Here is a 72,089-nt window from a genome sequence, read left to right on the forward strand (position 1 = left end):
ATATTTGTAAAAAATTTATAATCTTAATAAAAAAATGAAAACTTTAATCTTAACTGCGGTTATGAGGCCTTTTGTTATGCTGTCATATTAAAGATGGATGAAGCTTGCAGTGACTGACACATGCTGCCATGATGAAGAACACATTTTCATACATACATGTAATAAATCTAAGTAGGGCACCCTTTATAAAGGGCTTATAAGTTGTAACTGATAGCTTTATTAATAGTTTATAAATCACTTGCTAATGCTTCATACATCACATGCAAGCCATTCCTTATCATTACATTATTTATTCTTTCTTTTTGGTAAGATGTCATTAATAAAGAGTAATGATAACTTTCTAAGCCAAGTCAGTAGTTAAAATATTAGCAAGTCATTAATGAAGTTTTTTTTGTTTTTTTTTTTACAATAATTCATCTTGTCTGCAGTTATGAATGTTAATAAATTGTCTCCAGTCTTTTATTAGTTGTTTTTCACAACCTGGTAACCTAACAGACATCGCTATAAATGGTTTATAACTGATTTATAAATCATTGCAACTATTTAACATTAATAAAAGTATTATAGTTACTTATAAACCCTTTACAAAGGGTGTCTTACTCGAATGTGGAGCCAACATTATATAATATAATCTAATATAATCTACCTAAGACACAGTTTAGCATGAGGCTTTTCTTTATCTTTAAAAGAAAAACAAAAAACAAAACTCAAGGTCCACTTGAAAGCTTTTTCCAGAGCTTTCAACCGAATCTGACGGTCTTCCTCAGTAGATGGAGTTTGCACATTATATACATTATATTCCATCCAAAATCATATTACACAATATTTGATTACCACTGAGCTATTTCCATAAGCAAACTCCACCATGAGATGAGGCTGAAAGCTCCGGAAAAAGCTAGTAAGTGGATATTAAGTTGTGTTTTTTTTTTTGTCAGAATACTTCCACAAACAGCCTCAAGAAATCTCAGCATAGTTCAAGTAACTCCTCTGTGTCACATACTGAACATTAAATGCTTCATAAAGACTGCATGGCAGTTGTATTGGATTGCATTTAATTGCACAGGGTTTGTTTTTCTGCTCACATTCTGCAATTAGCAGGTGCTGCAAACGACTCAAAGATACTGTGTTTTGGCTCCTCAGTGAGTCTAATTTTATTTTTTATAAGAAACCATCAAATGCTCAATGATGTGAAACAGATTAGGTTTGTCACACTATCTGCTAAAAGTCATATAAGGGCCCATTCTTCACTTTTGCTGTCTGCTCCCATGATGCACTGCATATATAGCATATGTGACGTTCTCAATTCAACCTGGAATTCCCTCCTCTGGAAAAACTTTGAGTCCTGTTATCTCTGCTCTGTGCCACTTGGTGGTGTTCTTTAAAATCAATGAATGAAGATATCAGTCAGGCTGTGTATGCAGAGCAGAGCCACCTCGGGCTGACCCTCCCTCAAACTCTCCACTCACCAGCCCCCGACACCCTCCTCCTCCTCCTCCTCCTCCTCCTCCTCCTCCTCCTTCCTCCTTCCTCCTGCTCTTCCTGGCTGTCTCGTTTTTCTGTCTCATAGTGAGGCATCGCTCTGCCCCAACACATCACCTCCACCACCGCTGCTCGTTTGCTCCCTCAGCTCTCCAGGCTTTTTCCAGCTACCCATAATAATGTGCAGTAGGTAGGTTGCAATGAAAGCGATGAGGCACTGTGAACAATGCATTGTGTAATTCTGCAGAAATGAGATGCAGGATGAATGGATATCTGATTATTCACAGAGAACATCTGCCTACAGCAGTAAAACAGTGAACCTTTGCTTCAAATGACTACAATAAAACATGAGAATGATATCAGAAGCATATCATGGTTCAGCCCTCTCTGCTATACTGACTAACGGTGTGGACAATGGTTTTGTTTCATGGTGTATACACAGCTCCTCCATCTGGATTGGAAAAGACTGACACCCATGAACACACACGCAATCAACATCTTTGATTTCCTTTTTGGCATCAATGATTTTTGAGTTATTCGTTGTCACTTAGGGTTGGTTTTGCTTGTTTATTTGATTCTGTCATAAAACATGAAACACATAACATTACTGAAATATATATGCACAATACACAACATGAAGAACACAGATTCAATATTGTAAGATATAGATATGTGAAGACAGTACAATAATATTTAAAAATTAAATAAGTGAAGATAAAATAAACAAAAATTAGATAAATGAAAATGAAAATTTTAAAAAAGGTATAAATATGAAGCTTGACATGAGATAAAAACACTAAAAGTTATTACTGAAGAATTCTTATTTATCTTCTCAATCACAGACCTCTGTTCACCTGATCCACACTGAAGGACGATACCAGGTGGCGGGGTGATGAGTGGTGAGAGAGGTTGGGTGGGGGGAGTTGTGGTGACTAGTGTTGTGTGGGGGTGCTGGAAGAAGGAGGAGGAGGGGAAGACAAACGAAGAGGGGGGAGAGGTGCAATCAGAAGGGGGGATAGCGGGGTGGGGGTATGCTTTGTCAGGAGAGGGGATTGACGTGGTGGTGGTGGTGGGAGGGGGGGGGGTTGCAGAGGGGGGAGGAGGCCACATGTGATGGCAGAAGGGGTGGGGGGGGCGGTGGGTGGACTGTAGGGAATAGGTGTACTGGGAGGGGGAGGCAGACTGTGGCAGCAGAGATCGTACAGGTCAGCCAGGTTGTGCAGAGGTCTGTGGGGGGAGGGCGGGGGAGGGGAAGGTAGGCCAGGGAGGGTTTTTGTTAGATGGATCTGATGTAGACCAGGTCCAGGCTTATGTGGACACATCTGAAAACTCTCCCTTTTTTAACCAGTTGTGGTCTTACATTCAAACTAGGCCAAGCTTTTCTGCTACTTTCTTTTTTTATTTCTCCAGATCAGATAAATTTCTACACTGGAGTCATATTGTTGTGGACAGACAAAACTGCTTTAAGTTTGATGGTCAAGCTTTCACAAACACAGTGGAATACTTCTGCATTGCAGCAATGTTAAAGGGCCGATTCAACCAAATGACAAAAAACATATTTTTAATTTACCTCTAACAGTAACAATAGGCAGAGTTATTGTTCATTCTACTTCTGACATTCAAGCTTCTTTCTATTTTCTCTGTTGGACCATTTATTCCCCCGGTAGCATTTTGTTTTCAGGATTATACATTATTTCATTCAATAAAGAGTTCATGAAGTGAGAAAAAGCTCCCAGAGCTAGCTAGCTTGTTAACCAAACTTGTGAGCTTGGTTGCCATGATAGCTTCCTCCACTTCCTCCACCTTCAGCTCTCACTGTTCCCCTTTAAAGGTCAGCATTGTCAAGATGGCTTGCTATTATTAGTTAATTGGTTGTGTGTCAAAGTTAAAATTGAACTCACCGTGAAAAATTTAACTTTGCGCCTGTGAGCAAATCCACTGATTGCAGCGATTCCATTGGAAATATCTGATTCCACTGCAAAATTTCATGCTAAGTTGTTAGTATAAAGCTGTAGAGGAAGGTCTACAGCCATGCTAGAGGCTCTATTAGGCTGTAGTTAAGCACAATGGTACTTTGAGCTAAATGCTTACACCAACATGCTAACATAACAATTACTATGCTGCATTAACAAAAGTATTGGACTAAATGAAATTTAAGACCTAAAGGAGAGGTCATCAATTCAGTAGTCAAATCCATTGGGAACCATCAACGTCAAATGTAGAAAATCTCATGCCAATCCATTCAGTGGTTGTTGAGATATTTCAGTCTGAACCAAAATGGACTGAAAAACCAACTTTGCCATTACTGTAGCTAGCGGAGCTAATACAAATTCAATATAAAAATGTCTTTCTAGACTTCCTGGTCACTCTGGATAATTGATAATGTTCACTGTGAACAATTCTCATTGGAACACGTTTCTTCTGAAGAAACAGTCCCTTTGAAAACAGATCACAGTGTGGCTGGATACTGTACCACTAGATGTACAAAGTAGTACAAATTACAAAAATGTTTTATTAAAATTTGGATGAACTTACCCAACTGTCTGCTGTCTTCTTTCTTTCTGTTGAGTCTCAATCACTGATTTAGAAGAACAGCCAATCACACCATCCATGTGAGATCATCGTCATATAGTTTCTATGGCTGCACTAGAACAAAAGTGCAGCAGAGTGATGGAGAGATGCTTAAAGAAGCATTTTTTGTACTTCATTGCTGTTGTGATACTGTATCTAAGCAGTGTCTTTATGTTGTGAAGCACTTTACAATGCCTGTAGAAAAGTGCCCTATTAATAAATTTAAACATCATTTTTGTAAGAAAACAGAATTTTCTGGGGAAATGTGTGAATGGTCAACATGTGTAGCAGTGCTCTTGATGAAGGTCTAAAACTGACACTGACTGCTTGGCTTTATATGAAACAGTGAACATAGGTTTCTGTGAATAAATAAGACTAATAAACTTTAATGTTTTACCTATTATTTTACAAAATATACTGACATTTTTAAGGGGCTGAAGAAATGAGCTGAAGATGAATGTATTTAATGCAACAAAGTTATGATAGATAGTGAAAACTGTAAAAGCTGTTTGCTGTAAATTGTATATGGGATAATAGGTCATGACCTCACCCATATTTGCATATATAATAAATATATTTGCAAGTAAAATATGGCAATTGTTCTATTTGCATGTTTAATTAAAATTAGGCCACGCCCCATGTCACATATTAAAGATGACATAGATAACGTTACACCCAAACAAGGTCGAATTCTTTTTTTTGCACGCTGAAGAAAACTAATATTCCACACCCTTATTTGCATAATACCCAAATAGACTTTTCTATTTTGCATACACTTTGCATATCAAAGACAACTAGACCACATCCTAATGCACATAAGTTAAAAGCTCCTCTTAGGGTGGAATTTCTCATGCATTTCAATTAAACATACAAACCACACCCATATTTAACAGGCCACACCCCTGTTTGAATATTTAAGAGCCCACTGGACACACCTCCTTTTGCATTTTGAAAATCAGGTCATGTCTTTATTTGCATAATGAAATACCATATTTCCTCCCTGTATTTAAATGATATTATGTCTTCTCCATCCCCTCCCCAGAGGGCTACACATGTACTCATAGAAGTGGCGTTTCATCCAGGTAACTACTATTAATACTTAACGGGCATATACATTATATAACAGGCACCAGGAGTTTATCCACCCTTGTTTTTTCCCAGGCCTGTTTTTGGGGCCAGCTTTCATTGGTTCATGTCTACCACGCCCCTGGCCATTATTGGAGACCCGGCTTTTAATTGACTACCATCTACCATCTTATTTGAGGAAATACAGTCTGCTGTATCTTATTTACATGTACTAATCATAATAAATTAAGTCACAGTTTGACTTGCACACTGAAAGGGAAAAAAGTCAAATTGGCCACACCCATGAGGAAAACTTCAGAATGGTAATAAATCCAGCTAATAAAAAACTTTGATGATGGAATATCCTGATATGACTAGTTCTCAGATGACAGATTCATTCAGTCTTTGATCCATTTCCAAGGTCTTCATACCTTTCAGTGTTGTTGAAATGAAGAGTTGAACATGAACATATTGACTAATGGACTGCTATGTGTTAAGGAAAAGTTTGACATTTTGGGAAATACACTCATTTGTTTTTTTTCCAAGAGTTAGATGAGAAGGTCAATACCACTGTCATGTTTGTACGCTACACAGGAAGCTACCACCAGCAGCCGGCTAATGTTGCTTAGCACAAACACTGGAAACAGTAGGAAACAGAAAGCCTGGCTCTGTCCAAAGATAACAAAATGCACCTACCAGCACCTCTAAAGCTGCTTACTAATTAATACTTAATATTGTGTTAAATCTGTAATCTGTAAAAACATCAAATTGTCATTTTATGGATGGTTATTGCTGAACTATTTCTTGGTTGGCAACAAACCATCGGAGACTCCAGGAAGTTTTAAGTCCCAACCAAGAAATAGTCACCCCCTATGTGTGTATATCAGAAAACATGTGACACATTTTAACATTAACACTGGGCTGAATGCAGACTGGCTGTCTATGGAGAGCCAGTGTTGCTGCTCTCCACCATCTTGAGTCTGCATTTGCTTCTCATTTCAGACTGCCTCCATTGAAGACCACATTTCAAGACCAGACATATCAGAACAAGTCGACGCAGCTGTCCCATTCCAAACATTCCTACAAATGAGGCAAAGAAATTCAGCCTGCTTTTGCTCCGATTTGCAGTATCCCAAAATTCATTGTGCAACACTCACTTGTGAATGGTGAATTCAGGCAGCCCACATCAACTCATAAAGCTGACCATTCCCGTTTAGAGCCAAGGAAGAGGTGTCTCACTGACTGAGTGCTGAATACCAGCGTTAGACAAGTTCTGTGAGGGATACACTGAGTTTACTAGTTGTGATGTTTCACTTCAACACAATGGATTCCTACCAAACAATATTGATAAATATGTCCATATAATTTCAATTTCTCCATCATAATTTGTGTATATGATTCACAAACACATCAAAGTATTTGTTGAAAGTGGACCACTGGCTCAACATGTAGTGTTAAGCAACATGTTCAAGCTTTTCCTTTTTTTCTCTTTTACATGGTGGTTTTTTACAGTTCATGTGATATTTTTACGACTGACTGAACACAAAGGCCTGGTACTGTGTGAGTAGAAAAGGATCCACTGAATGCAGCAGTACTTTGTGTCTCAGTGAGTCAAGGGGCAGGAGCTCATGATATTATGTTGATTCATCTGTAGAGCGTCTCATCTGGGGAGCTTTCAGCCCTCTGAAGGACACACCTTCACGGCCTGTGTCCTACGACAGAGGCCTCGACTAAAATGGGACACAGCTGCTGTGTTCTAGTTGAACAACATTTGTACAAAGTCCTTCAGTCACCTTTGGACTGCTGTGCTATATTCCACCACTCTCTGCACTGCAGTCCAACATCCTGTATGTAGGGGAATTCCACCCCCGTCCTGTGAAGGCTCATAGTGGAAAAAAAAAAAAAAGGACTGTTGCATGTTGTTTTGGAATTGTAAATTTTACATGAATCAGAGTTCCCCTACTCCTGGTAAAAAAAAAATCTTCCTTCAAAAGAAGTAGTATTAAGTATCCCGATTCATGTAATATTCAACACTTTTCCCCTTATCTCTGAATCCATCTGCCTCACTGCTGGGGTCATCTCTGGGTCACACACAAGTCACAGTCTATTACCAATAAAACACTTGTGTTTGTTTTAAAAGACTTTTCAGATACATGTGAGGGCTTTAAACGAGAAGTCTGATATTCACCCCAAATTAAACCTGTTACATGTGATGCAGCTGAATGAAGATGAAGAGACAAAACAGACCATTTCTCACTTAAAGCCACTATATGTAGAATATTTATGTGATTATAGCGTCTTTCAAATTAGCGGCATGCATTGCTGTCGTTTATTATACTACCATTGGGGAGTGCCAAAGTGGGAAATTTTACACAGTATACATGGTGTCTTTAATGTAACAAAGAAACTGAAAATTTAAGTGTATGGTGAGGTCAAACAAAGATGGGAAAATGGAGAAATTTCAGGTTTGGCAGGTCAATGTGATTATACAACAATATTCAATAAAAAACATGCCTTGATCTTTAAAATGGGCCAATCAAAAACCATGCAGAATTTAACACTGTAGAGTCATTTAAAAATTGGAAGCAAGTCTGGAATTTTGAGGAAAAAATGTTTTCATAGCACAACCACAAAATTTATTCAAGTATATTTGTCAATTGACAATGTTTACAATAACTGAGCCAATTAAAAGGATTTAAAAAAAACAGGTTTAACTTCCAATGGGGGTGAGCTGGAACTCAAGATGAAGTCTTGGGTGTACACCATTAACAGTGGCTTAAACTGTGAGGAAAAAAACAACCAAGAGAGCTTTCATGCATTTTTTTTTTACTAAGTGACTTTTCATTTAGTTACTTGAACTAAATTCTATTCATTCCAGTTTGGATGAGCTGTTGTGAAAGGTTTAAAAATCCAACTCTTTACCTTTTACCCTCTGAGCAAGACACTGGATTGCCAAACATTTTGTTTATGAAAAAACACTCAAACACAGTTATTTCTTAGCAAATTATTAATGTGACTTACATGTTGGGATTAAGAGGGAAATTAAAATATTTGTACATTAGCAACACAATTCAAATATTTGGCCTTAAAAGCAAAACCAAGAAAATAACTACAGTTGAAGGAGAAACCAACAAAGGATTTTGGAGAATTCAAACCATTCCCTAAGCAACGAATGATTCAGAGAAAACAGTCTTATTTGTATCACCCCACTCTGTGAATGAGCTACTGCTAATGAGGATCCAAATTTCGAAGTACACTCAAGCATTAAGCATCTTTAAGCACCCTTATTTAAAAATATCTATCTCATCCCTCAAAACGGAATCTGATTCAAACTCTATCCATTATATAAATAAAATGACAAAAATATAAAGATGCTCTGAAATCACAAAGGCCCTCCACAACATGCTCTGCATTAAGTTGTGGATCACTTACAAGCTTTCATGACCACATGCATGTGCATGTGGGAATGCATTTGCGCGTCAAACTACATGTGGTTGATTGTTGCTACTGTAGTATTTGCATGTGAGGATGCCAGAGGAAGGGAAAACTGTTGGGTTCGAACTGTTGGGATTTTGGTCTTTCCATCGAGTGTGTGGCATTCCTCCATGAGCATCAAGGCTTCGTTGGCTGGATGGAAAGCAGGCTACCGAATTTGAAATGCTGGATCACAGGGAACTTCTCCAGACACTGGAAATGGTAGAAGAAAAGAGAGAGGGACTGAATAACTAGCATTAGAAAAATGAGAAAAGCAAGCACTTAAAGTCAAGCTGAAATTAAGAATAAAAATATGTACATTAATGTTTATCTCAACATATCTGTTTATTTTGACTTGTATACTTACTTGGTGAAACTTATAATTACCAAAAAGGCAAAAGTTAATTATTATTTATTGAATTGAAAATACATTAGCATTCTCCTGGGGATGTGACTTTTTGGTTCCAATTGACAATGTCTGTACTGTAATCTGATTGGTCCAACATGTGTATGGCTCTTATTAAAGTGTTTCGTAATAACATTTCAGTTCCAACGACCGCACAGGCAGTTAACAAGCTGGGGGGGGCGACGTTGTTAGCTGTAGTCTGCTCCCATCTATGATGTGAGCACTGCCTGACTCAACTCTCAGAGTAACGTACAAAGTAGTGAAGACAGACAGCTACAGCTAGCTATAGACCCCCTCCTTTGAATAATGAGGGATGAACACAGCACTGAGTGTGCAGGAGCTGCTGCTGACTCAGCAGGTGTTGTAATAATATGAAATGAAAAGAAACATCTGTTGGAATGAATGCTAATATTAGCAAGCCTCCACTCGTAAAGTGGAAGCTAGTTAGCTAAATTGCTAAAAAAAAAAAAAGAGGCTGGTGGGGCAAGAATACCAGCTGTCAGATGATCTAACTGGTTGTACAGTGAGGGACTGTTAGTGACAATGCGGGTGTGTTAACTTTTTTTATTTCCAACTGAAGTGGTTTAGATAATCTGTATGAACTGTTGGGAAGTTTCCTTTGTTGTAGTCACTGTTTTCCCCCAACTCAGCAGTTACTTGGTCAGTGAAATGTTGCCATAACTAAAGGAAAAACTATTATTCTCTGATTTATTTCAGACAATTTGGCTTGTGAGAGACGAAATATGCTGTGATTCATCACTCGAGCTTATCTCTGATATTAAGTTGATATAAGCAGGTTTGGATGTAGTGACAGCATTAATGATTTTGTACAGGGACTTCCCCATTGTTTGAGCTTTAGTGACTAGACAGGCCCTTGTCTTTGAACCAGACATCCACTGAGGCCCAAATCCACAGAGTTAACCTTGACCTAAAGGGAGCGTAGCCGTTAACTCTTCCCCCTGGCCTTTCACTTTGAACGTGTTCAAAATGGCCGCAGATCAGCCCAGAGGAGGCTCTTTGTGCGTACTGACACAGACCCAGTTTTGGGGAGCAGGGGTGGGGGTTTTCGGGTGGCTGCAGTGGGGGTTGGTAGGCTGTGCTGGGGGAGCACGGTGGAATTGAACTCTTGTGCTCGGTCTGTCTGTGCGGTGACACTATCAGTCATGATCATCTGGGCAGAACTGGGGTGGAACAACATGCTTCAGAGAACTTTTGTCTGGACAGCTATTGCATCAGTGAAAATATGTAAAATCATCAAGGGTGGGTTCATTAATCAGAGATAAACTATTTATACAGAACATTTAAAGGCCTTAACAGTTTATCTGTTGTGTGCCTGTCAGTAAAGGGATTAAACTGGCCTATTAAAATCAATTAACATAGATTTAATTAACATTGCTGTTAAACAGTCGATTTCTGGGCTCTAGATATTAAAAGGTTACTAGTGTTTTTATGTGTTTAACCCTTGTTGCACGCCAAATGTGTATTAATCCACCGCTGAAAATATTCCTTAACAAATGTACTATTTTCTGCTGTTTGAATAACAAAAACTACAATGCCCAGCTGTATGAGCTGTTCACAAAGATTTACATCTTCAGGATGAGCCAATGGGTTTGGGGCTGAGCTCTGCAGACAGGGTAAGGAAATCAGAAAGTATTGAGAGACATTGGTTTTGATTGGTTTTAGTCATCTCATAAGATTTACAATAAGAAAAAATATAGAATAACACCAGCTTTGAGTCTTTCTGAATCAGTTTCCTATGTCCCAGACAGACTGGATTCCATTCATTTCCCTCCAATATGCAAATGAACTCGCTGAGACTTAAAACTAGTTTGTCTTTGACGACAATGAGATCATACATGAAGCTCACTGTGATGAATTAGCTATCTCAAGAAAGTTTCAAGTCTGTGCAAGTTGATTTTTTTATAGTACAGAGAAATGAACGGGACCTGATAGCTGCCTGAATAAGGAAGAGAAAAAGTACATGACTTGTAGTAAATTAGCTAAAACATGTGACAAACACTAGCAGGGGCCTTAAAAGACAAAAAGGTGAGAGCTGGGTGACTGATCTTCATTTCAAGTATGGACATAAAGTAAGACATACTGTATAATTCTGTCCATTCAAGTGAGGCCAAAAGTCCATCTACCATTGTTTTACTGTTTATATGTGTCATTACACGCATTCGGTTTATGCTCAAAAACAGGCCACAAAATTGCCTCCTCTCTCACACAGAAAATGGTGGATTCTGCTCTTTCTAGGTCTAGTACAACTCTCTGCCCGAAACCCTGTGTGGGGCCAGGAAAAGGGAGAGAGGAATGCAAGTCTGCTGATGGTTGCTCCAGGCTTGGAGGAAGGTCGGGACAGAGGGAGGGGAGGATTTAATGAAGGGAACGGCAGAGGAGGAGGGGGGGGGGGGGGGAGTGGGGCGAGGGGGAGGGAGAGGCAGACAGCTTGGCCCCTCAGCTCTTTGGGAAGACTCACAGGCTGCTCTGGAAAACACAGGATGTGGGCATGCAGGCGGGGAGAACGGGTTTAGACATCCCCCCAACCCCACCCCCAACCGCCCACACACACACACAATTCCATTCTCTCCATTCCTCTCTTAACCCTTTCCTGCCTCTCTCCTCTCTCTACGCTTGCAGTCAGTCGGTTAGAGCGTTTTGGTCTTAAGGAACCCGGTTACGGCTGTCTTTCTGCAATAACTTGATTTCTTAAAATGTCATGTAAACAAGAAAACACTGTTTCCTTAATCAGGGCGACTGATTCAGAGAAATCCGCTTTACACAGCTAGAGTCTTGCTGGAAGAAGCTGGTTTCTTAGCCATGTATTGCTTAACCGGGTTTGTAATGCGTTTTTATGTGAATATGTGCATTAAAAAGCCTTCACATGGAAAATATCACTTTGACAGCGGTGCAGAGGGATGAGGAGAGACATCAATAGGCTGCATTCACACCAAATCCGACATTGCGGCACCTTCCCACAGGGTTGTGCGGAGGTGTGGGCGTGTTTATTTGTGCTTTAAAAAGTAACCACTGTGAAACAATCAGAAAATAATGTTTTATTTCTCTCATTCACTGGCTACCACCGCACACTCTCTTCATTCACTCTCTAGCGCGCATGACCACTGCCTCTCTCTCTCTTTTTAAAAAATGAATCAAGAAGCAAAGCCTAACTTTATTTTCATACGAAAAGAAATGTCCTCCCCTCGTCCTAGTAACGTCTTTGTCCTCCCTCATGGCAGGGTTGTACAGGTCTGATCAGTCTGATTGCTGGCTTACATGACTGGCCACTGCAACATGATGTCAGGTTGCGTTTCTGCAAAAGTTGATTCACGCCAAATTGGGCATTGCGGGAAAAACACCAGTCCTCCCATTCATTTGAATGGGGTTATGCATTTAGGCTGTGGGAGAGGGGACCACATGGGGTGCTGCAAAAAAACGCAGCGACCCTGCAGGAAGAAGTTGGACCATAATCAACTTTTGCCGAACGCAACCCAACGTCACACTGCAGCGGCCAATCCTGTAAGCCAGAGATTTCACTATCCTCATTCATATTTTAAGACAATACAAATTGTATCAAGCTACAAAAAAAGCCTGAAACGCTGTCAGTTAGAATGGAAGTACAGAAAGTTGTTGCTATGGAGATGATACACTGTCTTGCCTATTCGCATTGGTGTGAGTTGGCAGGTCTTGCAGACCGGTGCATTGCAAGTAGTTGCAAGCTTCAACTCGTCTTGTCGTGAATCTTTGGTCTGAACTGGGCTTTACTTTCACATGTTTGAATGCATTTGCTACTAAGCTCTAAACACAAAGTATACCTGAGGTTGATGGGTGTCATTTGTATTGAAGGCATTTGGTCATAAACCAAAGTATTGGACAAATTTTATATATTTTATAGTTATTTGTGGAATTTTCAACACAAAAAACACACATACATAAACCCTCGCATGTATGTCTGAATAAATTAAAGAAAACATTGGCAGAGGTAGTGTTAATACTGAGACAAGAGAATAATAACAATACAAACACAAGACAAAATTACAACAAAAAACAAAAACAGAACATAAAAATACATCCAATGTACAAGACATTTTGGAGACAATAACATACTAGACATACTGTGTGCTACTAACATGGGGAAAACAGGACTTGGCCAGGAGGTACAGGATGTTGGTGCAGTACGGGGGGGGGGCTCAGCCAATGGGGACAGCATCCAGCTGAAGGAACCTGACATGTTCCAAGAGGGGTTGCTAAATTTTAGAAAATTTTACATTAGAACCACAAAGGGAGGGTTTAATTTTCTCTCATTTCACAAAGGATAGGGCATCCTTTATCCAATGGTTATGAAAGGGGGGATGAGGTGCACCAGAATAACACACCTCGATAACAATGTGAGAAAAGCTACAAGTTTAACGAAGTAGCATGGCAGTGAATGGTCAGTGGGTAGGACACCACACAGGCCAACTAAGGGTAAGGGGTGGATGTTAGCAGATGTGATGGCTCAGACTGAGTCAAAGACAGACTTCCAAAGAATAGAGATCGGTTGGGAGAACATGTGGGTGAGATTAGCTGGTCCTAGGTGACATTTATCACAATTTGGATCAGTGCCAGAACAGATGCGGACTAGTTTGCTTTTAGCCCAGTGGACTCTGAACTACTTTGCATTGTGAGACCCTGTGATGGGCACAAATACATGACGTGTGGACACAATTCAAAACTGACTGCAAAACCTCAGCTTGCATCTCTATACTGAGATCCTCGGACCAAGTAGAGGTGTCAACCAAGTTAGAAACAGCGGGGAAACCAGGGAAGTGATTATGAAAAGTCTCAGATTTGTAAGTATCTGAAGAAGTGGGTCCTCGGTAAATTGAATACACAAGTTAACTGATCAAAAGATGCAAGTGTTCCATCCATGTAAAGATGCTTTACAGAGACAATCCCATGGTCTTCCCAGGTTGCAAAAGCTCTATCAGTAGTAGAGGGAGGAAACAGAGGATTGGGATGATTGGAGTGTACAGGGGACAGAAGAAGTATCGCCTTGAATCCAGAGTGGTGTTTGAGTTGAGTTCAGATCTTAAGACAGTGTTTAACTATAATATTACTGGAGTATGTTGATGGTAACACCAGAAGGAGGCACAAGAGGGACATTAGAGAGGAAGAACTGCATGAAGCGTCCTCAATCTGCAGCCACGGTGGGGGCTGATTGTTAATACAATACCAGTGCAATATAGTTTGAATGTTTGCAGACCATTAGTAAAATAAAAAGTTGGCTAATGCTTTTTGAATTCTGGGTTTTTTGGCCATATAAACTGAGAAATAGAGCTATCAAGTGAATGGAAGAAATATTTTGGATTGAAAACACGTATACATTGAAAGAGATATAGGAATTTGGGAAGCACATTCATTCATTTTTATACAATTTAGTATTGGACGATTTTTAACCTGATGATGTAAAATCAGGGGAACACAAAAGTTTTTACAATTCATCCTGAGGGCATTAATGTTTGATTCAAATTTCATGGCAATTCATCCAATAGTTGTAAAGACATTTCATCTGACCCAAAAATGTCACCTGCTGGTGGCCCTGTAAACAGTTTATTTCAACAGATTAGCTGCGATTAGTGCATATGTTTGTGTGGTTGAAGTAAAATTCACACAGTGCTTTCATATAGATTTCAACTTTGGCATTCAGAGTCGCACCTTTGAGGAACTTCAAACCGTCTCCACAGTGTTGACCTTTGAAGGAACCAAGAGAACCAGAGAGTCCAAAGTGGAATAGTGTACTGTATATCTGTGTCACACCATCCATCTCTATATAATCTTGCTCTGCTGGAGCATAAACTGCTCAACCAAACAGATACAGCATGGTGAAACTCTGACTACTCTTTCTTTATAGTTTTCGTATGTGTGCTGTTTAAATTCTGTGCAAGTTGTAATTCATGTTTTTTTGGGACTCTTTCTCCACCAAACCTTTTATCAGACTGATAAATAAAGGAAGGAACTGGACTGATCAGTGAGAAAGAGAGTGAGCATACCTCAGCCTTGTACATTCTGATCAGACCCTGGTTGACTTTGGACCAGGAAGGAACAGCACTGATGTTCCACAGCTGGTTGGAGTGTTCAGCAAACGGACCCGTCTTCATCTACACAACAGAGAAAAGAGTGAGACAGACAAGATGAAAGAGGGACAAGTGAAATCTATCTGGTGTGACTCCATTCTGTAACAAAATCATAATTTTCTTTTCATTTTATTGTTTTTTTAAGAACAGAATAGTTTTTAAATCTTTCTAATAATCCCCTTGAAACCTCTTGAAAGTGATACTCTGTACAATATCAGTCTTCAGAGTATCAAACACTCCCCCTGTAGGCTGCAAAGGCAGTTTTTAAAAAGTTTAGAGTTTCTCCACTGATGGAGAGCAGCAGCTTTGGTCAGCTTGAATTGACTCAGTGACAATGGATTCCAATGGTGACCTGTTTTCACGTCAGTAAAGCCTTACTTTGGTGAAACTATGAGAGTTTGGAACATACTGAGCATATTGATGGGCAGTGGAGGAGTGGATTATGCTGAGTGGTTTGAAAAGTTTCTATGGAATATCTGATTTTGTTTTTTATACAGTGAAAGTGGGTCACCATTGGAATCCATTGTAAATAACTAAATTCAAGCTAATCAAAGCTGCTATTGTCAATCGATAAGGAGACAACAAACTTTCTATATCCACCTTTTCAGTCTGATTCAGAGTTTTTAAAATGGAACTACTGGTTCAGGAAGGGAATGTGAGAAATGCAGCGCTGCCTCCAGTGCTGTGGCAGCTATTGATAATAAAGTAAACTCTTCTCCAATCTATTTTGGACTGTCAGTTAATACATCCTTTACAGGAATAGATGCTACTGCATATAAAAAGGAAGATGTTGAGCTTTTAGTAGAAAGGAATCTGAAGATAACCATGGTGTTTAATTGATCCCACAGTCCAGAGTGAGGCAAGAACCAGTTTGAGATTCTGCATATGGTTCAAGTTCCCCTCCACTCAAAGATGTGTTTTTCTTCTTGTTCCTTCAGTTCATTGTCTCAGCTTCACTGTGCAGAATGATGTATGAGCAGAGTTTGTTTTCACATTCATCTGGTGAAGAAAGAACATTTCTCTGTGCCCATCAAATATCTTAAGGTGTGCACTTCCAGGCATGATTTGTGACATCACAACAACTTTGGAGCCAATATGCAACTTACACAAGTGTGATGTGGAAACTTGAAGCCGCTGGTGCACAAACACTGAGAATGGACTTTTTAGTGTAGTAAGAGACATTTTGTGTGCAGAAGTTAAACTTTTGAAACTAAAAATATTTTAATAGATTCCGGATTTTTACATGAGGGAGAAGGAGGAAATGTAACATTAAGGATTTTAAAAGGAAGTAAACAAATTGAAACATGTCTGGAGGGGATGTTTAAAGATTTATTTATGGTGTTCTAAGACCTTAAAGCTGCATTCATTAATTTTTGGCCACTTTGGGGCAGCAGTGAGGTATCGGACTCTAAAACCAAAACAAGCTGAAAGATGCTAAAATGCTCTGTAGAGCTGATGGGAACTACAGGGTTGAGTGATAACTCTGGTTTGTCACTATGAGTGACAGTTTTCACATTACACAATTATTTGATATGTTATCAATATTTAAATATCAATAAATATTAACTGGTGCAGCTTTAAGTATGACATTTGAGAGTTGGCTTTAAAGCAGTATTGCATTCACAAACTACTCTGATTAACCTCTAATCAGGGAACTAATGTTCCAATGTAACTGCTCTATTTTGGCAGATTTTTTAATTGATCTGAACATTACATTTCATCTTAAAGTAGACATTTGATAGATGGATGTAAGAAATGTTTTGGAAGGGCAACATTAAATAAGGCAAAAAATAAGGGTGGAAATTGTCGTGAGGCACATTTGTAAAATATAGGTTTGAAGCAGAATTTGTATCAAAACATACTTTTTATTTCTAAATGATTTACTTGCAGATGTCATGACTTTTCATCTAATAAAGAAAATCAATTCATTGCTATGAGCTGTGCCCCTGTGGAGTTTATTGATGCTATGCTGGCAGGCTCGTCGATGACTAACCTAACTTTAAAGCTGCACTCACCAGTACCCAACAGTGCCCCCCACTGGTGATGTTTGGAAATCCAACTGTGAAGTGTGGAGATGATCCTATAAACAAACTAAACTTTGGGTATATAGTTTCTGATAGTGTTATGGTGCATTTATTGCTGTTTTTTTATTGTTCTTTTTGGATTTTAAGTTTTGCTCTTCTGAAGATAATGTGTGTAAAATGAAAAATAAAGAAAAATATAAGAATACAGATGGGATAAGAAACAATAGGGTGACTTCTTTTCTCAGTCACCCTTACAATAACATGACAATCACTGATCACTGCTTTCAGCAATATAATCAACGCAATAGGAAGAATATGCAGAACAAAGGGCTGATTGTTGTTCTGGCAATCTCCAAAATAATAAATTCTGGAAACAACAACGAGTGTGCTAGCTTAATATAGATAGACAAGTAATAAGAAGAACATGCAGAGGAACAATGGTAGTCTGCACTCACTGGAACTAGTAAGACTGACAAAAACAAATGTATGAATTTATGAATGTATGAATGAAGTGAAGACTATAGACCGTTTTCCCACCATTTTCTCCCAAGAGGCCGAGGAACCCAAACCCAGACCCTGGGGCATCAATCTAACACCCCCTCCTTTTTCCATCCCCCCCATCAACCCCCCCTCACACTGCTCTAGACACTTTCCAGGGCCTCGCATGAGAACACATGGGGGAAGGGCAAAGAGGAGGGAGGAAAGGGGGGTGGAGACAGCCCGTGTTCCCTGGAGGAAGGAGTGATTCACAGCAGCATGTGGGGAAGGAAGTGACTCATGTTTAGGACGATGCACACACACACAGACACACACGCACACACAAGCACACAAGAGCCTTGTGTGTGAATTAAAAAAAGAGCATGAGTTTGAAGTATCCACATGTGTGTGAATAAGAGGAAAATACTGGGGTATACATATGGAGAGTTGCATGCTTACAGGCCTGTCTAAGTAAACAAAAGAGGAAAAACAAGCCTGCAGTTGAGACTGAATAAGGCAAGTAACAGAACCAAAAAAGAAAGTCTAAGAGTGCTTAGTTTCTTTCTGAATAACGGCAAAAAACTAAAGAAAAAAGATTTCTTAAGTGTTTTTTGTAGTTAATTTAACCCACAATTAGGCTGATTTCATCAGCTAAAGTGACATATTGTTGCTATGTTGTTAAACTTGCATTCTGAGACTACATCTACTACCAAGCTGTCACATTTTGAAAACGAATCGCAGATAGCGCAAGTCACATTCTGCCGTTGGCTTTATGCTATTCCTTTGATCAACTGTTGGTGGCAGTATTGCTCGAAGAATTATAATGTGCCAACAAGGGCAGTGAAGAAGAAGACAGTAAGCAAGTAAACGTGGTTGTGGGATTTAAAACATTAAAAATTGGCTTTGTAAATGTTTTATGAAGAAAAAAACGCTTTCAAAATATTTGTCGGCTGAAAGGACACACATAGTGAGACTCATAGAACACTTTATCCTAATCTCTCTTACTTTTTTCTGGGTGGTTTGCTTCCTGGATTACAAGCTGGATTCACAAACCTCTTGTATATAAACACAAGTGGCATAAATCGCTTGTTTCAGCCTGATGAATGCCATCTGCTCATTCAAAAAAAAAAAATGGTACCAAACGGTAAAATAAATAAATAATAAAAATCACACTGCTCTCAAAAATCAGCAGAGAAAAACATAACATATTTAGCAGTGTCAGTAATGGCATGAGTGGACCCGAAACAATTAGAAAACATGAATCCAGCTGTGAGCCACGTGTCATCAGAGCAGCGCTGCACTGTGACAGAAATAAAGAGGGAACGGTTTGACATGAAGTTAGATGCTAAAAAATGCAATTTTTATTTTAGTTAATTTTGGTACAACATTTAAACTCCAAATTCATTCAGATAAAAGGTATGATTTCAGGTAAAATTAGTATTTTTGCCCTGTGCGGAAAACCAGACTGCCTCTTCATGACAAGTCTGCACCACTCATGAATTTCATTTGTACCTAAAACAAGATTCTGAGCTGCAACTAACTGCTGTTTTCATTTTGATTAATCTGTTGATTATTTTGCCAATGAACAGATTTATTTTTTTAAATGTTGTGAAAAAGTAAAATTTCCAGAGAAACATATTGAGCAATGTTTTGGATTTTTGCAAGAAAAATGTCTAAAATCATGAATCAATTATCAAAACAGTTGCCTATAAATGCTCTGTCTGCTGTTTTTAGCTCTAGAACATGGTCACTCCAAAAAAGTCACCAAAACTAACAAAGGAAAAGAGAGGCAAAAGTCACATAAAAATGAAAAGTGGGAGTCACGGATGAGGAGAAACACGGAGGCCTCTCTTGACACAACAGCAGCATCCTTTCATGACCGTGAGGAGGAGGGAGAGGTCAAGCAGGAGGAGGATGAGGGGAACGAGGGAAGGAGGCGGCGCGTCTGAGTGGGAAGGAGGAAAAGGATGTAGCTTGCTCAACCAACGCCCTCCTCTACTTCCCTCCCCTCCTTTTCCTCTGAAAACCAAAAACAAAGCGGACGGTTCCTGCTCTGGCAGTCTACCAACAGAATCCATCTGCCTTTCCCTCGTCTTCTTCTTCCTGAACAAAACCACGTTCAGCTGTGGACCAACAATTTATTCCCAACTGCTAAATCAGTACAATATCCACACAAGTACACATGTTGTTGTGTATGCATATTGAATATACATTGATATGGAATTAGGTAACCCCTGGGTAAAGTAATATAAAAAGTAAACAGTGATAGGATACAGCTTAGAATTTTCTTTTTAGATTTTTAAATACATTTAAAAGAAATTGGCAGAGTTGAACCACACAGTGAGGGTGATGTCCATTAGGGGGCAGTAGACCACATTTGGACACCTCCACGTGTTGTAATGCAGAATTGTCAGATTGTTCTCAATCTCCTCTTGGTTCAGGGAACAAAAATTAACAAAAAAAAAACAAAAAAAACTTATGGTTAACCAGCAGGAAAGCTCTGGGGAAGTCTGGGAACTGATGATATAGCAGCCAACAAAAACAACAGCTTTCACTTATAAATCTAAGACTTGAGCAATTATTTGTACATGGATTTTCCTGGTGTTATCTCAATTATGTCCTAAAAACTCCCTTGGCTTTGACTCTCTAGAAAAATGTCACTTTGCATTACAAAAATGTATTTTCTTATCAACAGATATCACAGTCATCGCTTTTCATTGGAACTATTTTCTACTGAAGAAATACTACCAAAGAAAACTGTTCACAGTGTGCTCTGTGGATTAGCCAGAGTATCAGGGACACTGTTCCTGGAAAAAGATGTTGCTGTTGAATTCTTAAATGTCATTTTTCAGTGCTGTGAGCAGCACAAACAAAATTCCATTCACCCCAGAAATCTCAGAGACAGGATTTCTCAAAACCTGGACAAACAAAACTATCAGCATGGATAGATACCACTAGAGGTATGTCAGAAAATATGTTTTTCATGGTTTGGGTGAATAGACTTTAAAGGCAAAAACTAATGTGGAAAAACAAAAAAGGTCTCTGACTTAAACCTTCTTAAGGCCGCTATAATCTTTTTTTTTTTTTCTCTCATCATTTTCATTATCTTTGCCACTTGCGAGCGGCGTAACAAGCTGTAAACACAATGACACATCATTCCCTTCTTAAGTTGTTATGGCAAAGCAGACGCAGACATTACAACATTATCATTTATTAGGAGTTATTTCTCTGGCCACTAAAGGAATTTAAATCCATTATTTCCTCTCCTCTTAGCTCTGCTTTGCTCTCCACCAACTGCTGAGAAAAATATCTGCCTCTTTAGCTGCTAAATGCTTGGAAACCGAAACAAAGAGCTGGAAGATGCTCAGAAGCTTTGTAGAGCTGAGGTGAGCTGCTAAGTCATGTGATAATTCTCTGTGGGTTCATCATTATGAGCGACCCCTTTCACATTAAAGATAATTGTAAACATAAAACATTGAATAACGCAGCCTTAAAGTCTTCCAGATGTTTGTTATTTTGTCCATATAATGCTATGGAGTACAATGCTACCATAGTGTGGACTTGACGTTCAATCAAAACCCCTGTGACACAACTGACACTATAAAAACATTACGAGCATAACGAGGGAGTATATACTGCATTATTTTTGTACTGAATGGCATTAAACTGAGAAATGTTCCTGTTGTGTTGACCGTCTCATGTCCCTTCAGCGAATGAAGTGTATGGTAACCATGTGAAGTTTGTTTTATATGGATCATGCATGTAATACATAATGCCGTGTTCAGACAGAGATCACGAGTACTCGATACAAATGACTGTGTGTAAAATTCAATTTGTTTGAGCAAAACAAAAAGCAAATAAAGAAAAAAAAAAGAAATGTGATGATTGTGAATGTGTGGAGAATTTCCCACCTCATTTATGAACTTGATGCACTCCAGAAACATGTAGTCTTGGTGATACTCGTTCACCACCTTCTCATCGATGAAGTGCCGAGGCTCCAGTGTTGGGTGATCTGAAGGGGAGACTGGGCTGTAAGTGCACATGTTCATCACCAGGTGTCACTATTTACCTTCCCATTTACTGGATTCAACCTCATGTTGCAGCACTGAGGACATGTAGGGGGAAGTGTACATTTATCAGTCACATGGACATGGTGTCAAATCTGAACCTTGTACCACTGCACAGGACGAGCAGAGCTACGACAATGACTTTTAATCTGCTTAGTTGACTTCTCTTTCACTTGTGAACTTGATGTCTTCACAAATCACAATGCTTCATTCCCAAACACATCCACACTTTCACAGAAACAGAGTGCAAATGGTGAGTCATTAGACCCAAATGCCCCAATGTCTCTTTAATGTATGTTTTGTATGCTTTTTGTTCTGTCTCTGAAGTCCTTTAAGACTTCAAACCTCCATCAAACACCACCATCATACCTGCCTTCATTTAGTCACATCTGAACTACTGCTGTGTTCTTTTGACACGTCTTCATCAAAAGCCTTCAGCCAGATTTCATGGGCCTTTTCACAGAATAGATACAGACAGCTCCGTCATTCTTTTTTTTTTTTTTTTTTTTTAATAGTTCTTTCTGAACTGCTGTAGTGAGGTTCTTACCTATAAATTGGGAGCTGCCCCATATGAAGGGCAGAAACTGGAAGTCATCCAGTCCCCACACACCTTGGCTCCCAGCTGGCTCCATTCTATAGGTCCTCTGGAGCTTACGCATCACTTCGAGATACCTTCAAAAACAAACAGTGCATACAAACAGAAGAGGGTCAGAACACAGAGTGATCAATATTAACAGATAGGTCATGGTCAGAAAGACTTCAGCCCTGAGTGAAAAAAACACAGCCTCTATTTTCATTTGAATGAAACCAGTGCTTAGGGCTCTGACAAAATAGTTGAACCTTGCTCAGCTTTTGCTACATTATCTAGCAAGGTGTCGTATTGGACAGTTGAATTGCGCAGTTTGCCCTGATGCATACTGGGTCTGTCCCAGTATCCTCATTTGCGGTGTTTGCAAGCAGTCAAGCGGCTACTTGTGTGACATATTTCCAGTTATTGTCACAGTGCTCAAGCGCCTGTTAAGACCATGAGAGTGTGGCAGTTTATCAGAGCTCACTGGGACACTCTTACAGACATCCCATCACCCACTCAAGTACAAATACTGTACATGGCACAATCAAGCTCTTTCTTAAAATCTTTGATGATGGATATGATATTTAGCTAGCATGGCCCATATTTAAAATGATCACAATTATGAGACTAAGACTCAGGTTGAAAAATAGAATTTTCCTTAGAGAAGAAAAGTCACATCACATCCCGTGAATTAGAAAAATGAACCAATCACATTAACTGCACAGTAGCGCTCAAAATGAAGTGGACCACAGCAGTAGCAGCTCACCTGTTAAAAACCTTAAAAACGATAGCTAGCTGATCATCGACCCTGAGAGCTCCAACCTTACAGAGACAGCAGAGGAACGCAGCGAAAGCAGCTTCATGACCTGAGAAGACAAACACATATAACACATGGACTGGATGTGTGAGCAGTCCATTTATGCTTCACTCAAATTCACCACTTACTGCAACTTTCTGAATGTGGCAGTAATATGATGAATAAAACTTGACAATATCAAGTTACTACTACTTTTACCTTTACAACTTATTACTGCTATTATCAATGATGTTACTTTTAGTTTACAGTATATAATACCACTACTTTAACCTTTTCTTCTGCTCAATACTTTATTATTACCAATTATTCAGCATCATCTTAATGTGACATTTTGATTTTGTCCAAATGTCTTTATTGCTGAAGCCAAAAGGAATCTAATTCCTTGGAGTGATAGTTTTGGGTTTTTTTTTTGCAATTTGGGTGCACTAACTCTTTAACATAAGGGTACATGAGGGTCCGTAAGGGTCCGCTAGAGTCCACGTGACATAAATTTCATCATCAGAGGGTGTACACATAGGCTCTGTGTGGACATTCGTGCACCTCCAGTGGCCTTGAATATACTCCAAAGCAGATGCATACATGGACAGCTGCGGACACCAACGACATGTAATAATTCTGTTTATACTACTTTCTGGAGTCCACATTCCACACGTCCTTGATTGTAGCACAGTGGCCCAAATTGGAGGTATGTGGATGTGTGCAGAGAGCCGACACATACACCCTCTGATGACGAAATTTACATCATGCAGACCTACTGGATCCTCGTGTACTCACGGATGCAGAAAGTATAATAACAGCTAATTTGTTGTGACCGTGTGACCACTACGCTGCACTCAATAGACGCCTTTCTACTGTGCATGTATGGAATGCATCCTCCAAGTAGACTCCAGAAAGTAGTCTAAACAGAACTACTGTGCATCCGTGATGTCTGCAGCTGTCCATGTGCGTGTCTGCTTGGGAGTATATTCGGGGTTTAAGGGTACAAATGTGGGCAGAACTACTGCGAAATCCATAGCAAGACCACTTCAACCCATTTACTGCACTTATCTAATGTAATCTGCTCAGAACTGCTACATGCAATACAACATGACATATGCTAGTTTTGCTTTACTTACTTAACTTACTTAAGTAAAATTCATAAAAATAATATAGTAATTTCGGCTAAACTCAGTGTTTTGTACAGAGCTTGGACTGAAATAAAAATCATGGACACTCAGCACTGTTACCTGTTCCATAGTCTATCCTGGTGGAGTTCCCAACAGACTCTTTCAGATAGACAGCTATCTCTGGAGCTGCTGCATGTCTGTCAGCAGGGAGCACTCCTGACACCAAGGCCTCTGCTTCCTACACACACACACACACACACACACCCCAACATCACGTGTGAGTTGCAAACATCTCCACAAAGAGCATGTGGTTCTGTTGAGAGTGTGTTTAAGTGTTATATGTGACATGGGGAAGCTTTATGGATTACGTGGAATGAGATTTGTTTTGTTACAGTTTCATTAAGGGATGCACAGATACTGACCTGACTGAGCCGAGCAGGGATCAGGCAGATGTGACTGATCCACATTAAATACAGTTTTCTGTCCTGCTCACTTAATGTAGTGAGCAAATGATGCATGAAGCTGCTGCTGTTACTACGCCACTTCCTGCATGTGCCCCACAATAAATGCATTTCGATGCGAAAGCAGTGGTAGGCCTATGCTTTGAAACAGATTTTTGTTAACTTAAATTTACTCTATGTAGTTTTTGTAAAATTTGATTTAGACATCTGAACTTTTTGACTAGTGCTTATGTTCTAACATTGTGTGGTTGAAATACATTTCATCACATGCTTAAGAGAACGAAGAATGACTATAACTGAAGTTTTAACTTCGACAGCAGTTGAAGTCATAAAAGAGGATGGAGGAGCCACATTGTTTAGTGTGGAACCCAAAGTGTTGAATATTAAATAAATTAAAAAAGACACTATGAAATAAATAATCATACAAATAAATTTTAAAATATTAAATGGACCAAACCAAAACCACTCAACTAATTATTATGAAATGCTGTTCATTTTCATAATAGTATTTTGATTGGATTTTTATTTAATTATAGGTATTTTTGTAATTTCAAAATGCCCTTTTTTAAAAGTCTATTTACCTCATAACAGCATTTTTCCAAAGACACTTCCTTTTCCTAGTTTTATTTCATAATGTCACTTTTTAAACCTATTTTATTATTTAGTTTTATTATCTAATTTTTATTATTTCTATTCTATTGTACTGTCTTATTATTACTTTGTCAGTCACCTTTAAATTGCACTAACCTGTGTGGAAGGTGCTATACAAATAAAGTTTGATTGATGATTAAGCCTAAGTGGGATGGTTTGACTTAAACTCAGTTTAAGTTAAACTTAGTTTAAATTAAACTTAGTTAAGTTAAACTTAGTTTAAGCTCAGATCAATTCTTTAAGTTAATAATTGAATAGTAGTTACAGCTACATTACACATATAATAATGATCTTCATCAGTTCCACATAGAGAGGTTTACAGATTTTACATTTGGGAAATGACAGCACTGGCATTAGCAGATCCGCTGAGTTTGGGAATCTTAATCAGTATCAGGGGAGAAAAAGTCAGATCAGTGCACCCCTAGTCTCACTGACTTTGAAAAATCATTTAAATGTTACTCTTGTGTGTGTGTGTACTAACCTGATCTAGTTTGCTGTACCAGGTTCTGTAAGCCTTATTACCAAAGCGTGATGGCTGGTCAACAGGAGGGGTCTCGTTTATCCATTTGTCCAGAGTCCCCAAAAGATCTAGTAACTTCTCCACTGTCTGTCACACACAAGACAACAACACTGTAACTGCTGTTTATGCTGATAAACATCATTATCATGTCAATCAGAAACAAACAGCAAACAATAAACCAGGACATATAGTTCAGACACAGCATCATTAATTCTGCTATGTCTTTGCTGCTTCTATAACTCTCTCACTTATAATTTCATTGTTTTGTGAAAAGCTCCATTTCCCCGTCCACACTAAAACATAAGACCAAATTCCTCCACTCTGCGTAGAGCATTATTGAAAAAAAAAAACTCCCTTCTGAGAGTGAAAAATACTTGCTTTTACTGTAGCGTGGAAATATAGCAAATTCACCAAAAGATTCATCTGGGGGCCATGATCATCCATGCAAAATGTCACAGCATTTGGTCAGGCTTAGATATCATAGAGAAGACACGACAATGGAGTAAACTCTATCCATTTATGAAGACCGTGAGGTGTGGTTGAAAGCTCCAGGAAAAGCTGGAGGGTGGACCTTTAGTTAAGATTTCTAAGTAGTGTTAACATGTAGTCCTTTGACACTATAAGTATCAACACACAATAGTACAGCACTGAAGCTATCCTCTAAACCCCGACAATAATAATCCTTAAGAATATAAAAGGCTACCAGCACACAAAAGATACAGGCTCTCAGAAGCCACAAAGACAACATACCTCAGACACTTTATATTCACATGTGAGCTTCTTTCCCTTTACACCTTCATTCAGTGTCAGAATGAAGCCCATGTAGTCTGCATATGCCTGTAAAAAAGGAGAGAAATGTCAACAACTGGAGTGTATCCAGATGTGTAGTCAGCCAAACTGCTACAATAACTGATCACAGTAAGGATATCAGATAAAAACCATGTGGATTTTGAAATATGTGCACACAGCTGCAGGCAGGAAGCTACCTGAGATCGCTTCCACTTGCCCATGTCAGGCACCATGCTGATTTCTTTCTTGGGTACCATGAAGGTGGTGTTGGCTTCAGCTGCTTCATCCTCAGGGGTGGATCCTAAAAAAGTTACAGAGACTGTTTTCTTTAATTTAATAGTAATCTCAATTGATTTTTTAAATAACTATTTTGAGATCATTCATGTAAGCATATAGTTTGTACTTAACTTTAAGGTTTACAAATAAGTGAATTTAGTGGTCATTGCATATAATATTAAGTTTGCCTTTATAAGGCTTTCTGTTTGGGCGTGGGTGTTTACATGTACATCCAAGGGTGTTAACCACAGAGGGAAGGTCTACTGTAAAGATGCTCTTACATTATTGCATTATGGGAAATGTAGGGTCCGGTATTTTTGGAGTTTAACTCAAACTAGGGACTACAGGGAGTCAATAAATCAATTAATAGTCAGAATATCTCGGCCTCTGCTACTTCAGTCTTGACAATTCTTTTAAAAAACACAGTCTCTAGTGACTTAATTAACTTAATGAAAGTGTAATACTAGAGTAACCGTTTAATTACAGTGACCAAAGACTTGATTAACGAGAATAATTACATACGTCACATCAGTCTTGGTACGTGGATGGTTTGCGTCTGCAAAGTGTATGATATATATCGTATATATATGTATATACTGTATATAGGAGTGCAATAATTTCACGGCCCGACTTTTAAATACATTTTGGTCCGGTGAAGATATTTTTACTACACGAGTGAAAGGCAGCGGTTGTCTCTTGTAAATTCACTGTTTTGCTAGCTAACACCTCGCAGCCATTACAGCTAGAAACACAATAAATAAGTATAATTTGGCAATGACTGCTAACTACACAGTACTTAAAATACGACTTCCAGTTGGTGCACAGATGTAGACTTATAACAAGCCCAAGTGTCAAGCAACAGAAATGTAACCATAACATACATAGCTTTGACTGGGAACAGCGGGACTGTCTGTGTTTCCCTACGAGCGTAAACTAAAGTTATTTCGTCACATGTCCCCTTAGGTAGTGCAGTGAACCTGCTAACCCGCGTAGAGATGAGAGGCGATACAGAGCTTACAAATGCTGAACACACAAACATCCAGCTGTATCTTTACCTGCCTGCTGCTCTGTTTCCGCCATGGCGAGGCTGACAGTCTCCTTCGTGAGTTTCGGGCAGATTTAAAGCAGCCATGACTCATTTCTGCCTCCGCTGTTTGAAAAGTAAACGACATCTTTGTGTACAAAACACATGATCACTTTCTACCACTTTCTCCGTGGATGCCTGTTATTACCACAATAAATAAATGAATAAATAAATAAATAAAAGTCCTACATTCCACATTTTACTTGATTGGGCCAAAATGTTGTGAAAGTATCAAATGTAAACGTAATCATACAGAATAATGAGTGAATTTAGTCACATTTTGCCCCTTTTTCTGAGCTATATATCATAATATAATATATAATAATATATATAATTATTATATAATATATATTTTTAAAAAGTCTACAGGGTCCTTATTTAAAATCTAACTTTGACCAAAACCACACTTACTTCCAGTGATCAGAATAAAAGATTTGAACGGACTATAAGTGTCTCCTTCATCTTTGATTGGATGTGATGTGATGGTTGTAAATAAGTTCCTAAAAACTTTGGAATACAATCCAATGACTGAGTCAATAAGTCACACCCACTTATTTCATTTATGGTGGCACAGAGAATTCACAGCTGAGCAATTTGACCCACATTGTGTTCGACAGTTGTCCTGTGTGGTGGAGAAGTCAGAGGTGCTTTGACCAAAGGTCGATAACATATTGAACTAAACAAATTTTTCATCCTGTTAGGGGACCGACAGAGCTCAGTCTGTGGGCGTTTCTTTGATGCAGAATGTGGGGCATTTGCAGCAGAACTATGGTGAGTAACGTACGTTTAGCTGACTCTGGCGTTATACTGGTGTCACAAGGCAACATTAGCTTACCGAAATGTTCCATGACATTGGTTAAATATAACAGCATTGGCGACTATAAATAACTATTAACGCTGGCGTGAGACTGCCTTAATGTTAATGATGTTGTTGACTAACATTAGTTAAGACAGGTGTTGAAGGAATCTTTGCTAATACTGGCTAGCTCGTCATGAACTGACATAGCGGTGTAAGTTAGCTAACTGGGTCAAAGGTGATATTACGGTTCGCTAAGATTCAACACAGCTAACAGACAGTAGAGGACTATTTGACAGGAACTATCATATTTACTTTAATTTGAATTAAAACTGTTTAGCGAATTGTAATAAACGTTGTCCTGAATTGACAAGGAAATAAGAAAACGCATCTGAAAGCTAACGTTAACTCAAATCCCACTGACACAGACTGAGCTGCACTTGCTCTTCGACAAAGGAACATGTCTGCAGACTAATAACAGCTCATAAGTTATAAAGATAGTCCTGAAAAAGCTGGAAACGCTTTAAACGTTTCTACGACGCCAGCTGTTTTCTTGCATGACGGATGTTTTTCTTCAGCCTCACCAATTCATATGGTAACAATAACATGAGCGACACCAGACTTGTTGAAAATGCTTATGTTGTGTGATAATAACTTTAATGCATTTTACCCCTGATCCTCATATTCTTTAGAATTTGATCATTTAAATGAAAAAAAGCAGCAGTCACACCTTATTGTAAGTCGCACGTGCGCTGGGAACATTTTAAAATAGGTAATAAATATTTTCGATGCTCGTCTTATCAATGCACTGCAGGGAAACCTTTGTTGACATCATTTTCCAAACTGTAGTCAAGTTGAAAATAAGTACAGACTGCCCTCTACCGGCGAAATGTCGCTTTTCAGGTGTTCACACACTGCATGTAAGAACTGTTGTTAAAACAGCCTCAGTAGATAGAGTTTTAGAGTATCATAAAATAATTTATGATAACTGTTAACCAAAAATAGCCGTGGCCACCGATTTAGCCCCAGAAAAAATCCTTGCAAATAAGTCAGTTTCTTCAATACGTTTTCAAACCAAAATTTGACCAAAGTTCTTTAATGTATATTATTGTAATACACTAAGAAGCCAGATTCAGCATGACCTGTTTTATGTCATTGACCTGCATTCATCAGACTACTGAAGTGTTTTGTTTTACTTTTGACAAGCTGAAGGAGTCATGTTAGGTACAGTGTAATAACAGATGTTATCTGTGATAACAAACTTACTGGCTGTGAAAAATAACTTGAATAAAGAGTAGTGTGTTGCATGTAGCAGAGTTATTTTTCACATTTGATTCTTTGGTTATTAGAACATGTAGTTAACTGGGGAGGTAGCAACAGCACACTCTTCAAAATGTCTATACACACATTTACTCTTTTGTCACTCAGGCGAAGGTGGGGATGGCGAAACCCTGTGGCTTGATTAAACCTGGTCACTTGGTGAAGCCTGTATCGGTGACCCGGGTCACCGGCAGATACCTGACCCACCAGGAGGGACTGCCCGGTCTGCCTGTCCCCCCTCTGCAGCAGACCTGTGAGCGCTACCTTACCGCCCTGGAGCCCATCGTGGAGGTAGATGAGCTGAAACACACAAAAAAGATGGTGGACGAGTTTCAGAAGCCTGGAGGGATTGGAGAGAAACTGCAGACAGGCCTGGAGAGGAGAGCACGCAACACAGAGAACTGGGTGAGCTCAACAACTAGACCGAGAGCTGTGGACAGTTCTAATTTTAAAAAAAAAGTTTAGTGAGAATATACAATGCTGCTTGAAAGTTTGTAAAGCCTTTAGAATTTGCTCTATTTCTGCATAAATATGACCTAAAACGTGATTAGATTTCCATACAAATCCTAAAATTAGATAAAAAGACATCAATTAAACAAATGAGACAAAAACTTTATATATGTTTTTTTATTTAGTGAGGAAAATATACAATGTTACATATTTGTGTGTGGCAAAAGTATGTGAACCTCTAGGATTATCAATTCATTTGAAGGGGAAATTAGAGTCGTGTGTTTCAATCAATGGAATGACAATCAAGTGTGAGTCTGGCAGGCCCTGCCTTATTTAAAGAAAAGAGATCTGGGTCTTCACTGTCAAACTCTGAGCTTCACAACACAGGTTTGTAGAAGTGTGTCATGCCTGGAACAAAGGAGATTTCTTAGGATCTTAGAAGAAGAGTTGTTGATGCTCACCAAGCTGGAAAGGGTTACAAAACCATTTCTGAAGAGTTTGGACTCCTCCAGTCTACTGTCAGGCAGATTTTGTACAAATGGAAGACACCATTGTTACCCTCCCCAGGAGAGGTCGAACAACAAAAATCACACCAAGAGCAGATGTGTAATAGTCCGGGAGGCCATAAGAGACCCCAGGGTAACGTCTAGGAAACTAAAGGTCTCTCTTGCAGTGGCTACAGTCAGTGTTCATGAGTCCACCATCATGAGAACATTGAACATCAGTGGTGTGCATGGCAGAGTTGCAAGGAGAAACCCACTACTCTCCACAAAGAACATTGCTGCCATCTACGGATTGCTCAAGACCACGTGGATAAGCCAGAAGGTGATTGGAAAAACGTTCTGTGGATTGATAAGACCAAAATCAAACTTTTCGGCTTGAATGAGAAGTTTTATGTTTGGTGATGAGCAAACACTGCATTCCGGCATAAGAACCTAAACCCATCTGTGAAACATGATTGTGGTAGTATCATGGTTTGGGCTGCTTTATGGCCTCTGGACTAGAACAGCTTGCAATCATTGAAGGCGCCGAATTCTGAGTTGTATCAGCAAATTCTACAATAAGATGTCAAGGTATCTGTCTGTGAACTGAAGCTCAACAGAAAGTGGGTCATGCAGTAAGACAACGACCCTAAACACACAAGTCACTCTACCAAAGAATAGTGAGAGCAGAAGAAAGTTAACAGCTGAGTCAAAGTCCTGACCTTAATCCTTTAGAAATGCTGTGGAAGGACCTGAAGCATGTGGTTCATGTTGAGAAGCCCACCAACATCCCTGAGTTGAGACTGTTGTGTAAGGAGGAACGGACTAAAATTCCTCCAAGCTGATGTGCAGAGCTGATAAACAGTTACTGGAAACGTTTGGTTGAAATTGTTGCTGCAAAAGGGGATCACACCAGTTACTGAAAGCAAGGGTTCACATACTTTTGCCTCTCACAAATATGTAAGATTGGATAATTTTCCTCAATAAATAAATGAATAAGTTCAATGTTTTTGTCTCATTTGTTTAATTGGGTTCCCTTTATCTAGTTTTAGGACTTGTATAAAAATCTGATCACGTTTTAGGTCATATTTATGCAAAAATAGGGTAAATTCTAAAGGGTTCACAAGCAGCACTGTATGACTCCCTGGCATAAAACTCTTGCTTTTTATTCTTGACACAATCTAATTATAAACTCCACTGACATTTGACTTATTTCTTTATAATGAACTTCATTTTCTGGCCATTATCTTCTCTGTGTCTTTGTAGTTGTCAGAGTGGTGGGTTCAGGTGGCTTATCTAGACTACCGGCTGCCTGTGGTGGTCCATTCAAGTCCTGGGTTGGTCTTGCCCCGCATGAACTTCCATGATAAGCAAGGACAAATAAGGTGATCACACTACAATCCCCTTTCAACCAATTTGGTCTGCCTTGGACTCTTTCATGTTTTATTTATTTATTTTTTACTACTGTGAGTCACAGTGGATGTAATTGCCCATTCAAGCCATTTACAACAGTTTGATAAGCTTCTTTTAGAAGGCAGAGATGCGGTGGGTGTGTGTTACGGCTGACAAATTGCAGCCATTTACACACAATAAGTCAGATAGTGTGTCGATTAGATTTGGATGCATCACTATCATTATGACTCATTGCAGCTCCACTGTGCTGTGATCAGTTCAGTCTTTCTAAAAGTGATGTTTTTAGGCACAGACTGTTTATTTAAGCAACATAAGGAAATGTTCATACAACTCAACATTCGAATGAATAATCATGTTCTCTCTGTTTAGGTTTGCTGCCAAACTGATAGCAGGTGTTTTGGACTTCAAGACAATGATTGACAAGTGAGTATAGGGCTTCAGAAGTGAGTTTTATCATCCTACCACTTTGATTTATCTCTGTCCTCCCAGGATGAAGTAATATATTGTGGCAAGAAATTTAATGATAGAAAAATATGATTAATATTATATGAAAAATTGACCAATATCAATAAAAAAGGACAGTTAAATTACACTCATTTACAGTTTGAACTGTCAGATGTGTCTTTTGCTAGCTATGAAGATGGTCATGCTTTTTTTCCCCTGAGGCCATAAATATAAAATCTGTTTCTTTAAAGAGTTGAGCTGAATTTATCTTCATTAAATCTATAAATTCTTCTATAAACCCTTTCTGACTCTGACTTTGTGCCTGTAATGCACATGGAATACTGTGATAGTTTTTCTAATTCAAACATTTTCATGAATATTGTATGTGCATCAAACCCCATATCCCAGTCATATCGCGTGGTCAAGTTAATGTTTTAATGGCAGAGCTTGAATGTTTTGCAGTGAGACATTGCCAGTTGAGTACCTGGGTGGGAAGCCGCTGTGTATGAATCAGTACTATGAAGTGCTCTCATCCTGCCGCATCCCTGGTCTGAAGAGAGATTCTGTGGTGAACCATGCCAAGAGCTCCAAGCCCCCCAAACACATCACTGTAGTACACAACTTCCAGGTGAGGAGCACAACATCAGTGGTCCAAGTCATTAATCTGTGTCTGAGCTCCTCTGGGACCAGAAGCCTGTATCACAAAGCAAGCTCAACTTACTCTGAGCTCTCTCAACTATCCTTTTGATACTTGACAGTTTCTGATTGTCTGTTTTACAGACACATATGGATTGCTACTCAACAAATACTGAGGTTCCACACCCAGTGTTTCTCTCTCTAAGAAAGCTTCTGTGCAGAGAACACACTAACCAGACAACAACCAACTGCACTATTGTTTCTTGTGTCCAACTTAGTGAATCAGTGTTAGTTAAATACAGCTGATGATATTTACCACCTACCGTTGTTATTTTGACTAACAATGAGAAGCCTGATTGAGTCTGTTATATCTTTCCTCCTCTTTGAATCAGTTCTTTGTGCTGGACGTGTATAACAGTGATGGGACTCCACTGACAGCTGATCAGCTCTGTGTGCAGCTGGAGAGGATCTGCAGCTCTTCACTACAGACCAGCATGGAGCCTGTTGGCATCCTCACCACCCAGCATCGTGACTCTTGGGGCAAAGCCTATGTCAACCTAATCAAGGGTGAGCTAAAAGACCACTGATTTGACTACATATAGTATGTAAAAATGTCTACATTTGTTTAACAGTTGCAGTGTGATTCCATGCTAACATCATGTTTGCTTTGTGTGCATGTTGTGTTCAGATAAGACCAACAAAGAATCTGTGTCGGCTATCCAAAGGAGCATCTTTACAGTTTGTCTGGATGGAGCGATGCCTCGAGTGTCTGAGGACACATACCGCAGCTGTGCTGCCGTCCAGATGCTGCATGGAGGAGGCAGCCAGTGGAACAGTGGCAACCGCTGGTTTGACAAGACGCTACAGGTGACCCACAGAGGCATTTTACACACACACACACACACACACAATCTTTTCCTGAGTTAAAGTGCAATTGTTAGTAATACCTCAAATAAAGAAAATGGTTACATGACGTTTCCTACAGCTGTTAGTTCAAATGAGGGCATAAAGCTTTCTGCACAGGCTCTGTACATGTTTGGGCTTTAGGGATGCAGGATATTGGTGGCCGATATATCCAATATGTAAGAAAATTAATTTGTTATTTGCATCCAATAATTTGGAGTCTTGGCTGTGGAGTAGGAACACCTTTCAAAACCAGCTTTTGACGGGGATTTGTTTTAAGTTTAGGATCTTATGGGGCTGTCAAACGAAGCCAATGTGGAAGTGCCAAAAAGTGCAGTTCCTCGAATGGCCACTTGAGGTTTGCTCCAAAAGCGAGTCATTCTCCATAGACCCCCATGTTAAAATGCCCAACTTTACAACAGAAATAAACATGTTTACAGCCTGGTACAAAAATGGTTTTGGTCTCTATAGTTAATTTCCCCTTTCATGACAACTGTACGGGGGGTGAATTTTTTTATAACTCACCCTTTTAAGTTTTTTTAAGCCGTAAAGTTATGCATAATGAAGGACATGGCTGCTTTGAGTGACAGGTCCGCCAGCCGCTAGGTGGCTTGTTTCAGCCATTCAGCCATTTTTGATTGGCTGGGAGTTAGGGAGCACCATGCACTGCCAAGATGGTGTACATTAACTTACCATAAGTTAATGTACACACTAACTTATGGTAAGTTAGTGTGTACATTTTGCATCTCTCTGCTCTGCTCTGTGTTACTGTTTGTTTGCATGGGGAGAGGGGAGTTTACCAGTTTTTACCAGTATATTGTAAAACAGCTGCAGCCTTTCCAACAATCAGTCCCTCTAGGAAATTGTGATTTTGTGATCATGATAATTAACACAAATTCAAGAAATCCTGCCAACAAAAACTACTACTAGTAGTAGTAGTTTTAAAAAAAAAACTTTTTTCCTTTGCTTGTAATTTTTCCCAATCCCTGCAATTTTACCACAATAAGAGCACATAAAACATTAAAAATTGTATCTCAGTTTTTGAGCTGCTGCACAACCAAAATTTTGCAGCGGCAATAATCACAAACAATCTCTGAAATCTTGGAGGAACTGAACAATGGAGTCAAAGGGCTTTAGATACACAATCAGTCCAACAGTATGTAAAATTATTTTAAAGGTTTTTGTATCATACACACACTTAATAGATAAGGTCTGGTGTTTATTAGTCTACATGTTAAGTTTATAATAAATTAAAATTATTTCTTTACTGAAGAGATGGTTGAGGGCTCCAAACATTGATGCTTTAGGTATAACCTAATTGGAGAGGGCTGGAGCCTAGAGACATCAAATACAGGACATGAGAAATACTGGAATTAGGGTGAGTGAGGCGACAGATTTCACAAAAAAGGAAATTTATGCTGACATGGACTTCTCCCCCTTACTTCATCAAATGGTGGGTTTGTAAAAATTACACAGAGAAATACATATGGCATTAGAGAACAGTCATATGTATTTACTCATCTTAACATAAATTATTAAACTCATTCTCATTTGGCCTTTTAACAGAGTTTTAGTAATATACAAACATAAACAACACATAAGGTAAACACTGGAATTAGCCATAAGGTTAAGCAATACACTATTACTCACTTTTAGACTCACTTAACAAGCAGAAGGGAGGACAAGTCTGGTTGGTGGGAGAGCAAAACAGAGCAATGGTTTCCTCTCCTATCTGTCATTGTTATCAGCCCTTAAATTCCTTATCATCCCTGTTGCATCTTTATGCTTGAAATGTGTTTCTTTCCATTCAAATTTGTCTTTACTTTTTACTGATTTTCTTGCATGTTGATGTGAGACCTAGCACGGTAGAAAGGCTTTAGATTCACTCATACATCTGTTGTTTAGTTTTCCATGACATAGGGGGTGTTTCATAAAGCTTTCAGATTACTACTTAAACCAGGCTTACTTCAGTAAGTCAGGCTTAGTTTCAGAGAAATCTGTTTCATAAAAGAGTTTTAAATAAGTCTGGCTTGAGTTACCACTAGTCTGCAACTGGTCAGACTAGTTTTCAGATTTAGCTTCACAGGCTTAAACAGTGTTACAGTCAATGTGCAAGACTGAAACACTATTTTTTCACCCCAGCAGTCACTCAGTACAGCTGCACTGTGAGCATGAGTCAGCTTGCACTCACATTAGACATGCGAAGCACTTATTGCATACTTAAAACCTGAGTTCATACACACATCAGCATGTGTTTCTAGGTGTTGGGGAGTACTACCACTTATGTGGGGAAAAAAAGTAGTATAAAGCCTTTTCTGTCTCCAGAGACAGCTGTGTGAAATCTGATGAATTGCCTCAAGTGATGTCACTTGTAGTCTTTAGCCTCAACTGACGCTGACTCAGGTTTGAAAATGAAAATAATCTGGGGGTGTGGAGTTAGAAAGAAGTGACCTCATCTCTGCTTTAGGCTAGCAGCTCCAGGCTACATTAGCAACTACTAGCATAACACACCCAAATCTCCAAGAGAGTTGTCTGTGGTTGAGATGCATCGTGGGTAATGTAGGCACCAGGTTTTGACCAGGAGGAAGAATGTATGGAATAAAAAAAGATATCACTGGTTCTGCTGCATAGATTTTGATCCTTTTTTAGAAAACTGTCCATCGTGAGTCCAGCAATGTTATAGGAGTGCAATACTAAATCAGTAGTACTCTAAACAAGACTAGTCTGATCTCATCACCTCTGAGTTGCTTTGTTAAACAGCTTCATCCTGATTCAGTTTCTGTGGTAAATTTAAGACAGAAAGCAGCCCTCTGGTAACCAAGAATGAATGCATACAGTTGGGAATACTGAACACATGTTAAGTGTTAGTGCCTCCCTTTGTTAACAGGAAAAGTGACAGAGTTAGTCATGTAAAGAATGACACATAGAGTTGGAGAAAAAAATTCAGACCCTGGCTACTTTCTCACTCCCACACAGCTTGTCAGTCACTGTGTGAAGTTGGTGTGAATGTCGGTTACAGAAAAGTTACAAAAATTGTCAGGCACAGTCCCTGAATTCCAGTGTCTGAGAGGTGTGGAGAGAGGGTTTCAGATGCAGTTCAACTGTCTGAAAAGCACTTCTGATGGAAAATTGGTCTTAATTTTGACTTCCCCTCAAGGACTTGACTTGCTTTGACAGACTTGAGACTTGACTTAGACTTGCCCAAAATTCTTAGAAACATCTCAGGAATTTGCTGACAGTCAAATTATTACTTCACCAGTTTTACAGTTTGCAGGGGTTGGGATGTAATGCAAATGCTCATTGTGTGTGTGGTTTCTCTACAAGTTTCATCTTCTAATCTTTCAGTTCATTATTGGAGAAGATGGGACATGTGGTGCGAACTACGAGCATGCGCCAGCTGAGGGCCCACCCATCGTTGCCTTGATTGACCATGTTGTAGAATACACGTAAGTAGGTCAAAGATTATTTAGTCTTTATACAGTGACACTGTGCTGTCAGCATGGACAGGTTGACCACAGATAGAAAACCATGGTTTTATTAAGTACAGTTAATGGTGACTTTCTTCTTGGGCTCTTGTTTGTGGAAACAGGAGGAAGCCAGAGATGGTGCGGTCTCCCATGGTGCCTTTGCCCATGCCCAAGAAACTACACTTCAACATCACACCTGAGATCAAGAAAGACATTGAGGAGGCCAAGCAGAGCATGAACATGTGAGGGCAGCTTTTATATAGACACTCACTGACCAGCAAAATAAGTATATATACATATTTATTGTATAGTGATACAATGGGACAAATGTTTCTGCAAATATCATCCAAAAAACCTCAGAAAAGTCTGACTGTCCTGACATTTCTCCCACCACAGACTGGCTCAGGACCTGGATGTGAGGGTTATGGTCTTTAGCCACTTTGGGAAAAATGTCCCAAAGACCCACAAGATGAGCCCTGATGCTTTTATACAGATGGCGCTCCAGCTGGCCTACTACAGGTAAGATGCCGAAAAGTCATATAGAGATGGACTGTTTTGTATGGAGACTTTATTTACTCTCTACATTCTAATCCAAGGGTAACCAGCGTTTTCATTTAAAAAAGCTTAAGAGCACAATTTTGCTGTAACAAAGATGTTTGTGTCCATATCCAGCAATGGATAAACAAATGCTCTCAGCAATATTAAACACCAAGTATGTCTAAGAGTTTTCTCACACGGTCTCCTCTCCTATCAACAGGATGTATCAGCGGTGCTGTGCCACATATGAAAGTGCCTCCTTGCGTATGTTCAGACTGGGCCGCACAGATACGATCCGATCAGCCTCAAGTGCCTCAGCTGCCTTTGTCAAGGCCTTTGATGACTCTAGCAAACAGGTTTGATAAAAGGGAAGATTCTGATGTAATGTATTTGTGATTGACAGCAGCCATTTTGGCACTAAACTGGCCGACTCAGATTACAACCTCTGAGATGGCAACACTGGGCTGATACAGTCCTCAGTCCATAGACACACTCACAGCATGAAGTCTCAAACATCACTGGAAACCTTATGTTTTTATTTTGAAGAATTCCAATGTTCTACTTGCAGTTTCAAGCCAACTTTTCAAATATACTTGAACACTGTTAAACAAACACTAACTTACTACAAGGAATGAGTTGTAACATTCTTGTCTTCTTCCTGTTTTGAACAGAACACAGAGAAGGTCGATCTAATGGAGAAAGCTGTAAAAGCACACAGGTCTTATACTAATATGGTGAGTATTCACAGCACCAGCTCAATACTTGTGGCCAGTGAAAGTCTAGCTGTTTTTTAGATAGTTACTGAACATTTTTTATTAGCCATGCTAGTCTGCTAGCAGTGTGGCTCTATGGATGGCAATGTGGGGGGGTTGGTCTATCCATCTTTCACTTTGGTCCTGAGTGAAGCATCTCAACAGCTGTTGAATGGATTGTCATGACATGGACGTTTTACAGAGGATGAGTTGTAGTCACATTAGTGATCCCTTAAAGGACCAGTGTGTAAGATTTAGTGGCATCTAGCGGTGAGGTTGCAGATTGCAACCAACTGTATACTCCTTACCCTCCACTTCCAAGCATGTAGGAGAAACTATGGTGGCCGTGAAACTCACAAAAAACAGGAAAGCCCTCTCTAGAGCCAGTGTTTGGTTTGTCCGTTTTGGGCTACTGTAGAAACATGGCGGTGCAACATGGTGGGCTCCATGGAAGAGGACCCACACCCTATGCAGATATAAAGGTCTCATTCTAAGGTAAAGAAAACACATGAATGAATATTATATTTCATTTCTGCCCAATCTGTTCCACTAGATACCTCTAAATCTTGCACTTTGGTCCTTTTTAAATTTTCATTATCAGGTCAGAATTTCAGTTGGGTTTATAACCAAATACAGGGTTTCCACCAGAAAAGGTGGTTGGCCTGGCGGGGGATGGGGGATGGTAATGGGTAAAGCTGTTACCTGTGATACGCATCGTTCAGGCATACACCAATTACATAACTTGCCTGCAGTCGTTTTGCTTTTTTTCATATAAATAAAACCTGTTTAGTTCATTTTCATGTATTAGTGAAAATGAACTAAATGTACATCAAATAAGAGTTCTAATTTGTGAAGTATTAAGTGTGTTATCAATACTTAGTCGGACAACGGACATTACAATAAATGTTGATGTCAATAACACAAGTGTTACTTTTAAGTAGTTAACATCTGGTGATTAACAGTGCAAACAAATTTATTCTCTTCACTCCCACAGGCAGTCAGTGGTCAGGCCATAGACAGACACCTCTTGGGTCTTAAGATGCAGGCTGTCGAGGAAAAACTCTCCATTCCTGATCTCTTCACAGACAGCGCCTACGCCAAAGCTTTACACTACCAGCTCTCTACAAGTCAGGTATGGGCCAAGGTTTAAACTGAGAGATAAATGAAGACACCACTACATAATGGCAAAGATATTTTTCCTATAGCCCAATACTCCATAAATTTATTTTTTTAAGCTGTATTGCTTTAGAACATCACAGGAAAGGGAAATGCTTGCTGAATGCCAAAACATTTACGTAAACGCACATCACAAATACATTTGCACCCAAGCCAAAAGACTGTCTTGTGGCCTACCTGGTAGACTTTGTACTCAGTCTTAGTGGAACACAACAGTGTTTGTAGAGGGAAAATATGCCTCAATTGACCCTTTTAACCCAAACTGTTTTCCAACCAACTGCTACATTTTCATCTCTCCACAAGGTACCATCCAAGACCGACTGCGTCATGTGTTTCGGCCCGGTTGTACCCAACGGATACGGCGTGTGCTATAATCCCATGAACGATCACATCAACTTTGCAGTGTCGTCTTTTAACACCTGTAAAGAAACGAATACAGCACATCTGGCCCAAGCTGTGGAGGGTGCACTGATGGATATGAGGACACTGCTGGAACAAACACCAAGAGCCAAACTGTGAAGCTCCGCCAGACTTAACTAACCTCTTGGTGGATGAAGTGGACACTACAGGGCTAGTCTCAGTGACAACTCTAATGGCAAAGATTTGATAGGAAAACCACTCCCAGTGTGATCAAGTGACATTTGGAAGACTGCACACCACCCTTGGTTATTGATCATCATTATGCACTTTAAATTATGCTGTGATTTCTGCTGTGCAATGACTGAGAGGTGCTTTTCCACTGGCGGTACAATACAAAGGCATATAATATTATATTAATGATGATGCACACAGTTTTTTTAAAAGGGCAATATTATGAAAAACTCACTTTTTCAGTGCTTGTACATATATATTTGAGTCTCTGATGTGCTTACTAACACACAAACTGTGGAATAAGACCACCCAGTTTGTTTTGTGTGGGCTGGCTCACTCTGAGCTCATGTGATTCAGCAAGCCATTCAGATTTGATGCCCCCTCTTATGTCACTTGGGGCTTCATTGAAATTCTAACTGCCCTTGCATCTTTGTTTCTCTACCCACGATTTCTAGACGAGGATAGCCAGTTATTTTCACAAGCAACCAGAACAGTAGCAAACACAATATGTCTAAGCTAAGAGCTAAACACTTGAAATGCTCTGCTGTTGACTGTAAAGACTAGCACAAATCACTACATCAGCCTCCAGCTAGCATGCTGAGTGTTTTTCCATTACACAGCAGGGCAAAGTAAAACAAGTAGTTTACATTTTGGAGGTGTGCTGGTTGTCTGCAGCTCTTAATCAAACGTCATCATCACTGTGGCTGTTTCTGCTTGTACTATACCTCCCTGCATTATTTCTAACTGATCCACAGAACAAATAGCTCCAAATATCTCCATATGTTGTGTTGACTTGTTTTATTGAAGACTAGTGCCATTAACGAAGCTCCGCTAATTCAGCGAACACGTTTCATTTCCTATAAATTCTTCACAATACAAATCTCCCTTTATTTAGTCATTTAAAAGCTTTTAATATGAAGAAGCAAAAGCAGGAAGTGTTGTGTTTTCATCAGCAGTAACTTAACACACATCATGCTGCTCAAAGCTAGCCAATCAGAACAGAGTGGGCTCATTGGGAGGGGGTCCTTAAAGAGACAGGAGCTAAAACTGCCTGTTAGAGACAGAGGCTGAACTGTGGGGCTGCATAAAGGGCCAGTATAAGATAAAGAGTTTTTTGAACTGTGAATCATACAAAGCTATTCTAGTGGAGTCCAAAAATAAAAATATAGAATATGATATATCTATATATATGAACATGGCCAGTGTAATTTAATAATAAACTCTTTGCACAGATTGAGAAATCAAATATACGGATCCATTCAACAGATTGTTAAACAGAGTTCTCTGTTTAATTAAAATTCCCTAAAATTATGAACACAAAGTCTCAGACAGTGCCTCTAGCATTCAGAATAAAACCAGGGAATTGTAATTCTGTAAAATAAAAGCAGGTCGTAGCATGTTCACCATTGCACAGCTACTCTTTGTTAAAGCACAATTCTAGCTTTCCTGGGCCCCTTTTATTCTGAAGGTCAGAGTATTGAAAGTCTCATCACTTCCATGAACCTATCTTCACTGAACACTTCCAAATACCTTTTTCACCTGACACTTAATCAATATGTGCTCTTAGTTTATGAAGCTGTGCGCTCTGATTTCCACATTTTATTTGCTACCATATAACACCCAGTGGGCTCTGTGGTTTTATGATGCATTGTTACAACTAGGAGTCACCAAAGTCAGAATGCAGTCTTACAAATAGTGGCTTCAATGATTTTATTGGTTTAAAGTTACCATGTTTGAAATTATATACTATTGCTTTGTTCTGTGAAGTGCCATGCCATACAATGTTGCCTGAATTTAATTTTTTAATTTAACTGCAAAATCACTGAATCTTCCTCAGATAGTGATGTCAGATTTGACTGACTGACTTGTGCTGGCCAATTAGCATTTCATCCATGTTTATTTTGCAAGATAGTGGACATACAGTAGGTTTAATGAAAGAGATGTAATTATTATGAATGTACAACTGAAGCTAATTATATTGGGAGGACCGTCTAGCAGGAAACATGTATCCATATAACAATCATATCAAATATCAAATTGTTCAACACTTTGTCCCAAATTAAATTCTTATTTTCTGAAGCACTTGTCATCAGTTATTGTTGGTTTTGTCCTTACAGTAGCTTTTTGTGTTGCACAGTCTCCTTTTCAAGCACCTGACATGTTTGGTAAAAGCAGAAACCAGGAAATTGTGTGATTGTATTAATTCAGTGGTTTACTATTGGACTTCCACAAAGTTGGGGGACTCACAAGAAACAGACTTGAAAAAAGAATGATCAAAATGGAAGCAGCAGAGGCTGAAAAATCCTTACATTTAGTCCCTAGTATGAATCAAGACCCCAAAACACTGGTCCTACATTTCCCAAAATGCAAGTGGGTAGCATATCTTTTGTGAGACCCTCCCTGCCCAGTAAACATGCACATCTTTTAAATTCCACACTCCAATGCAGGATTTTTGTTATTCATTTGTAGTCTTTAGAATTGTAAACTGGTAAATGGACTTCACACATATAGCACTTTTCTACCTTAACAGACAAAGTGCTTTACAATTTGTTTCTCATTCACACACACACACACCAATGCCATACAAGGTGCTGGCCTGCCAGAGGGGAGTACTTGTGTATTCAGTGTCAAGGACACTTAAGACATGATCAGGAGGAGCTTGAGATGAAATCATCGAGTCTGTGATCAATGGACAACCTGTGCTACCTGCTGAGCCACGGCCGGAACACATTATTGTGTATCTGCTTATTTTATCCAGAATTTCCCTCTCACCTACATGACCATGTGGGGATTCATGATCCAAGCATTATATGTCTGGGCGGTAACATGGAGGAAGCACAACCTGCTCAAGTCATCATTTCAGCAGATTGTCATACAAAATAAGACTGTGACTAATTTGCAGTTACATGGATTAATCAAAATGTTTTTTACTGGTACTGAAGAAAAGTGTCCACTCTATTTTGTAAAGACGTATTCTACAGCACATGTATACATTTGACATGTTGCATATGGTGATTGACTGGCTATCTGTTTCTCAGATGTAGCATCTTGTCTGTGACACCACACAAGGCCTCATCTCCACACTCTTACAGTTGATTCACACTTTCACTTCCCCATCAGCCAAATGAAGCCTGACTTACCCTGTACTTAAACTTGAGTGTATGAATTCTCAGCGCATCCATGAACAGTGACCTTTTCCCCTCCTTCACTGCAACTCAAATTCCTCTGCAGCTGCTCCATCTGATCTTAACTGATAACTCCCCTCACATGGGAGAGCGAGTGACAGCTTTCAGACAAAAACCACATCCACCAAAGTGATCCAAGCACATATGTTGTGAAGATGATACCAGCCACGGTAACCAGTAGGTCACCTTGTGATTGGTGGATTAAACTTTCTTACCCATTTGGTCTAGTACACCTTGTGAAATCCCATCTTAGCTCTGGAGACGTTACTTTATTTTAAAAATGTCAGCTATGTTGCTTGCCTTAAACCTATAAACCAGGCCTATTTTAAATTGTGTATTTCTATACGGGAGTTTGGTATGAGCGTTAACTCAGAGGCTGTTCAGTTGGGCTGTGCCCTCATTGGACACGCTCCAAGCGTTTCAGGGCAGAGAACAGTGCTTATTTTTCCACAATATATCATGTCATATATACTTTGCTCTGGCGCTGGGACTGGCCCCCAGTCATCTCATTCCCTTGTGAAATGCATAACAATAACAAATCTGTTAAATGTCATCTGCGTCTGTGTTCTGTGCTTGGGCCCACTTGAGAACTACACCTGACACTGACAATGTTTGAATATATATTGTATGTTCAGTTCAGGAAGCTGAAACTAGTTTTTGTTTTTGACTTTATTTAACCTAAAAGAGAAATAATGTAACAGAGGTTAAGTCTATTTGTCTCCCATACACAAATATATGTAAATATATGTGTATGCAAATATGAAGGACTTTTTTTATCCTTCATATTTGAGTGAAGTTTGTTAAGTGTTCACAAGAGAGGTATGGTGGAAGTACTGTCTATTATGAAACGCTATGCCCAAAATATGTCATTTCTGATCTGTGTGTACCACAGAAAACATTTCTGCGGAACTCTTCCTTTTGCTCTTTCATTACCCTGTGGTCTCCATTTCCTGTTCTATTTATACTTTTCTGGTTAACTGACCACAAACTGATGGGAATCTCACACTTAACAGAAAATATTCTTCTCCTTATATTGAACTTTTGTTTATAATTTAAGTCTCTTGAAAACATTATGAGTTTGTTGTTCCTGTTGGTGTATGTGGGCATGTGTTTCACTCATGTCTGGATCACTAAACACTGTCTGTGTTGTAAAGGATTTGAGAAAAGAATGATTACAAGTTTATTTTCCTCAAGATAAGGTGCACAAATTCATGATTTCTCTTCACAGTACAGCTGGCACTATGGACCCAGAGAAATCATAAGAAATACAAAAGAATAAAGGGAATTTTCTTGCCAGCCTGATGAAGGACCACCATACTCATACTGAAACTGTTTTTTGTAAAATTACTTCCAATAATCAAGATTCTGAGTGCAAGTTAGGCATGTCTGATCTGGCCACTGTGACTCACAATTACCAGAACGCAGCTGCTCCATTTCCTGCTTCCACATGGATTTCACAATCTTTAAAAGCTCAAGCAGCGAATGGATTTTCAAACCAAGTATCACTGCTTCTTCTGAAGGGAGCGCTGCTTCAGCGTGTACTCGACACTTTTTTTTCCTGTTAGATTCTTAATCCTCGTAGCTTACAAATGAAAATAAATCTTGTGTAACATCTGTAGCGAATTTCTCATGTGAGTATTTTGATTTATCCCTATCTATATATATATATATATATCCTAGTATATTATCTATTTTAGTGACACTGAACATACTGATGTTTATTCTGACAGGTGCCAGCCTGAGTAGTAGATGTTTTTGACGGCATTTTTAAGATGAATGCACTGAATCCATGAAGACTTGTTTACCTTAAAGGAATAAAAGTATCTGACCACACACAGTCATTGTGAGGAGGATAATGATCATATGGATATTATTGCTCTCGCTGTTCTGCGAGAGCACACAAGACGGAAATGGAAAAGAAAATGGTGAGTATATCATCTTCTAACTTGTAATAGTCTGTATAATAAGTATAAAGATGATATAAAGAGATGTATAGTAAGTATAAAGATTATCTAATATTCTTTACAGCTGTAAGGAATATCAGATACTATAAGTGAATATACAATTCAAATTACATCATATTTAAGAGAGGACAATGTTCACTAGTAATGCTTGTTTGCACTGATTGTAAATTGTCAGTGTATAAATGCATATGCAGCCTATTTACTGTAATAATAATCTGACATTTTTAAACAGATTTTTGTTTTTGTCTTCACAGACAAAATATTTGGTTCTAACAGTGCGCTTTTGGTTTCTGTAACTTGTGCTGAAATGTTATTGGCAATATGAATACAGTATATTTAAGACTGCTTAATATGCACCAGCTTGAGGTAAATTGGTGGAGATTCTGTCATAGACCATCTCAGCTAATATACACACAGATCAGGGTTGTAGCCAGGAATTAATTTTTGGGTGTCCAACACAGGTGGACAAAATGTCTTCAAGATCATTCAGGATTCACAAATTTGTACATCGGTGCCTGTTTTTGTGATCTTCTAAACAGAATTAGCAATGGCCGCTCGTGCTTCAGTTTCCACAAAAGATAGAAAGGTTTCTGATTACACACGGGCCATTATCTTGCCTCTTATCCACATGAGTAATGCAGACAGACAGCTGCTCATTTCCAGGGCAATCTTTCATGTGAGAATTTCTTAAGGGCTTCATCAGTACTTTATTGACAGCAAGTGAAATAGTGCAATGCTCTCAAATTTCCATCATTAAAAAAGTTATAAAAGTTCATGTTGCCCTAAACTCTCATCACCACTGAGGGCAATTTCTTGGTGACCACAAACTAATGGTTGCTTTCACAGATTAAAACAAAAAGCCCATAAAGTGGATCCTGAACATTATGCTACTAAACCTCTCTAAAACCCAAGAATATAAATTAATCAAAAGGCAGTTGTATGATTAATATCTACAAACACAGACAACTGCCTAAGCTGGAAATCAGAGTATTAAGACTGACTGATATAGTTTCTATTAGAGAGACTGTATTCCATTCAGATGGGTGTTATAAGAATATAGGGCATCCACAGGGCCGGCATTAGTATTAGTTTAGAAATAGTAGTTTTTAAAAATAGTGCAACTGAATGTTCACTTAAGGTGTTTTTCCATCACAAGGACTTGCACACCTGTGACTGAACATTTAGTCATTGTTCCAGGTTTTCCTTTTGTTTCCACTGTCCTCCGCCCACTTTGGACATATTCCATGGAATTTAATTCCATGGAATTAAATTCCATGGAACTAAATTTAGCTGCAAGCTGCACACTGTCACACAGTGGTACAAGGAAATCTTTAAAGTTCTTCCAATGAAGAGACTCAGTGCTAGGATAAAGGGCAAAGAGGAGGGATTTATCCACAGACCTAAATGAGCTAATCATGAGAGGTTCTGGTACACTGAACTGGGCAAACACCTGTGCTCTACAGTCTTGAAGTGTGGCTGAATGTGTGATATTGTTGTACTGATGCACACTCTGCAAATTCCTCTTTCATAAATGCTTTAAAAATGCGTTGTTGGTACCACCCCATCTAATTGTCCAGGCCATGCTTGTTCATATTGTGTTCAATGTTATTCCTCTTGGGAAAAAAGGAAAACTTTCAGTAACATTTCATTAAGAAAAAAAAGAAAAGCATGCACAGACCATCTTTGCCCCTCTCAAAAGTTAAGGTTATGGGAAGATTCAGGTTATGGGTCATTAAGTCCAAGTAATGGAAAAACTCCATTACTAGATATCTTTCTCCGTACAGCACCAGTCAAAAGTTTGGACACACTTTTTCATTCAAGGGAATGGGAAGGTGTGTCAAAACACTTGACTGGTACTGTGTGTACAGGGACTGACCCCCATGGGGGCAGCAGATATGGATAGTCTTTAAGACACATCAACTGGTGGCCATGCACTGTTTGTTAACACTTAGTTATATGAGCACCATGTATGCATGGTCTCTCCAGTTAGCCTTGATTGTAATGAAACGAGCGGTTAGAGCTTGAGAGATTGTCTCTTTACTCAGAGAACCATGGTCAAGATGGATATGTTATGAAGATATGTCCTCCATGATTACAACTGTATACTGTCAATCTTTCATTATCAGTTTATACACCAGTTATCCATGCTTCACAAAATGGGGTTCTTTAGTTGACAAATACATGAATCAATATTTAAATGTTTTACTATCTGCTTAGTAATACCTTATAGTCAGCTGTGTTGTAAACAATTTAATAACTGTAAATAGTTCAACAAGACAACAGAAGGACTGATATTTATAATCAAATTTATTTGGAATATTTCCTGATGCCGCCTCACTACTGTTTGACTGTTTGCTGTGTAAGGTAAAGAGGGTCCTTTAAAATGTACTATGGACATTTTTCCTCAGGTGTCTTGCATTGTGAACCACAGAATATGAGGCTTACCACCCCTGACCAGAAGATCCTGTTAACATGGGAAGACGACCCTTCATGCTTAGCAGTACATGACGTGTTGATGTATGAGGTGGTGGTACTCATAGCAGACCAGCAAGTACATAATGTAAGAGCTGATTTTTGTTTTACCAGTGTTGCTGACTTCCTTAAAACTCAGCTTCTGGAATAGCCAAATAAACATACCTCTAATTTGACTGTGAAAATGTTTTAGGATACAGTTGCTGTGACACCTGACCAAATAGGATCTACTCATTCCTGGAACTGGAAGCCTCATTTGCCATTGGAGTGTGCTTCCCATTCAGTCCGGCTCAGCTCCCGTTACAAAAACCGTACAAGCCCATGGAAACAGGAACAGACTCATCCAGGTTAATATTCAGTTTTCTTAACTTCATTTTGATCGTCAAAAATATTCAATTATCATTTTCACACATTTGACAGTAATGGTACTCCTTGAGATGCTTATTATGTCCTATTATTATGCATTTGCAGGGATAGGTAACCCCAAAACACCAGAGGTTTTTCCACGGGACAGAGTGTTTAAGGTTGGCAGTAGAGCAACCTTCTGCTGCGTTGTGCCGGTGGGGGATACTTTTGACAGAATGGATATAAGTCGGTATTCTGGTACTTATATGAACACTACCAAGATCAGCAATCAGACGTATGCCTTGACTATCAACCTGGACCAAGCATCAAACACATATTGCACTGATGTAAAATGTCATACAAAGACACAAGAGAATGGGGCTTGTGCTTATATTGGCTGTAAGTATGGTTTAGTACTCAGATGAATTTTGAGATTTTGGAGTCTGACATACATCTTCTTAAAATATGCTGGCTGCTCAGTTGTTTTTGGTTTTTTTTGATGATACTTGACTCAGACCCACCTGATGACAGCAATCTTCTCTGTGAAACCCGGGATCTGCAATCAGTTGAATGCCTGTGGACAGTGGGAAATGACACACGCGTCAAGAATAAAACAGAATATCATCTACTTGGAAGGTATAATGAAACTATACTACTTGATGTAGCCATAGGTTGGAGTATGGAAGCGAAGAAATGCTGTGAGGATTTGATTCTTTAAGTATGAATGATCTTTATTTGTCATTATACACAAGTATAAAAAAACTCTGTTTGGCTTCTCTCTGGTTATTAAATAAGACAAAGCAAGACAATTAACTTAAAAACAGAAGATAAAAGCACAACAACTGGATAAGAGCAAGACAGCTGGACAAAAAAGACAAAACAAATGCATAAATAAATAAGTAAAAGCAGCATTTTCCCCTCTAAACTTCTCACATGCTTTCATTTCAATAAATATTCAAATGATCCAATATTTCAGCAAAAATCAAAGATTAGAGAAAAAGTCCAAAAACTGAAAACAGATTTGTGTATCAGAACTTTGTTTTTTCTTCTTTCCTCTCCCATAAATCATCTCACGACCCTTCACATTTATCTTGTGAGCCTTTGGAAGGGCCCAACCCCTAGGTTGGGAACCACTGGACCAAACTAGCTAACTGTATATAAAGTAGTTGAAACTAGCTCCACCTCCAGCAGCTACAACAGTAACATGCTGCTCTAACACTGATGCTTCAGTATTAATAATCCAATGATGTCATATATAATAATATATCAGTCAGAGGGACCAAACCACTACTTTTACTGCAATACTTTAACTACATCAAGCTCATAATACTTATGTACTTTTACAGCAATACTTTAACTACATCAAGCTTATAATACTTATGTACTTTTACTGCAATACTTTAACTACATCAAGCTCATAATACTTATGTACTTTTACTGCAGTAGGATTTTTCATGCAGGACTTTTACTTGTAATGGAGTATTTTTACATTCCTGTATTGGTACTTTTAATTAAGTAAAGAACCTGAATACTTCTTCCACCACTGTTTATAGTATATATTGGAGGTGTAGTCCTGGTAGCCTGTTTGTTCATGTTGAGGGAAAGCATTGAGCAATTGTATTGAACTAAAATGTAAATTCTCCTGGTGTTTGTGACTCAGAGAATGTAATGATACGTCTGAGGGGAAATGCTCACAAGAAGTGCAAGTGAGAGCTGGTGAGCAGAACTGGACTTTAACAGCACAAAATAGTCTTGGCACAGTGGAGCTCACAGACAGGGCAGACCTCACTAAAAGAGGTTTGTAAAAATCAGCATTTGGGTGTGTTAAAATGCTTACCTGATTATGCATATCTCTTTTTAATGATTACATTCTGCTGATCATTATTTTTCTTTTGTTTCAGTGCACATGTTTGCCCCATTGGAAGTGACAGCTTCAGCTGTGAATGCCAGAAATGTCAGCCTGGAGTGGGGGTGGAAGGCGCAACAGTACAATAATCTCAATATAACATGCCAAGTAAACGTTAGCAACGGTGAAATAAATAGCATAGTGAGTTGACAAAGCAAGGAGGGTGATACATTAGCAATGTTTTTAAAGTAAAATTCTTTTCTGAACTATGCTAACAATTTTCATGTTCATGTCGTGTTCCCAGAGCGAAAACTTTGGAGTTGGCCTTAATTTTACAGTTTTGGATGACTTGATACCAGATTGGGCATACACAGTAATGGTACGATGTGGAACAACTCACTATTTCTGGAAATGGAGTGAGTGGAGCTCAAGTATCCAGTTCCACACAAAGGGTGATGGTAGGTATTAAAAAAAGTAACAACAAACTTGTAACCTAGAACTGCAATTTTATAGATATTTTTCAAGCTTTCTGGTTGTCTCTTTTTGTCCCACAGTTCCAGATGCTCTTGATGTGTGGATGCAGATGAAGGATAACCAACTAACAATCATTTGGAAAGTAAGTCAGGTGATTGGGTACCATTTTGTAATAAGGCACCATTTAACCTCAACCAGTTTAGTAGTATATAAACACAATTTCTTGGAGACAAGGTTGCCATGAATATGCTATGCCAGTCCTGAAAAAGACCTGATGTTACCTCTCCACAGATGCTACAGGCCAACCAGAGCCATGGACACATCATAGATCATGAAGTGACATGGGCACACACCAATACCCCAGAGAGACAAAATAGAACTAAAGTGGCTCACCCCAAAGACAGTCTTGCACTCAGTCTGAACACCACAGAAGAGTATATCATCAGCGTTACAGCTAGGAATATAAATGGCAGCTCTTCCCCATCAACCATCACCACTTCAATACATCACAGCTTCAATTCAGGTATGAAGCAAACAAAGATGGACACATTTTGGGAACAATCCAGGCCTTAAACCTGCATTAAAAGATTTTTTACCACTTAGGGGCAGCACAGCAAGCTGTAAACACAAAATGAACACATTATCACCTTGTAAAGAAGCATGTTAGCAAACATTTGCCTCTATATAAATCCAGCAAACGGAGTGATCCCTTCTAGGATCCTTGGCAGCAACGGTGGCTTCAACCTGTCCTGGTCTGCCAGTCCTATAGCCAGCTGTGGCTACATAGTGGACTGGTGTCCTGCCCTAGGAGAGAGCAGAGTGGAGTGGGTCAAAGTGCCTCCCAGTGAAACTAATGCCAGTATATTTTCAGGTAAGTCCTATTCTTTGCCCTCAAAACTGTTGCACCTATGTAACAAGACATTTTCTTGTCTTACAATACATCTCTTTTGTTATATCCGCACCCCAGAAAACTTCAAAGACGGATTGCGTTACTTGTTGTCCATATATGCCTGCACCCAGGGAGCTCCAGTGCTGCTAGAAAGAAGAGAGGGCTATGTCAGAGAGAAAAGTAAGATTCAATTGTATGAATTGCCTGTGGCATATTGTTCTTACAATAAATATGTCAGTTAGTTTATCAGTGTTTCACCCATGTTACGCTTTGCCAGGAATACAAGACGGCCTGTTTGAAACATTGACAATGGAACAGCAGGATTCAGATGTTGTGGTATCCTGGCATCCTATATCTCTCAGAAAACAGACTGCTTTCATCAAAGGATATATTCTGTATGCTTTGGACAACAACAACAACAGCATTGTCATCAATGTCAGCAAAGGTATTGTGACATCCAATTATTTTCAGATGATAGACCACAAAAACTGCTTTCAAGGATATATACTCATTCTCACCTTCTGAGCATTTAAAGAGCAACACTGGCTGATGATAGTTTTTCCGCTGAACTCCAATGCTCTAACATTATCACTTTGCTGCACTGTACTGTCAAAGTTTTCACATTGTGATTTTGACATTAAACAAGATTAAGAGTCTACAGCCAAGCTCCATCAGCTTACCCAGGCACCCAAATGCTAACATCAACATGCCAACATTGACATATTATCACTTACAAAGTTGATCTGGCGAACATGTTAGCATGTACCTGTTTACACATCCAGGAGATGTGAAGCAACTTTAGCACTTATTTGGAGTCATGTTTCTAACTAATTTAAATCCAATATTCACTCTCCTTTTAGCTCTGTTTGCTTGCCACCAACTTCTGAGAAAAATATCTGACTCTTACTGTAATGCTCAGTTATGTTCACCGGCTAGTCACTAACTTTGTCTTTCTGCTGTGTCATGCTTGACTGGTAGTATACAGTGGCTTTATCTGAGCTTTTTTATATTTTTAAACAGCATTGATGAAAATGGTGAGACTGAATCAAAACAGTAAAGTTGTAGGATGTGCAACCATGAAAATGAAATAAAAGAAACCATAAAGCTCTGTAGAGCTGAGGAAACTACAGAGTCAAATGATAATTCTAAAGATAGGGAAATTAAAGATAGGAAATAGAAATGTAACTTATTAACAGTGTATCAAAGTTTCTAATTTCACAATTAGTGCTTATACTATGTATATCACCCAGTCCTACCTATGCATCAAAAGTAAAAAACCTACAACATAACAAAAGGGCTTTGTAGTTAATATATGAAATAGGTCAATGGGACATAAAGTGCCAAACCGGTTATATATCAACAGTGGAAAAAACAAAGACTCCACACTTTTTGTGACATTTTTAATGAAGGAATATTTTGTGCAAAAATGCATTTAAAAGTTGATGTGAGGCTTATATGAGGCTCCAGCAGACTGAATTAGTCATATCAAGTGGATATCTGCCGCATTTACAGTCTTTTTAGCATCAAATTCCCTCTTTGTGTTTCCTCAGACAGTGTTTCCTGTACTGTTGAGCTGTGGTAGAAGTATAGTAACAAAAAGAGGGACTTTGGCACTAAAAAGACTGTAACGTTGAATGATATCTACTTGATTTAACTCATTTGGATTTGAAGCTAAATATTAGCTTCAGATAAACTTTCAAATACATTTTTGTACAGGAGGAGGACTGTGGATTTTGTCCCCATCATTAAGTGCATTATGAAGAGATCTTCTAATGGTCTGTATCAACAGGAGGAATGATAATGGCAAAAAAAACCCTATTTTAATGTTCATTTGGGAACCCATCTATTGTTTTAAGAAAGACTTGAAAAAATTGTGAACCCATTCTTTCAATCTCTCTCTTTTGGTTCAGAAGATCCTGAGACTACCAGCCTGACAGCAAGAAATCTTAAAATCAGTACCTACACATTCACAGTGAAGGCACAGACAGCGGTTGGAGAATGTGGCACTTCATTCATTTCTGCCACCTTGAATTCACCAAGTATGTTGTTGCTTTTCCCTTTCAGACCAACACACTTGTGTAGAAATCCATGTTCATGAGTGAAATTTAACAAAATCAAATTTGAGCACCGATTGTTACTTTATTTGTTTTACTCCTGTTCCTCATCTGGGCTGTTTGTCTTAATTCACCAGCTGATTACTTGATTACGGCGGTCTTCATATCCTTGGTCACAGTTTTTGGTCTCCTTTCCCTTACCACTATACTTTGCTACAGACACTGGACATGGTAAGTAAGCCATAGATTTTCTATGTCATTTGCTCAAGTGTTGCCTCTGATGGTGGCATGTGGATGATTAAATGATGTTGCCATAGTTTTGTTTCCCCACTTCATGGCTAAAAGATGTATTTTCATGTATTCTTACACCCAACAGTATCAAACACAATGTCTACCCTCCAATCCCAAAGCCAGTGCTGACGGACAAGTGGTTGTCGTCACCGGTAAGTTCTCAGAACTGTCTTAAAGGGACACTCCACTGGTTTTACACATGAAGATCGGTTTACTCATCACTACTCAATTTGTGAAAACACTTGTGTAATGCCATCTGTGGCTCTGGTAGGAGCTGTCTAAATTCTGAAAAAAAATAACCCTGATGATGGCACAGTGATGTCATCAGGCTTATCTTGGACTGGGCTTGAGACTTCAAATCTTTGACAGATACAAGTGTTAGAAACACTCAGGGTATAAAATTTGAAAGATGTGGGCATTTACAAGGCAGGGACACCAACTGAGTTTCATTATGGGAAGTGAAGGATCCAGCATTGGTGGAGCTTAACAGATTCTAGACTGAAAGTCAGGATGTCTCTGCTTCATATGCTTTGATTTCGATTCTTTTCAGCTGAACTAGCAGTATGACTGTAGGAATGACAATGTCAGTGTGTTGAGTCATCAGTTGGTGCACCACTTTATTTCAGACTGAAATATGTCAACAGCAGTTACTGTACAAAAATTCAGCCTAATCACTTTGGTGTTCCCATGATTTTTTATTTAGCATAATCAACAGGTCCAAATGTTTAAATTGTCCAAAACATTAGTTTTTGACTAAAAAACAGACAACCAGTGACATTCCAATCAGCCTCAGCTGTACTTTGTGCTTAGTGCTAATTAGCAAATATTCTGTTAACATGCTAAACTAAGATGGTGAACATGGTAAACATTTCACCTGCTGAACATACTGTAAGCATGTTAGCATTGTCATTGTGAGCATGTTAGCATGCTGGCGTTCATTTGCATGCATTTGGCTCAAAGCTCTACTGTGCTTCAGCTTCACAGAGCCACTAGCTTGACTTTAGACTAGTCAGTGTTCAGACCGAAATTAGTTCTGCATACAAAAAACTAAGCCCTCTCATTCATTTCAAATGGAGGCAGTGCATTAACACAGTGGGGGTGCCAGTGCAGGGAGCTCCAGCAAAACAATCCAGTGTCATCAGGCAAAAAAGTTGAACCTTGCTCAACTTTTGCTGCAACATCCTCCAGCAAGGTACTGCATTGGCTAATCACCCATATGCAAGCACACATTCCCTAGGGGATTACTTTATAATGTGAATGTGTTTCTGCCATTTATCTCGCAATCATCACAATGAAAGATAAAGCAGTTTCCGCCACCATAACTTTCCAGACTTGTAAAATCATGTTTGGGAGTATTACAAACGGCTGTGCAGTATTCTAGCATCTGATAAGCCTTTTAAATCTGTAGCTCTAGCTGGACTTCCTGGATCATATTTCACTGTCTCACTGGCACCTTAGACAGCAAGCCAACCAATGTAGCCCCTTGTACTGTTGTAATACAAAGCTGTTTTCGGTCTGAATGCGCCCTTAGTCTTGTTTTACTATGTGTATTGTGAGTCTCACAACTTTCTGAAAATGCGGCACTAAGTTGATGGAATACGCCTTTGATATTTGTTGAAAATAAAATTGAGTGTTGCTACTAATTTGCATCATTGGTTCAAAGGTTATCAGCATTTTTGTATAACCAGCTACCACCTATCTTATATATGAATGTGAGTTCATGTGTTTTTTGTTTTCCAGGGTGAACATAGTTGTCGTCCTCTTCGCGTGGATTTGTGTCAGCACAGTGAAGCACTTATCACGGATGTTCCAGAGCTGCATCGTAAATCAGTTGCACCAGGGAATGATTACATCAGCCAGGACAAAACACCTTGTGTTTTTACACAAACTCAAATGGGTTACTACAACCAGCCCCTGAAAAAAAACACCCCACCACCCATCATTTTACCCACTGCCATTCCGTCAGGTTTACCATCTTCCCCATTCAAACGTCTATTTCCTAACCCTTCATATGACCTGATAATGCAGACTGGGGATCAGCAGTCCAACTCAGGACCGGATTTTCATAAGGGGACACCTTTAGAGAGATGCTCCAGTGGATACCAGCCTCAGAGTCTCATAAACCAGCCAGAAGAGGATCCAGACAGTCCTCTGTCCTGTGTCTTCACTTACATTTTGTTACCTAATTCATCTTAATAGTTGCTGCATGTACACCCTATAAAGTATGTCATAAATATGAAGGCAAATATGATAATGCTGCCAGAAACAGAAATTTAATGTGAATTTAGTGAAATAAATAATATATATTATGTGTACAGATTCACAGATTTTATCTACGAAAGGTAATGTCACTCAGTCGGTTGGTCAGTATCTCAGTATGGGATGGATTGGCATGAAATTTGGTGCGGACTTTTCCCTCCTTTCCTTTCTTCCTTAGCACAGATATGCCACAGATATTCTAGGTCACTTGTGGATAAGTTGTAATGATGTTGATGACTTTTCCTCCAGCTGCACTGCAGTTTGACATTTTTAATTTAGAGTGAAATGTTTGGATAACTATGGGATGGATTGCCATTACATTTGATTCAGACATTCATGTTCCCCACAAGATGAACTACTGTTTTTGTTGATGTGTTAACCTTTCATCCAATGCCACTTTGAGGTTGACATTTTCGGTATTTATTGAAAAATCTCACTAACTGCTGAATGGATTACTGTGAAATTTGGTTCAGGTATTTCTGATCCCCAGAGGATCAATTGTTATAACTTTGGTGATCCTCTCTTCTAGCGCCATCATCAGGTCCAATACTTTGGTTTATGACCAAATACTTGTGAATCTAATGACATTCCCATCAACCTCAGCTGTACTTTGTGATTAGTGCTAATTAGCTAGTTTTAGCATGCTACACTCTAAACTAAGATGGTGACCATGGTAAACATTATACCTGTTAACATCAACATGTTAGCATTGTCATTGCGAGTATGTTAGCACACTGATGTTAGCATTCAGCGCAAAGCACCGCTGTGCACAAGTATAGCCACACAGCGCTAGCATGACTGTAGACTCTTAGTCTTCATGAATGATCACTGATGAAGTGACATACATGTGAACTACTGAATAATAAAAAAATGACTGCAATGGTTGTGCTGAGGTTTTGCCCATGTATTTGGGTCATATATATGCAGTATATGAATAAATAACAGCAGGAATGCATTTAACTTGTGAACTACTGTCTTAATTTGGGGCATTTATCTCTATCCTTCTGTAAGTATCAAATACAATATGATCTCTGTAAAGTGAAATCATGACTCAGCTGCTTCAGTTTAGTAATGACTTTGAAATCCATGTGTAATACGTATGGGTAATGGAGTGGCTCCTTCTGGGTAATGGTGAGTCACAATGGCCAGACGTGCCTTGCACTCAGACTCTTTTGATAGTTGTGACTAACAGTGAAACTGAAGCCAAGACATTGTTCAAACCTACATAGTTTTCCAGAGACATGAAATACGTCCGCCTAATTTTTTTTATGGGGGAAGTGTAAGAAATGATGCCAAACACATCTAGAATATTTCCATTTGATGGAATGGTGAAGCTGTAAAAACATGGAGTCTTGGTGGAGCTGAATAGCTACCACTGAGGACATCTCTTTTTTTTGTCTGGGAAATTTTGAGTTTTAGCAACCTGGGAGTGTTCATTTAAAAGATTACACATGATGCATATTTATTCAGGTGATTCAAATGTTTTTAGATTCAACACATTTAATTTGACTACTTTTAAAGCCAACAGCATAAATGAATAGACAAAGGATTCACTCTTTCCCCTGTTAGAGTATAGTCCTGGCAGTGTAAAGAAGGTTTTGAAACAACATCTAGACCAGGGGCGTCACTACAGATTTATGGTTAGGGGGGCTAAGCAGGGGGGCTGGGAGGAGGATTTTTTTTCTGTCGGTCATGATTTTTTGAGTAGCGATAGGTGTAAAATCAACACAATAGATCTGTCTCTTCATAGTTTGTAATAGTTACAGATCTAATATGACTTAAATGCTTTCCATCCACTGACTGCACAGATCAAGCAAAGGTATTGAAGTCAAGGAATGCTATCTCCTCTCTCTTAGATATGTTGCAGGTCCTAAGTATGTTATTCATACACAGACTGATGTTTGATGTGTGAACCTCTAAAACTAAAAATGTCATAAAATCATTTAGGCTAGTTTATGCCTAATATGAGTAATAGGCCTATGTCATAAAATTCAGTATTAATTTTAACTGAAAGCTTAAACAACTCCTACTCGCTTTCTTCTTGATCACTAACCTCCATCAGACCTGCTCTTTCAGCCCTGTCAGTCTCCTCCATCTTCCTCCTCTCCCTCTCCTCGCCTGTTTTCAGTAACACGTTATTTTATTAAACTCAGATTTACAAGAACTCCAGGCTTAATGAGTGATCAACCACTTTAATTTTGTATTTGTCTGAACTGGCAAAGTCTTCTCACCTGAATGGCCTTTGGCAGAACTGCTGTCTTTTTGAAGAAATGTCATATATCCATCTACATGTTGAGGAATTGAGGGATATAAAATTGCATTATGATCAACACAATGTGACCTTTTCACTGACATTAACTAATTCTAGACAATAATCTATGCCTACTGATATGATTGTTTCGAAATACTTAAGAGGCATATAAATGCAAAGTATGTAAAGTGCTGTCAATAACAGAATTTATATCTCTTTTGCTCATTCACACTTTGGCTGGCTGTTAGTACAGTGAAATTGCTTATAGTGATCATGCCATCTGGGTCAAATTAATCACTATAAGCGTATGATTATTATAACCGATTTTTTTTCTTTTTCTTTATTTCTCATGCAGATTACCATCTAACTGATATTTGTATATTTATTACATGAATAAAAAACTAATGAGAGGGCCAGCTTTGCTGTAGCTGTTTCAAAATACAGTACAGCTGTTTCGCTGCTGATGCCTTCCTGACTCATTTTAAGAGAGAGAGAGAGAGAGCAAGAAAGAGAGAGAGAGAAGCAGTGGTCAAGCGAGCTAGAGAGTGGATGAGGAGAGCGAGCAGTGAAAGCCAGTGAGTGAGAGGAAGAAACATTATTTTCTGATTGTTTCATGGTAGTTACAAATAAATACACCCACACCCCGCACCACCACACCCCTGATAATGGTGCTACAACTGCTAATTACAATATCATAAGTGTATCATGGGAGAAAGGTAAAAAATAAAATTAGAGTTAGCGTAATTTTATTTTTCCCCCCATGTTTTCATGTCTTAAAAGACCTAAAATGAGCACTGTAAGTGGACTATTGATTACTATAAGCAAATAATTTAAACAGCATTTATATAGGAATGATTCTGTCCTGACCTTTTTGATCCATATAAGCGGTTGATCACTGTAACTGTGATTATATAAGCAGTTTCCACTGTATAATGTTAGTGTTATATAGCCTGTCCTCTTGTCTTTTCCTCACTTAAACATAAAGTTAGCTAACATTAAGCAAGTAACAAACAAGTAACAATTTGATAGCTCACTACATTGACCATGATTTGCCACAAATTTATACTGGACCTAGGTATCTTCACTCTGTTACTACTTACTATTTCACACTGTATATTATGTTTATCTCGGTAAAGTCTTAGCCAACATCTTGTCACAACTTCAGTGGTTTCCGACTACAGTCTCTACCAGAGATGGTACAGGAATTGCAGAGTGGGCAGCACAGCCAATGAAAACACTTGATTAGAGCAGCAGCAGCCTCTCCCAGGTCCTAGTGCCTGGGGCTTTAGGTACATTATAAATTTGGAGACGCAATGGCGCATTTTGATCGATTTTAATTAAAAATGAATGAGAAAAAAATGATTGATGATTTAAACTAATAATGTACATTTATTTTGGGGGGGGGCTAAAGAAAATTTAAGGGGGGCTAAAGCCCCCCTGATCTAGACTTTCATGATGGTAAATTTTATTTACAGAAAATATAATTGATCAATTGAATATAAGATATATGAAAAATCCAAACAAACAACACAGACTTTCTTTTTGTTGTCTCGTTAGAATTTTGTGAGAGGGGATGGGTGTCCACTGGGGCACTTTGTACTCATGACCTGAGTCTGGGGTTTGAATATATACAGTATTTAACTCAGTGTACATCACATAGCTTCAATAAAGAGTTGGACCAAACCAATATAGAATATAGTGCCAATAAAAAGTATATACTCCACAATTCATGATTTATTGTTGCATTGCATCAAACTAGATTTAATGAGGTTTTTTTGACACTGATCACCAGAAAAAGGTCCTTTAACGCCAAAGTGAAAGCAGAGCTCTAAAATGTGATCTGAATTAATTACAAATATTGAATACAAAATACATATTTACACAAGTATTCACCCCCTCCATGTGAGTATTTAGTAGATGGACCCAAATACAGCCTTGAGTGTGTGGATAGGTCTCTTATCAGCTTTGCCGTTTTCCTCCATTCTTCTTTGCAAAATTGCTCATGTTGGGATACATGGGGATCGTGAGTAAACTGCCCTTTTCAAGCCCAGCCACCAATTCTCAAGTGGACTGAGATCAGGACTCTGTAGTGTGCTGCATTCATTTTACCCTCCACTCTCACAAGGCTCCCGGGGCTGCAGAGATGCATCCCCACAGCATGATGCTGCCTCCACTATGAAGAATCAGAATCAGAATATGTTTATCAGCCAAGTATGCAGCATACACAGAATGTGTCTTGGCATTTGCTCCCATAAACACAACAGATGAACAAAAATATAACAAGAGTAAAGTAATAATAATAATAGTAAATAAACAAAGTAGTACTAAAAATAATGAAAATTTTTAAATAGAATGGAATAATAATAGTTTTGAAATGGTATATAAAACACGAAATGAAATATTGACTGTGTTATGGTCAAAGAAATGAAGTGTATAGAATATATGAAGGTGACAAGAGCAAAAATTAAATGTGACATGTGCATAAATAATTAAATTACGTAACAGTGGAGGTTGAATGCAATGTACAATGTAAAGTCCAGTTTAATGAAAGATATGAAAGTGACCAGTGCAGAGATTAAAGGAGGATGTGAGATGTTAAGTCCAGTTTGATAACAGAACAGTTATTTAGAAGAACAACAGCTTCTGTATCTGCTGATAGAGGATTTTATGGATCTCAGTGTTTTGAGAAATTCGAAGAGTCTGTGTCCAGGCTGATCAGCAGCTGATGATCTCCTCAGTTGAGTGAATGATGCGCTGCAGCCTCTGATTGTCCAGTTTGGTTGCTGCACTGTACCAAACAGTGACGGATGATGTGAGGATGGACTGGACCATGGCAGTGCAGACCTAGATTAACTCTGCCTGTGGCCAGTTGAGCTTCTTCAGCTGCCTCAGGAAGAACATCCTCTGTTGGACCTTCTTGGTTATGCAGCTTATGTTGATGTCCTGTTTAAGATCCTTAGAGATGGTGGTGCCAAGGACTTAAACTCTACAGCAGCGACTGTGGTGCTGTTGATGGTGGTGGAGGGAGGGGTGGAGGGGCTTACCTGAAGTCTATTGTCAACTCTACTATAGGGAGGGTGTTTATCTCCAGGCTGTTATGGCTGCACCAGGATGTTAGCTGCACCGCTTCCTGTTTGTACGCAGACTCATCCCCGTCCTGGATCAGACCAATGATGGTTGTGTCATCTGAACTTGAGGAGCTTCATGGAGGAGCTTGTGGAGGTGCAGTCATTCATATACAGACAGTAGAGGAGACACGGTCCTGTGGTGCTCTGGTGCTGCTGGTCAAAGGGGTGGAGGTGTGCTTACCCAGCTTCACACACTGCTTCCTGTTTGTCAGGAAGTTAGTGATCCACAGACAGAGAGGCTCAGGCACAGTCAGCTGGGAGAGCTTAGTGTGGAGGAGCTCTGGCACAATAGTGTTAAATGCTGAATTGAAGGCAGTGAACAGGATCCTGGTGTAGGATCCCCGGCTGTCTTCATTCTAGAGGATGAAGTGCAGGCCTAGGTTGATCATTCACAGACCTGTTAGAATGGTATGCAAACTGTGTGGGGTCCATGAGGGGTTCAGTGATTGATTTTAGGAAGGGCAGGATGAGTCTTTCAAAAACTTTCATGTTCAAAGGGGTCAGAGCAACTGGCTGGTTTATGGTTCATGATGATGTTCAGTGTAACATGTTGTCTGATGGGTTGAATTTTTGTCTCATCAAACCATAGAACTTTCTTCCAGCTGAGTTCAGAGTCTCCCACATATGTTCTGGCAAACTGTAGTCCAGATGTTGTGGTTTTTATTCATCTCTTTCCCACTCTCCCATAGAGCTGTGACTGTGCAGTGCAGCCGGCCAACCATTGCTGTCTCCACAGCCTCTACACTCTCACCCTCTGAAGCTCAGAACTCCGTCAGAGTTGTCACAGGTCTTCCTCACTCGTCTCCTTCTTGGACGCTCATTCAATTTTTTAAGGATGGCCTGCTCTATACAGATCAGTAGTTTGGAAATGTTCTAGTATTCATTCTCTGACTTGTGCTTCTCAGTAGTCAGCTTTTCATAAGTTGCTTGGAGTGTTTTTTGTGTTCATGGTGGAGGTTTTGCCATGATAAATACAGCTGCATTTACAATCAAATAAACACCTTGACTACAGACATAATATCTGTGTAACTAAGCAGGTGTGTCCTATTAAATGGGGTGAATACTTATGCAAACATGTATTTCATATTTTATATTTGTAATTATTTTAGATCACTTTACAGAGATCTGCTTTCACTTTGACATTACAGGATCATTGTCTGTTGATCTGTGTCAAAAAAGTTTGAAACTTTGATTCAGAGTTGTAAAGCATCCCATAGTTTCTTACTTTTCATAGGCATTATTATAGATGATAAGACATTTGTTTGTGGATGCAATGTATCCCGTTATTCCACATTAAATCTTGAATGATAAAACTCTGACAGTTTCTGTAATGACCACTAGAGGGAGCCATCACTACATTACTGATGAGAAGATTCTGTGTTGACTGGGACTGAACCCATTATAAGATTATCATTACCGTGCACCACATATATAAATACAATCAGAATGAAGAAAGACAAAATATTAACGTGTTTGAGTAGAAACATCCCAATCATTGTTCTGGCATTTTTCCTGTCACAGTCCTGCACAGAGCCTGAGCCTCATCTCTACTGGAGATATGATGGAGTAATATGTTTTCTTCTTTCATCAGCTCCCCTCTGTTCTCAGTCTGAAGTGTTTCATGTCTCGGTGGCTTCAACAAGCCTACTCTCCCACATTAGTCCAGATGATGGTGATAGACTGACCACTGACCAGGATTCAGTCCTCTCTAATCTTTCTATGTTTTGCTTTTTCTTAGATGTGAAAGGATCTCACACTCAGCCTGTTTGTATGCAGACTCATGTGCTCAGACTGACAGATGGCTGTTAGAGGATTAGATATCTATATATCTATATATCTATATATATATATAAGCAAATCATAACAATTGATCCTCTGGCACTAACAGTAATATTTAGTCCCCACTAAAACCTGTTTACTAAATGATACAAATTCAGATATTACACAGTTTGTTAAACACGGGATCAGTGCACCTGCGCATTTGTTGGGACTATTTTCAGCAATGGATTAAAAGACATTTGGTGCTATAGTGAGTATTTACAGCATCAGGACAGTGTGTGTAGCATTTAGTCACAATAAACTACAGTGGGTGTGTTCATTGTAAGGAACATGTCACCCAGTGTACTTACTGGTGGAATAAATTGATTGTTGGTTTTGGTCTTTTCATTGGGTGTGTTGACAATAAAAAAGTTACTCAGTAAACTGCACAGCTGCTCCAAATCACATCTTGTGGTGAACTGAAGTTACTGAGGGAAAAATTAAGGAATGAATGCACCAGCTCTGTTGAAGCAAACAGCTTAATGTTTTGGCAACCAGTATATCTCTGATAATTGGATCCAGTTTAACATCCAGTAGTTTTCATCTATGACTTAATTGGTTTGAGTTCAACTTTTCTCAGAGAAGCCCTGACTTCCAATACTGGATTTTCTCCCTCTTTCTTGACTGTTTTAGTTCTTTGTGTGTCTTAGGGACATAGTGGTGACTTAAAATTAAATTATGTTACAACTCAGTCAGCCAACAGGTGAATAAAAAAAAAAAAAAATCCCAACCTCCCTCCTTTAATGCAGATCTCTTTTTGCCATTCAGACATTGTTCCATACAGTCCGTACAGACCTGGGACAGTGTGTCTTGAAGATGTGGTAATATTTTGTTATGTTTTAGTATTTGGAACAGCTGCAGATTCAAATGAGTTTCTGTTTGAAAGTTTCAGGTTTACAGTAAAGTGGTTTCAGATATGAAGTTAACTGTTTCAGTCTCGTCTTGTTCTGATTTTGTTCATTGAAAAGATTGAGTTTTCTCCTCCCTCCCTCTCTCTCTCTCTCTCTCTTTCTCTCTCTCTCTCTCTCTCCGGCACAGTATGATGTCATCATGCCTGTTTGTTCAGATGATGTCATGGCAGCTGATAACTTTCAGATGCGAGAGGGAGATTTTTTCCATTACATTGTGGACTCTCACCCTGAACAGCCAAATAACCTACAAGTGAAATCAGTTTCACTCTGGATAAACAAACAGTATCTGCTGTGTGAAACAGCCAGACTTCATGCAATGTGTTTCCATTTAAATAGATTTAAATTCCATTTAAATCAGTGTGCAGTCTGACAGACAGTGATTCATGCTCTGATACTGTACTCGTCACTGCCTTTTGGACTATTGCGTGGTTGTACGTAGTCATTTTCTGGAGTATTGTTGTCACTGTTGTCACAGGTTGCTAGACAACCGGCGGTAACTCCAAGAAGTCACTGCACCCGGCCAAGAAAGTCTGTCACATAACTCCTTGTAAAATCACAATTTGTCGTTTGCACTTAATTTTTTGTTTGGATTAAACAAATGAGTTATGATGTGTTAATCAGCGAGCTTTAGAGGTGGTGGAAGGTTATTTTTGTTACCCTTGGAGAGAGCCAGGCTAGCTGTTTCCAGTCTTTATGCTAAGCTAAGCAAGAGAGTTAAACAATAAAAACATTCAGAAAAGCAACTTTTGTTTATATACCATATTATTAAAGCTAATTAAATACACTTATTGTGAAAATAGAATTTAACAATTTCTAAAGCCACCAATCTAAACTATTTGAAGTACCATGACGCCTCTGGTGGTTTCCACTGAGCCACGGCGGATACACAGAGCAGCCTTGTTGCAATAACCTCCGACACATACTTCTGTCTTCTATATTAACATACAGTAAACTGCAGCAGTGTGTTGTTTCCTTCTATCTATATATACACTGTGTTGTTGCTGGTGTGTGAAACCGCATTAATACTCTTTTATAATCTTTTATACTTAACACAGGAATTACGAATATTTTCAACCAAACAGGCACTGTCTGTAGCCAGGAACACCAGAAACAAGAAGAAAACACCGGGCTGTAATGAAGACTGCAGCCTCCAGGGGATGCTGGCAGGACTGCAGACTGTTGGTGTGGTTTATAGAATCTGGTCAAAATGTTCATTCTGATGTTCGTCAGTCCAAAATAACACTCACCACCTGCTTCAAATGCATTCACCATCACAGTTACAGGTCAAATTACAGTAATAATCATGATAGTGAACTTATTTTATAATCAAATGTATGTTTCGTTCAGTTATTTTCTCCAACATGTTTCCCTCCACAGCAGGACGACTCAGTTCATCTTCTCCTGAACTGTGTGTGTGTGTGTGTGTGTGTGTGTGTGTGTGTTGGCTGCTCCACCTACAGTGAGAACTGTAATTACTTTGCCCCAGCCAAAGTAAACACACTAATCTATCATTACACACACACACACACACACACACACACACACACACACACACACAGTTATTTGTCGGTTGGTCTTCAGACTGTTTTAATATTTGCTGGATTAAAAATGAGAATGAACAGAAACAGAAACAGATTCAGGATCAGGATCTGACACAATAATCATTAATCAGCTGATCAACTGCTATTTCAGTGTTAACTGTCACAGAGGTCACACCCTCTGTGTGGGAATATGATGATTTTAATAGCCTGTGGACTTTGTACAATTGCACATAAATTACATATGGTGTTTTTTTTAAGACCATATAACATTTGTAGAAAATGAAAGAATAATTCTAATGTGGCTTACATTTGATATTTTTCTTAGTTTTATGGGTAAAATAGAAAAATAGTATATGTTGATGGCGATGATTATTATTCTGATTCTGTATTTTTATTTGTGTTATTCTCAGTTTAAGTGTATTACGTTAATTAAAGTATCATTTAGCCCATTTAGTTGACTTTTTGTATTTAAGTTAATGAAAGCAAACTGGGTAAAATATTTCAAACAGGACCTTGTAAATGAATTAGTTCATTAGAAATGTGTTAATAAGCGAATGAACAGAAAACGTCAGAGTGTGACTCACTTAATGATGGAGTGTGTGTGTGTGTGTGTGTGTGTGTGTGTGTGTGTGTGTGTGTGTGTGTTCAGGCTGTCTCTCTCTCTCTCTCTCTCTCTCTCTCTCTCTCTCTCTCTCTCTCTCTCTGACTCACTGTCTGTTCTCGGATCGTTCAGCAGCGCTCTGCTTCTCTCTCTGTGAGTATGAACCATTATCAGACATTATTACTGTTCAGATGTGTTGTATTGTGTTGTGAGAGTTTCTGATGAGATGCTCGTTAGTTTGTCAGGATGATTGTGAATCCAGCTGATCCAGTCGCGCTGCTTTCTCCCGGTCTGAAGTTAACGGCTGGACCGGGAACTTTAATGCATTTAGAGCGGCTGGAAGATCAGATAAAGTCTCGCAGAAATGACAGGAACAGAGAGATCAAACTGTCACTGCTTTAATACTGAGATATTATTTCACTGACTGTTTGCACTGTCTGACTTGAATCTACCCTATGAATGAAAAGCGTTTAATTCCAAACAGCAATAACAACGATGCCGTGTTTAATACTGAACCCTTTAATTCATATAGAGCCTGATACAGTATGATAATTCTCCCGTGTATCATATTATATGGACTATTATTGGATTATTATTATGCTGCTGTAGCATTACATGTATCCAGCACTTTGCTGTAGCTGGTGGAGAAGGAGCTGATTTGAAGCGTTTAACACTCTGTTGAGTATTTTAAAATTAGTCATCATATTTTAGTCGCGGATTATATATTTTCTATGCATTTTTTTAAAATCTACAAAGTAACTCCAGCTGTCAGAATAAAGCGTACATACTATAGGCTATGTCATCTGAAGTGTAGTGGAGTGAAAGTATAAAACAGCAGAAAATGATGGAAATACTGACATAAAGTAAGTAGAACTAGAACTAGACTGATAAAACAGTCAGGCAGATATATTGGCTGATACTATATATTGCATATATGTGTATTGGTGTATATGTTGGCCAATAAGTAACAAGAAATGTCAGCACAGAAATACCAAAGATATGTTGGAGGTCATTTAGAAACAGTGCTGGAGGTCATTTACTGAGCTTGTCCAGCAGAGAGCACTGACAGTAAGAGGTGGCTAATGTGGACTTATATTAATAATATTATGATATTGCAAGATATTTTTCAATAACAATATTTATGACAATATGAAAAAAGTATCATCTGTTTTTTGGCTGCCGTGTTGAGATGTGTTGTGTCAGTGTGATGTGGTGGTTTAGAGGAGCAGAGCTGTGGCTCTGTGCTCTTATATTTAAAATCACTGATGCAAACACACCTGCTGTACTGACTGAGCTGATCAATGTTGAACTTAAAGCTGACTTCAACTCAGTGTTAAGTAAAACCACAGACTATATATAAAGATGGACATAGCAAGGTGTGATGTCACGCGTTGGTTTACATTGGAGCCAGTTTGAAGTGAATTGCAGTTTACGGTCAGCGTCATCTTTTCCGTTTGGAGCCAGGAGCCTTCAAATAAGTAGTTTGGGGTGTTGCCTTTCACACTCTGGAGACACGCCCCGCTACCTCAGATCCAAGCTAACGCTAGCTTACTTGGAACAGCGAATGGTGCACACTTGTGCTAACAGTAGCTAACTAACAAGTTAGCTGTCATTATCAAGTTAAACATTAAACTTAGACAATAGTCTGACTCAGCGCGAGTCCCAGAACCGGGAAGCAAACTGTCAATCACAGCTGTCAATCAACGCCCACATGGCATCAAAGACACTATTCGTCTTTATATCTTATTAACGGAGCAATAATTTCCAAAATGTCATCTGCACACTTACTAGAGGGCCCACATTTAGAGATTAACACCATAATAACTTGTTGAATAAAATACTGACTTAATATTTCATGAAAGAGTTGACACTTTTGAATGGGAGTCTATTGGAGCCAGGGATTTTTAGGAAGCAGCATCTAGTGACCGTCAGTGGTACTGCACTTTAAGGGTCTTCCACAATGGCTTCAGTTTCAACCTGTGCTTGGGTAGCCGCTTGGGTAAAACATGTCTGCCTGGTGATTATCAGTCTAACTTCAACCTGGTGACTGCTTGCTCCCCTCAGCTTGTTTCCTAGAAATGATTTTTATGTACTACCGATTTGCAACAGCAAACATGTTTTAAAGGAATATAATGCCACAATAATTACGTGTTTATTATATCTGGTGAGAAGCACGATGTTGTTGACATTCGACCAAAACCTCTGCCTTTTCCTAACCTTCACCATACTGTTGTTTCCTAAACTCAATGACATGCAGGACCTGCTGCGTCCTGTACGCCTGCCATCCACCCTTTAAACTTGTGTGTGGTACAAAAATGTAGCACTTTTTTCCTTCACTCAAAAAAAACATTGCCTGTGATCATAAATCAAGCAGCAACCATCAGTTTCCCATCACAACATGATTAGGAAAACAAATTAGTATTATAAATGTCATTTCTATGACACAGGGTTGCAATGTTCTGCTTTGATTAATTATTGAGAAGTGAATGTATGAGATATTATACTGACACATCTATTCTCCTGCGCAGTTGTGTGACTGGATCTCTCTCTGAAGGTTCATGTTATCAAGCCTCTGCAGAAGTCGCTGTTACTTTCTCTTCCAGCCATGTGTGTTGCTGCGGCGCTGGTCATCACATAAAAACGTCAACAGGTTGCAATATTGTTAATATCATGATATGGAAAATTTGAAAACCTGCTGCTGTTTATACTGATATGATCATGAACAATATGATGTGATATGACACACCTCTGCTGGCAAGTTTATTTTTCATTCATCCTCAGATCTTCAGATACAGACTGTCACAAGTCAAGATTGGTCTCAAAAACTTCCATATCAGTGGGGTGATAGCCAGAACTCTACTTATGTAGAGTACTTAGTTACCTTTAACCTGTGGATCTCATGTAGATTATTATTACACCATACACTGATAAACTGAACACTCATAATGATGAAAGAACACATTCATACTACCACTACTACTAATAATAATGATAATAATAATAATAATAAATGTGTATTAGTTATGATAGCCCAGGTTCATATAAAATAATAATAATACATTTTATTTATGCAGCACTTTTAAAGGCACTCAAAGATGCTTTACGTAGTTAAACAAAATGGCAAAAGGAAGTTACAACAATAACAAGAGAGCAGCAGGAAAGACACTGTTAAAAGAAGAAAACAAATTAATTAGGTGGAATGATAACAAACACATTTGCAGCAACAATGAAAATGGTTTCTAGAACGTTCCTCGGATATTAAACGTCTGTAGCTCAGGTGGTAGAGCAGGTCTGGGTTGTTGGCTTGATCCTCATCCACATGACAACATGTCCCTGAGCGAGAAACTCAACACTTAAATGGCTCCAGATGTGTGTATAAGTAGAAAAAAATGTTGCTTTGTCGCTATGAATAAAATCATCACCAAATGAATGTAATGTTAAAATTGTCAGAGGAACCTCCAAGTCATGTTCTCCAGATTTAAAAAACAACCACAAAGGAACCATCAGTGAACACTGGTTACTGCCGTCCACAGAACATCAGTGCGATGAATGCTGGATAAAAAAAAAAAATCTATCTAATAGAATTAAAGTGTGATTCCAGTCTGCTCTTTGTACTGCAACAGTCTTACATAACAGTAGTTTGAACACAGCTGGAAAATTCTGCAAAGGTTACAAGAACTATCATCATAATAGCATCTTTAATGGAATATTACAGGAACATTAGCTGGTTGAATGTAGTGATGGTAAAGTAGTAAAAATGAAAAATAAAGACGCAGAAAGTTCTTAAAAATAAAAAATATAAATGAAACAGAATATAAGTCAATGAATAAAGAACCTTGAGTCTTGATAGTTCAGTCTTGACCTTGTGATTGGTAGTTTGGCAATATAATCTCCAGGTCCACTTAGCAGCCTTCAACCACATCTCACAGTCTTCATCACCTTCAGTTAATATAATGCTGGTGATTGTTTAAAGGACTGAGCTCAACTAACAGAGACAGACAGAAAACAGTGGCGCATATTATAAATACAGCTTTATTATCCAATATTATTTATTGTCAGAGCTCGGTTAGTCTCACCTCACACACAAAATAACACACATGTACACACACACACACACACATGCAGGACTGGTGTCAGTACGACCTCATAGTTTACACATCTGTAATCTTTCTGCCCTCTTCACCCTCCTCTTCTTCTCACAGACTTGTTTGTTTTCCTGCAGGGACTCGTCTCCTCTTCTTCCTCTTCTTGTCTTCGTCTCTTCTTCTTCTCTTTGTGCTGCTGTCATCCTCCAGCCGCCGACGTCAGTGGAACGTTTCAATCCCCTCTGATATTCAGGTTAATCTGATTGTGAAGATTTCCTCTGAGACGCCTCTTCGTCAATGACGGCCAAGATGGAGACTCCTTTCTACCATGATGACTCCCCCACTGTCTCCGGCTTCAGCCAGATCGTCGAATACGAGCGTTACCCGGGAAACAAGATGCTTATGAGTAAAAAGGCCATGTCAGTGGCGGGCAGCCATCACTTCCCCGGCAGTGGCAGCGGTGCAGCAGGAGGCAGGGGTGGGAACCACAACAACCTGGGGCTCGCCGGCAACAGCTCCCTGATGGCAGCAGCGGTGTCCTCGGCAGCGTCCTCAGCGGACATGAACCTGCTGAAGCTGGCGTCCCCCGACCTGGAGCACCTGATCATCCAGTCCAACCAGGGACTGGTCACCACCAGCCCCGTGAACAACTCCGCTAACCCCTTCATGTACCGCAACCAGGCCACCAACGAGCAAGAGGGATTCGCAGACGGCTTTGTCAAAGCGCTGGCTGACCTTCACAAGCAGAACCAGCTGGTAGGAGGTGGGCCCATGTCCCCGTCCTCGTCCTCCACCGCCCTGCAGGCACCATATCAGAGGAACCTGATGCCAGGCAGTGACATGCCCGTCTACACCAACCTCAGCAGCTACAACCCAGGCCAGATGGCGTACTCCGGGGGGCAGATGGTTTACGGTGGTGGCTCAGGCCACAGCAGCGGCGGGCACCCTCAGCCCCACACTCGAGGTCTGGATGCCCCTCAGACTGTCCCAGAGGTGCCTCACCCGTCAGGCGACCCTACATCCCCGCCCTCCCTCTCCCCTATCGACCTGGAGA

The 72,089-nt window shown here is 39.2% G+C and overlaps 4 protein-coding genes across 9 annotated transcripts in view; 3 read left to right on the plus strand and 1 right to left on the minus strand.

The window, feature by feature from the left end:
* Positions 1 to 8,104: 8,104 nt before the first annotated feature.
* ptpa (protein phosphatase 2 phosphatase activator) lies at positions 8,105 to 28,020 on the minus strand. 2 transcript variants are annotated; one of them, XM_042394873.1, is made up of 10 exons: positions 27,926 to 28,020; positions 26,792 to 26,895; positions 26,556 to 26,642; positions 25,767 to 25,892; positions 24,294 to 24,411; positions 23,017 to 23,116; positions 22,227 to 22,351; positions 21,524 to 21,624; positions 15,028 to 15,135; positions 8,105 to 8,802 (listed from the first exon to the last, which is right to left on the minus strand). In XM_042394873.1, the coding sequence occupies exons 1-10, from the start codon at positions 27,948 to 27,950 to the stop codon at positions 8,728 to 8,730; spliced, it is 969 nt and encodes a 322-aa protein (XP_042250807.1). In that variant the 5' UTR covers positions 27,951 to 28,020; the 3' UTR covers positions 8,105 to 8,727. The 2 variants fall into 2 exon arrangements, with proteins under 2 accessions (XP_042250807.1, XP_042250808.1); XM_042394874.1 differs by lacking the exon at positions 27,926 to 28,020 and adding an exon at positions 27,752 to 27,887.
* A 482-nt stretch (positions 28,021 to 28,502) lies between these two features.
* crata (carnitine O-acetyltransferase a) lies at positions 28,503 to 41,101 on the plus strand. Its single transcript, XM_042394872.1, has 14 exons — positions 28,503 to 28,725; positions 30,179 to 30,475; positions 32,269 to 32,387; positions 32,785 to 32,838; positions 33,322 to 33,487; positions 33,888 to 34,062; positions 34,184 to 34,362; positions 37,744 to 37,844; positions 37,988 to 38,107; positions 38,262 to 38,384; positions 38,623 to 38,758; positions 39,074 to 39,136; positions 40,149 to 40,286; positions 40,634 to 41,101. The coding sequence occupies exons 1-14, from the start codon at positions 28,699 to 28,701 to the stop codon at positions 40,847 to 40,849; spliced, it is 1,914 nt and encodes a 637-aa protein (XP_042250806.1). The 5' UTR covers positions 28,503 to 28,698; the 3' UTR covers positions 40,850 to 41,101.
* A 4,511-nt stretch (positions 41,102 to 45,612) lies between these two features.
* LOC121885773 (leukemia inhibitory factor receptor-like) lies at positions 45,613 to 56,750 on the plus strand. 2 transcript variants are annotated; one of them, XM_042395511.1, is made up of 18 exons: positions 45,613 to 45,737; positions 45,837 to 46,031; positions 48,479 to 48,630; positions 48,736 to 48,889; positions 49,014 to 49,286; positions 49,403 to 49,523; positions 50,548 to 50,684; positions 50,789 to 50,934; positions 51,038 to 51,191; positions 51,288 to 51,349; positions 51,499 to 51,730; positions 51,902 to 52,078; positions 52,175 to 52,276; positions 52,374 to 52,541; positions 54,007 to 54,135; positions 54,288 to 54,381; positions 54,527 to 54,593; positions 56,182 to 56,750. In XM_042395511.1, the coding sequence occupies exons 2-18, from the start codon at positions 45,962 to 45,964 to the stop codon at positions 56,635 to 56,637; spliced, it is 2,694 nt and encodes an 897-aa protein (XP_042251445.1). In that variant the 5' UTR covers positions 45,613 to 45,737; positions 45,837 to 45,961; the 3' UTR covers positions 56,638 to 56,750. The 2 variants fall into 2 exon arrangements, with proteins under 2 accessions (XP_042251445.1, XP_042251446.1); XM_042395512.1 differs by having other exon boundaries at positions 54,010 to 54,135.
* Positions 56,751 to 67,068: 10,318 nt separating this feature from the next.
* The window catches only part of june (JunE proto-oncogene, AP-1 transcription factor subunit), a 9,011-nt gene continuing 3,990 nt past the window's right edge, over positions 67,069 to 72,089 (plus strand). The window contains exons 1-3 of one of the 4 annotated variants that reach the window (XM_042394242.1): positions 67,069 to 67,103; positions 69,479 to 69,600; positions 71,173 to 72,089. The exon at positions 71,173 to 72,089 is cut by the window's right edge and continues 3,990 nt beyond it. In XM_042394242.1, coding sequence (XP_042250176.1) covers positions 71,333 to 72,089 — 757 coding nt within the window. In that variant the 5' untranslated portion in view covers positions 67,069 to 67,103; positions 69,479 to 69,600; positions 71,173 to 71,332. Of the gene's footprint in view, positions 67,104 to 67,143; positions 69,601 to 71,172 lie in introns of those variants that run through there. The other 3 variants (XM_042394244.1, XM_042394240.1, XM_042394241.1) reach the window with 3 other exon arrangements.

This window comes from Thunnus maccoyii, chromosome 19 (assembly GCF_910596095.1).
Source record: "Thunnus maccoyii chromosome 19, fThuMac1.1, whole genome shotgun sequence".
Taxonomy (NCBI): domain Eukaryota; kingdom Metazoa; phylum Chordata; class Actinopteri; order Scombriformes; family Scombridae; genus Thunnus; species Thunnus maccoyii.

Bases quoted from the DNA above. Each gene is read 5' to 3' on its own strand.
- ptpa (XM_042394873.1), bottom strand. From the start codon at position 27,950: ATGGCGGAAACAGAGCAGCAGGCAG. The intron at 25,893-26,555 runs GTATGTTGTCTT...TGTGTGTGACAG, and splicing joins GTGAATATAAAGTGTCTGAG to ACAGTGGAGAAGTTACTAGA. The intron at 21,625-22,226 runs GTAAGAACCTCA...TCTCCCCTTCAG, and splicing joins GGGCAGCTCCCAATTTATAG to ATCACCCAACACTGGAGCCT.
- crata (XM_042394872.1), top strand. From the start codon at position 28,699: ATGTGGGGCATTTGCAGCAGAACTATG. The intron at 38,759-39,073 runs GTTTGATAAAAG...TGTTTTGAACAG, and splicing joins TTGATGACTCTAGCAAACAG to AACACAGAGAAGGTCGATCT. The intron at 39,137-40,148 runs GTGAGTATTCAC...TCACTCCCACAG, and splicing joins ACAGGTCTTATACTAATATG to GCAGTCAGTGGTCAGGCCAT.
- LOC121885773 (XM_042395511.1), top strand. From the start codon at position 45,962: ATGATCATATGGATATTATTGCTCTCGCTGTTCTGCGAGAGCACACAA. The intron at 51,350-51,498 runs GTAAGTCAGGTG...ACCTCTCCACAG, and splicing joins AACTAACAATCATTTGGAAA to ATGCTACAGGCCAACCAGAG. The intron at 52,277-52,373 runs GTAAGATTCAAT...ACGCTTTGCCAG, and splicing joins GGGCTATGTCAGAGAGAAAA to GAATACAAGACGGCCTGTTT.